Raw genomic sequence first — 72,089 nt, 5'->3', positions numbered from 1 at the left:
TTTTTTTTGTAATGGAAACCTATTTGAAATTTAATTTAAACAGCAGAACATCAGTGAATCCACTGGAGGGAAGAAGAAATGGGTAATTACATCAGGATGGCTTCAAGACACGTTTTGATTATGTGAGTGGTGCAAAGGTCTTAGAAACATATATTAAAATCCTACAGCTAGGACAAAAAGATTATATGCCAATTTAAAACTTACACATTAAAGTAAAAAAAAAATTCAGGAGCAGGAGATAAAAACCTGTAAAACACAATATATGGAAGTCAGATTAAAATGAAAAGACCTGCAAGAACAAGTCACAATTAAAGTTAACTGGCAACACCAGTAACATCGCTTGGTAAGAAGTATGTCCCAGAAAGTATTTCTGAACTCGATAAAATATGTATGATTCTGTTGTGGAAATCCATGTAGGCTGTTACAAAAACAGGGAAACAGCTCCTTCAGTCAACTTCTTTGAATTTTTGTTCTCTGGGTGTTCCTATTTCCTACCATGGCCCAAAACATGCATTATCCTCAACTGGTGGCTCTAAATTGACTTAATTTACATGAGTGTGAGGATGCATGGTGGTTCGTCTTGTTTGTCCCTGTGGTAGTTCAGTGTTTCCTGCTTGATGACCTATAAAGTTTGTATAAACCTTTTCCTCCATCAGACCCTTTTAAATATAGTTCTTCATCTTCAGTCCTACAGGATCACTGCCCTGGAGGTTTTAGTTGTTTCCCTGCTACACCAGATTCAAATAAAGTATGAGAACCAAAGAAAAATAGTGTCTTTCAATTCCATTTTTTTTTAATTTCCTGTCTATGTGGGCCTAAAAAAACACCTTACAATTTTTATTTTTTTAAAAAAATATATATTTTTAAAAAGTATTATCCACTGTAGAGAACAACAGGATGGTATTAATGTAAAAATGGAACTGCATTTAGAAAATGAGAAAAAAGTAGCAGATAATATTTTTAGAGGGATTTTCATCCAACAATGCATTCAATTCAAACAAAAAACAACTCTGTAGATTTTTCTGTAACTTGTTGCTTGCAAGGTCAAGGTAATAATACATTGCAATGTAATGTAAAACATGTATTAGGTCCTACATTGAACTATAAGTCACAGAACATAAGTAAGTTCCTTATGTTCTATAAGACATATAGCTTAAGGAAAGTTCTGCTTTCCTTCTTCCTCTGAATAAATTAGCTGTGATAATCCTGGAACCAAATATTTTCAATCTGGGATAGTCAAGGCAGGTCATGTGTACTGATATGCCAACGGGAATCTGGATTTCTTGGCTAGTAGTATTCAGTGACCCTCCTGTTGTTTGCAGCTGTCTTTGATTTGTAAAAGCTGCCGGATCTTGAAAGATTTTGCCATCAGTGTATTGTGAAAAGTCTTCAACTTGACTACAGTAGTCACAGATTTTAGTATCATCTTGATTTACAGGAAGCTCAGGTAGCACAGGTGTGCATCTGTTATGAAAGATGAAAAACACAAATGAATTCAAGTCAATAAAAGGAGTAAAAGTTAACTTTTTTTCACATCAGTTTGGGTTAATACAGTAATTTCAGTGTCATAGATGTGATATGACTCCCTATTGACCAGTTTTATAGGCATTTGTTTAGTTAACTTTCCTATACTCAACAACATTTACCCATAGTACAAATACTACAATAATTTAACATGGTAATAACATGTTATACATGTTAAACTCTGAATCTTGTCCCTTTCCATCATCTCCATCACGATCACAGGGTGATACTAATCCTCCCCATCCTCTTCCTCACTTCCTCATTTATGTGGTTTAGAATCCTCTCTGCTTCAAGTTTTTCTCCTACAACAATGTGCCGTCATCAAATACACAAACATAGTCCTGGTTTCCACTACCATTGACATTCATTAAATGGCTCTTATTTTAAAACAGAAATAATTAAATTGTTCTCATATGTAAAAAATCTGTTATTTACATGTTAATGAACGAGAATATATATCATTATTATGGTAAAATTAGCAATAGATAACAAATATTTGACTTACCTCTCCTCTTTCCTCAAAATGTGGTTGAGGGTATGGTGGCCATCTTGATAGAGAAAAGAAGTAAAGTTCCCAGGATGCAAAGCTTAATAGAGTCACTCCAAATACTTAATGAAGATACAGGTGGAGATGTCCATTATAAAGAACATAAATGAATGGGCTGGGTCTCAGGAGGATATACTCAATACCTTGTTCTCAGATTCTACACAAAGTTGAACAACTTTGCAGTAAAGAATAAAGAGTGAATAAAAAAAAAGACAAAGATAAAGATACACTTTTAAAATTTGATATTTTCTCTGCATTTACATAGTGCCGCACCATTTTAAACAACCTCCCAAGTTTTCTGTGAAACAATTATACTATTTTAAAAATGCTAAATATTTTTATTTTATTTATTTTATTTATTTAATTATCTATTTATTTATTTATTTACTTAGAAATTTTGTGACAACACCCAAATGGTGACACATTTCCCCAGTATTATTCATACATGTCCAACAGAGGTGGGCTTGGGCCTGGAGGACCTGGGTCTGGTGTGCCAAAAGAGCTGAACCACGGTTAAACCCCTTGGCAGGGCCAGTCCTCTCTGAGTACTGAAACATGTCAGCTCACTGCTCTCCAGTAAATTTTCAACAGATGGATAAAATGCAGAGGTTAATTTCCATTTATAAAGTTAAAAGTATTATTTAAAAAAATAAAATAAATAAATAATGCATCTGCTCAGTTGTGGGGTTGTGGTTCTTCTAAATATTTTATCATCTTTGTCCCACTAATATTATGAATGACTTAGTGGCTTCTAATTAAATATGCAAAAAATAATTTTTAAGAAGTATGAAGAAGTGAAGAGGTTGTTGAGATGGAGTCAATCTGAACTGGGTTGAAATAATGTCATCTATAATGCATATTGTTTGGAACATCTGGAGTTATTGGAGTAAATTAAAATTATTGTCAGAAAATACCATCACTGAAGAAAAACGTGTTTGTAGTAAATGCTATTTTTCACCGCTTCTGTAGTCTTCGCCATATTTTACACCACAGAAGAAAAATTCTGTTTCAATCAAAGGCCAGTAGACAGTACAAAGATGTAATTCTGTGTCTTACCACAAGATGGCAGTAGAACATGCATTTATTTAAGATAAAAAGCAGAAAATGACAGTGATTCAGCAATGCATTTCATAATAATAGATGTGTAAATTCTGGTTTTCACTTTTTGGTAGTTTAAAGTATATAAATATACTAAGTTTTATGAACACATAGTAGTACAAATAATAGTACATTTGTTTATAAAAACACATCTTATGATTGGGAGCAATGATATTAAGGCAGAGAAAGGGCAAAGATAAATCCAGAGAAATCTCGGTTGTTGTTACTGTTAAAGGTGGTTTTACAAGCTGCCACATCAGTGGTTTCATTAGTTTTTCACATATTGCTTTCTTTTGTATTTCCCTTTTCTTTTTGGATTAGCTGCCGCCTCATGGAGGGGACTGTGCATCCAGAAGAACTTTGTAGCTATATTGGAGGGGGCTTGCCGTTTGGGTGACCCTGGTAGGGTCACCCAAACAGGTCTTGAGGGGAGGGACTAAAACCAAGCCTGGCTCAAAGAACCCAGATGATGTGTAAAAACAATGGTTCCAGGTTTCTCTTGCCTCAACATAGGTCATGGGGCCCCATCTGGACCCAGGCCTGGAAGTGGTGCATGAAGGCGAGCGCCTGGTTCAAGTCACACATGTTTTTAGTGAGGATTGCACTCTGCCAAGGCTCTCCTTTATCAACAAATCTGTTAATTACTTTACAGACAGAATTTGTTGGCACAGCCGAGATGTTCAAGGGATCTGGTTTGGTGGCTTCATTGGGTCTTCTTTCTGCAGATAATGTGGGTCTGTTGGCTTTATCGGGTCATGATCTCCAGCTGTTGCTGGCATGATTTACAGCCAACTTTGACGTGACTGGGATGAAAATCAGCACCTCCAAATCTGAGACCATGGTTCTCAGCCAGGAAAGGGTGCAGCGTCCTCGTCCGGTGGGGAGTGAGGTTCTGCCTGAAATGGAGGAGTTTAAAGAGCTTAGAGTCTTGTTCACAAATGAGGGAAGGATGGAGCATGAGATCAACAGGCAGATTCAGTGCAGCATCTGCAGTAATGCCGTGAAAAAAGAATTGAGCCAGAAGGCAAAGACTGCATTCTTACCCTCACCTAAAGTCACAAGCTGTACATAGTGACCAAAAGAACAAGCTCTCAAATACAAACAGCTGACATGAGTTTCCTACGCAGGGTGTGCTGGACTCGCCCTTAAATATAGGACAAAATACTCGGTCATTCAGGAAGAGATCAGAGTAGAGTCACAGCACCTCCATATCGAAAAGATCCACAGGAGGTGGCTTGGGCATCTGGTTAGGATGCCCCCTGGATATCTCCCCAGTGAGGTGTTCTGGGCACGTCCCTCTGGGAGGAGACCCAGGACACACTGGCAAATGTTGCTGGGGAAGAGTTAAGTTTGGGCTTCCCTGCTACCCCACAACCCAACCACAGATAAGTAGCAGAAAATGGATGGATGGATCAGATTTTGTGCAATGGACAGTAAAACAATACAACATGTTATTTTCTTTTGAACTTGTATTTGCCTAACTGTAGGACCCAATAAGGATCAGATAATTACTTTTTAATTATGTTCTGGCATGAAACTTGATCACTATTAAAGGGTTTACTTTCTTGTCTTCACATGAGTGTAAGTATAGTTCATGTAAACAAAGTTCAGTAAACATTTCATCTTTGAGACTGTTTTAATCTATTTACCTTTGACTTTTAAAACCACGTCAGGGCAGCTTGTTCTGCTTGTTTCTGCTGTGTGTCTGCTATATTCAACAACTATGAAATGTTCATGCTGATCATTAGTTGATCTAAAAATGAATCATGACTCATCTGTTCTCTAGATGTCATTGGATCAGAATCATTGTCTGTATAGTAACAGGAGGACTGAAGTGTTGGCCAGTGTTGAAGATGCTCAGTGGACAGTGGATGGCTGTGGCCCAGATATATCATGGAAACACCAGCCCTTTTTAAATTCATTTTCTATATGGTTGTTTGGGTTTTGTTTTTAAGTCTCCACTCATAGTATACTAATGTGTGTTTGAGTGTTGTGAACATCTGTTTATGTGTATCTGCTTTTGTGTATTTCCTTTTGTTATTCTCTACAACACTCACATACATTTGGAATTAAATTTTGGCTCTTTAGCCTGTCTGCTAATTTCTTTTTGTTTAAAAAAAATTCTAATTTATCACGACAATACACGATGACAGTCGTGTTTGTAATTCGTGTGCCAGGCTGTGTTTTTGGTGATAAGCAGGGTGTCTCAGCATGTGGTCTTCTGCTTCTGCTTGCTACTTGGCAAAAGTTATGTCGCACAATATTCTAATCACTGTGAGGAGAGACTGATGTAGTTGTGTGCCTGGTTTTTATCATAGCATCTTGCTGGAAGCAGAGTAATTGAAGTCACTTCAGAGTCAGTCCTTGTTTAAAAGTCAAATTAATTTAAGCTTAAAAATATGCCTAAAAACATGTCTGTGCTTATTTTTCTGTTCTACTTTGTGCAAATAAGAGACACTGCAGTAACATATACAAAAGGTGATATAGTTACTGATATTTTTTTTCTTTACTTTTCTTTATATTCTCTGTGTAGTTTGTCATGTTTTATCATGCAGCTGATCATGTCATGAGTGAGTCATCAGTCTCCCACACACTATTCAGACCAATGAAATTTCAAACTATGACCTTCGATGAGACAGAGCTCCAAATATCAAGCAATGAATATAAGAAGACTGATGTGAACACGTTTTCTGAACAAATGAAAAATATTTTAAGGATACATTTAAAGATCAAAACCCATTCCCCTCCGATTGGTTTTCAGATATACGTTTGTGTTTAAGTCTGATTTTCCATCTTTAGCCTTCTTTAGAGGCTGCAAACATTCCTTCGATTGATCTTATGCCTATCAAAGAGTGTCACAAGTTATCAAATGTGGCGATGACAAAAGGTGAGAAGATACATAAATCTAATGAGAAGCAAGTTGATTCAATCATCAGTGAAGTAGAGAATATTTAGTTTAGTTTCATCCATCCCCATGAATCCCTGCATGACAGCAGCAGCTGTTATATCTCAACAAAAATATTTCATAAACCCATTCAAACCATTTAAAACAGTTTGAGAATAGTAAATTGTATTATGACAAGGAAACTGAAAGAATGATCATCGCATTGAAGAAAATAGACTCTGTGACATGGGGGTTTTTTCTTTATTATCAAGAACTCTTCATTGTCCCAAATTCTATTCTCACGTCATTCTATGAAATCTGACTCTCAGAAATAAAACTTTCAAACTGCTTGAAAGTATGTTCTCAATCATAATTTTTTTATACTCTAAAAGTGCCAATGCATGCTGTATGACTTAGAAGTATTAATTCTGGTAGGGCTCATCTCACAAATGCCCCTGCATTTAGCATTGGTGTACTCAATTTTGCGTCTATTATTGGTGTCCTGTTTTTATCATCACTTTCTGTATCACTTCATGTGAAATCTCAAATGGAATAAAAACAAATCTTTTACAAACAAATCTCACTTTTATGGTGTTTCTGCAATTTTTTTTTGTCCTAGCTGAGTTATTGGTTAGGAAGTGATCACAGTTTTCTGGGGTAAGTTATGATACTAAATAATTCTTTAATTTGTTGGCATTGTCATATATGCTTATGGGAAGGAGTGGAACTGAATGGCAGAAATAAAGAACATTAAAAAAAAAAAAAAAAACAGAATGTAAAAAGTTACATTGAAGCAGAATTTACAGCAGATGTGGAACTCAGCTGCACATAAATCTGAAACACTGTCTTGCTTTGTGCATAAAGTAAACATTCTAATTCAAGTGACTTATGTATGTAAAGCTGGACTGGACTTAGCTGTCGTACTGTCTACTCTTATATGTCTTATAGGCAGCTGTTCAGCCATGAACTGCTACAGTCTCAATCTCACCATTCATGAGTCTGAGTCTGCACAAAGACTTTTCAATGTTTGGCAATATAGTCCTATTAAATTGGTAAACTCTCTTCTGGTTAAATAGAAAATGCCAATATGGTAAAACATTTTTTCTTAGCTTTGCATGTTGGCATGACAATGGTGTCCACCTGGTGATCATCACTGGGTTTGCTCAGCACCAGCAAACACAATATGCAAAATGATGTCATTTTTATAAGGGGAATATTAATATTCCTTGCCAACATTCATGGAAATCAATCCACAGTTGTCAGGGTGTTCTACCATAGCCAAAAAGCTTAACACAGGGACATCAAGATCAGTCGAGCAAATAGAAAATCCATAATATTACAGTCAACTATAAATGCTGAAGAAAAAAATTCTCTACAATTTTGCGATACACAATAGTCACTATTTTGGGTGGTGATATCTGCTAGAAAGAGAAAAACAGAACGTTGGAGATATATATTCTCAGCTGTGGCAGACAAAACACAGCACAAGACTGAAATCCTATTTGAGATGATGAAACCCCATCTGTCTGTTTCACAGCTTACCCTGTTTGGTCCTTGATAAAATTGACAAATAGTTTTCGCAGCAGTGCTGCTCAAAGGCAGGAGGGAGATACTTTTAAATTCTAAACTGGTGCTGCTGTGTTTGAGCCACTACATATACCGTTCTTCTTTCCCCAAAAACCGTGGAAGTCTGGACTGAAAACATACGGTTTTATGCATTAACTGTGACAAAAGTTGGTCTGATAGCACTGCAGCAATGGATTCAGTCTGTAAGAATCTCTAATCTAAAATGACAGGGGAGTCAGTATTTCAGAGGCAAGAAGCCCTGTCAACATGCTACCTCCTACGCAATCAAGGCCCCGGCTTAAAAAACATACTAAGGTTTAAGATAGGACAACAGCTGCTGCTTTGTCACCTTTGACCCAAGAGAGAGAAGTGCTTCGGGCATGTCAGAAGTAGAGAAAATGATGGTAGTGTGACTAATCATCCCTGCAAGCAGTAAAGTTGGATCATAAACCTCGTGTCTGACATATTAAATACTGCTTAGCTGCCTTTATAAATGCTGCAATAATGTGTCTATAGAAAAACCCAAATGACATCATAAAATATTTGATACTTGAGTGTTTCTTTTTATTCTTCAAGGTTTTCTAGCTTTTGCAATCAGAACTTCAACACGACTTAAAGGTTTTTTTTTCTATGTTGTCATCTTCACAAGACAGTAACCAAGGTTGGAGAAATGGCAACAGTGAAGAATGTAGCAAGATAACAGATGTCGTTTGGCCACCTTAGCCCTGGCTCTTGGCTTCTAAAGTGATGTCCTTTGTTCGCATACATCATAGCCAAGGACACCTGCCTGAATGAAAATAAAAAGGCCCTCTTTTTTCACTCTGCTGCTGGAGGAATGGTGCATAGACGGGGTTATTATTCTGTGGAACTCTTTGATTTGAAATAAGTGAGCGAGGTTTTAACCTTGACTTTGGCAATTCATTGGGATTTCTTTTGACACCGAGAAAACAAAAAGTCCTTGAACTTAAATGGTAATCTGCCGTTTGTGCAGTAAAATTCCTTTTCCTCCTTTAAAGTACCACCCCAATCAGCACCATAAAGGAAATGCTTCATCAGGGTTTACACATACAAAGCACACATCAGTGGCGAGTCCATCGTTAAAGTCCACACACGGATGAAGAAGGGAGGGGGTTGAATAGAGCCATCAGCCCTTGAGGGAAATGAGATTAAGACCAAAATAAGTTCCATCAGCAATAAAACAACAACACTGAATATTGACATAGTTTGAGGTAAAATACATGACCAATCATCATGGATGCTTCTTGTTTACTTTGACTTGGTTTCTCAGAAAGCTGTCATGGTTAGTGCTAAAAATCCATTATTTGTACAACACCACTTTCACTGTCTTGGTTGGAATTTTTACCCTTTTCATGCTGTTGTTCTAATAACTGCTAGATGTCCCATGTTTTCTGATTCAACACTGTCTGGGCAACAAAAAAAAAAGAAAAAAAGAAAAGAAAAGTCACCACCTGGATTTAACTCAGCAAATAGGCATGAGCCTCCTATTGCCTAATATATGCCAATATTGCCATCTCTAACTTATTTCTCCTTTTTTCCAAAGGTCTTCCTGAATAAGTACAGTTGTACATGTTGTTCTGTCTTTCCTGTCCTCTCCACCCCAACCAGTCGAGGCAGATGGCTGCCCTCCCTGAGCCAGGTTCTGCCGGAGGTTTTCTTCCTGTTAAAGGGGAGTTTTTTCCTTCCCACTGTCGCCGCGTGCAGCTCAGGATGGGGGATTGGATCGAAGTCATGATTCGATGCAGTCAGTTGGTTTCTATTATAGGATATATATGAATTGGCTTGAAATGATGTGTATGTTGATGTGTATGTCTTTTTAATAATTCTTAATATCAAACATCCATTCAATAAAAAGCCAGTAAAGACAGAAGCCTGCCACTGCCTTGTATTAGTCTCCTGTAAGCAATGAGTGCAAGGATGATTTCTTCAGTGATTCCAGGGTTGTCTTTTCACAGAATATCGCATTCCACTGTTGCCTCACCCATTTCTCTTACAAAACTGGCACAAAATTCCTTTATTGTCAGTAAAAGCGAATCAGAAGCGAATGCAATCCCCGTCTGTTCAAAGACCATAAATCAGGTGGAACGCTCCTTTCACAGACTTTGGGTACGGATGAACAGCAGCAAATGCATGTGGCTGTAAGGTGAATTCATTTGTAGTGTGCTACGAAGAGAAGAGGATTTTTTTTCTGAAATAAAAGACTGCAGGCTAGTAAACAAACTAAAAATGTTGAAATTTTCTCATGCTCAAGATTTTAATTTGGTCATGCATGGTGGCCTTTGATTTTTTTTTTTGGCAAAGCCATCACTGTTTTTTTCTATGACTTACATTTTTCTTTGTTTGCTGCTTATATTATCTACTGACTTGGTTTAAATGACCCTCAGGTGTAAAAGGAACTCAGGTTGTCTCACAAAGGTAACTATAGCAGCTGTGTGCACACTAATAAATAACAGACAGAGAAGTTTTTGACTTTACACTAAACTTTCAGAAAAGAGATAAGTAGAAACATGTCTTTTTTCCACGTAAAATAACTTGGAACTGAATTGCACTCAAGTGAGTCATACCCTTTTTTTCTCATGTTGACATGTACGTGACATGCTTTCATAAAAATACCACAAAGTACCAAAGCCCTATTTTAAATATGTCATCATAGCACTGTTTAGATTTTAGTTTAAAGGGTGGTGTAAGCCATAAAACTTTGGTCAACCTCTTTATTCCAGGTTGTGCCATTTTCAGATGACCCTAACAACTCCAAGTTGCCCTACAAATATACATCTGTGCAAAAAATTAGGTTCAATGTCACATGAAAAATGTTATTCTTGTATGATACAGCGCATGATGCCTATTGTTAAAGCTCACACTAGCACACAGAAAAACAAGCTCAGACTACATACAAAATACTCTCCTGAAAGTTTTATTGTCAAATAACATTTTCCTCATTTGCTGACAGGCCACGGAAAACTGGCCCTGCTTTGAGAGCACTGTTGTGATTCGTGAACTGCAGTGAGTGAAGCTGTGAAAACACCAAAAAAAGTAACACTTAAGTCAGAAAATAGCCGCTGCAGGAGTAGGCATTCAAAATGATTAACTACTATGTTTTTCGACCTTTAACTAAGTCTTTTTAAGACTTTCTAATACTTAAAGCTGGGGTAGGTAATCTTGCTCATAAACAGTTTTCTTTTTTTACTCTAGGTGAAGTGGTTCCTTGTCCTGACAGTAGTCTATAGATTTTGTAATCATGAACAATAAGAAATATATTTTGACCCCTCAGTTTACTGTGAATAAAAATCCCGACCAATCAAAATGTTCGGGGCGAATTGAAGTTCTTTTCTTATATTTTGTAAGCTTCTTCGCAACTGAGATAATGCAGGAAGGATTTTTCCAACTCAGCTCTGTTTATTTGCCTCTTCCCGCTGAACAGTGGAGAAAGACAAAATCATTGGTGAAAAAAAGCAACGAACTAGAAAAGCACTCAGAGAGCGCAAACCTCTGCCACAGCTTTGAAAAAATTTCTGGATCCAAAAGGTGTTTTGGAAGAAATTAAATCTGTTCTTCCTTTTTACATTTCCAACAACTCTCAAAAATTTTTATAAAAACCGTCCATAACTTTTTCAGTTATCTTGAATACAAACAGATAAACGCCGGTAAAAACATCACCTCCTTGGTGGAGGTAAGAAAAAAAGCCTTGAATCACACAAGGAGCAAAACCAGAAGGGAAGGAGCCAAGACAGGGTGCTCCTTTCACATCTTGCCAGCTCCCCAACATTGCCTACCCCAGCTTTAATGATGTACAACAATATGGGAAAAGAAGTTAAAATAAAAAGTGAACACTAAAATAATCACAGGAGAAAAAAAGGAAGAGAAAAATATCACTGTTGAGATTTGTCTCAAACATAAGTCATGTACTGCTTTTCACTGATCTTTTTGATTTACATTCAAAGAGTGTGAAAAACACAGAATTCAACTGTCTTATAGGATATAGAATATCACTCCATCCCAGGTCATTCTTAGTTCATTTCCCTTTTGAGTAAATTAGAAACTGACACGAAATTTTCCATTAATAAGAATATAAAATCAGCATCATACACATACATTCACTTTTCTTTATTTTTCATATATGATTTTTATTGGACACATTTGTATTCCTAATCTCTTTGCCACAACTACGGCAATATATTTTTTGTTACACCATTTTTTAGAATCCTTGCTGATAAACAATAGTGGTGTATTTTAGTGTTTTGCAAAATGGATGCCAATTGAAGCTTTATGAACAGTCTGTGAACAGCCTGCCCATCTTCGACATATTCATTATGCCTTACCAGCAGACAATCTTCTCGAATGGCGAGATGCCTGTATCAGTCATGCAACCAAATATTACAGCCGCAACAACAATTTGCCTATCTCTTTCCTGTGCACAAGTTCATGTTCTACCAAATTTCCCACAAATATTTTCAAAAACCCCAGCAATTATTTCCTTCATAACACACAAACTGTGTGATGGAAATGAGCTTTCATTTATATTCAGAATTTGTCCTGTTTTTATTGTTGAGAGAAACGGAAAACGCATCTTTATACCAAGATCTCCATGTAGCAAAATGTCAGCAAAAAAGAGTGGATGCATGCAGCATCCCAATTACTACTGCACAGATTACTGTGCATCACTGCTGAATTGTTATGTTATTACATAGTGCTATAGCATAATGGTTTGTGGACAAACTAAACTACCGCATATACTTAGTGCCTGTGTAGCAATTGGTGAAAGCTAGAAGACAAGTACCTTTTGAAAGTCTTCAAGAAGATGTAAATGCAGTATTGCACTTACTAGAACCATCACAGAGATAAATCAAAGCAGTAGTGATCATCGAGATGCTTGAATACAAGAAAAAGAACAGAAGGTTTACTAAGTTAACATAAGACGGAACATAGCATGCAGAGACAGCGACACTGAAAGAGGTGGGCTTAATTAAACTCCATCAGTTCAGGTCACAGGCAAGGTAAATTTAGAGCATCCGACAACCTTATTGCATGTGGCGAGGGAAGGTAGCCGCTGCTAAGCTGCTTTAGAGTTTACAATTTGTAGGGACTTTCCAATAAAGATATTGAATATAAACAGCAAACTACATGTAATGTTAAGCAGTTGATCCTAATGCTGCCGTGAGCTGACAAAGTTCACTTGGTGAACTTTATTGGTTCTTGGTATGTCACCGCCTAACCCCGTTTAACCATTTGTATTGCCATAGCTATAAAATATTGGAGGGGAAACACAGCCTGCCTGTCTCGGTCTTGCCTTCTTGTATGACTCACTACCAGTCTTAGGTTAAGTTTGTTTTGCTCTCAGATGTCATTGCTGATACCTACAGTACTCTTTTTGATTTATGTCTGAATCTCTTGTTAACCTGCTCTGCAGTTCTTTGAACTACATTATATTCCCTGTTAGAAGTTTTGACATCATTATTAACTACCTAATAAAGTAGCTTAGAGACAAGAGACTGCAGTGAGTTAATTGAGTTCATGTTTAATTTGGCAGATTTTGTGAAATGTATCATTATCTACCCTTATCGAGGAAACAATGTGATCAGAAAATGGATCAAATAAATCAAAGCTTTCAGACAGTAACACTAACAAATCACATAGACGGTCTCCTGCAGCCTAAACTAGTTATTACAAAACTATGCCAAACATCTGACGATAAAAAAAAAGAACAGACTTTGCAATATTTTGAATCTATTTCTTTACTAACTTTTGATAGATTATAACAAGAGTAACATTTTAAATTCCAATGTGGATTGTCTGAAGTTTCAGTCAGATGAATCATAGTTTATATTAATATTAATGCTCTGATGTCTAATAATGATGTGCTGGTTGTGGTTTTCCAAACCACATTTTTCCACATTTATAAAATACTCTTGATGCGCAGCCCAGTTTAGTTGGCTGTAAATGGAAAGGAAACAAGTGGAATGGTGAAGGTCAGATAGTGCTGATCATTTAGAATAACCAGAAGGATATATTACAGGTCAACATAAAGAATATGATTAAAACAATAGAAAAAACAAAAGAGAGAACTCCTTTGTGGAGTGTTACTTATTAGCTATTTAAACTAATTTCGACTAGCTAAGCTTTGGAATGGATGTTAATGTAGCTTTTTGTGCTAAATCACTCCAGCAGCAGTGACAGATCAGAAGACTGAGCTTCTCTTTACACCATGATGCTGGTACAGTAAAATGCAAACGTTTGGTTGCATTGTAGCCTCTCGTTTACACGGTAACAGAATTTTGGGTGGCTACAGATGCAAAGATTTGATAACGGCCTCCAAAGAGAAATTTTCTTGCAACGCAAGGCAAGTCCTGTCAGTGTAAACTGGAACTGAAATCTTTCCGCAATGATGAAGTGTTTCATATCATGTTGCACTCACACTTGCACAGACCCTGCTTGACCTGCAGAAAGCAAAACAACAATGGCGGACCTATGTGTCATGTTTGTTTGCTGCACCTTCTTAATTTATATAGTCTATAGTTTCTATGGTTTCTAGTAGAGCATTTATACTTTCAGCAAAGACACTACACTACATGCATTAATTAATATTTTTTCTTTGTTTTTTCTGTTGTTGTGTTGTTTTTCGGTTCTATTAGGACATGGCACACTCCTGTGTGTGTTGTTACAAAGTGTCACTACCCACTATGGGCCTGACATGTGCATGACGTCTTTTGTGGTTCTGTTAGCATTTTCCACTGCACAGAGAAAATTTTCCTTTCAATGTTGTGTAAACGCAAAGAAAAATAAATCATTCATTCATTCATTCATTTTCTAAACCGCTTAATCCAATTCAGGGTCGCGGGGAAGCTGGAGCTTATCCCAGCTGGCTTTGGGCGACAGGCAGGGTACACCCTGGACAGCTCGCCAGTCCATCGCAGGGAAAAATAAATCAAATATGCAAAATTAGAAAACGTTCTGTGTTTTGCATGGTAGAGAGTTCCGTTTTTGTGCTCGATTCCATATTTTTTGATAACTTTGTGTTGTGACTAAAAGTGAAACTCACGTTCTACTTTGAGTCAGTGTCACATTTCTCAACATTTCATCATATTTTCTAGTAATATGACATATTTTTATGACATTCTATTAAGCTGTTTTCTTTTCACAATATACAATCTGGAAATGACCCTTTAGGATTCTGTAAATGCGTAAAAAATCTTTAAAGTTGCAAAGAGAATTATGCACAGAAAAATAAATTAAAAACCAAATTTTTCTTGTTAAACACTTGGAATCTTTAATACTTTAATAGTTTCTTTTCAGTCATTAAGGTAGGCTATATTACTGAATCAAAGCACAGAAATCAAAACAGAAATATGAATATACATTTTGTGAGTTCTATATGTACAGATGAAATGAACCTCACTGAACAAAATAAATGCATTATACATATAGTTTTCTCCTTAACTTAATGATACATTAAAATCTGACATGGGAATGGTCTCAAATATTTTTACATTGAAGACAAGGATTAAACTGACCACTAATAAACCTAGCAATAGATAGATGCACGAGCATAAGTGTAGCCTTTTTGTCATTTTGTGCACATTACACTAAGAAAGCTCAATAAAAGAAAAACTGTGAGTACAGTATAATACAGCATGTACAGCAGAGATGTGTCCACTAGAGCATGCATTTTCATGATGCAGTAAAACTTTCTCCTCATCTCCTCTGCTTTTGTCATCATAATTTATTGTATTCAACGTTAAACATTTCATCATAAACAAAAGACTACCAGCATGATAGTTTTCGTTCCAAACAGGTTTTCTCTTACAGTCTACACTAGTGTGTTTTTGGTTGCTCTCATTTGGCTTAATGTCAGACAAACACTGCAAGAGAAAAGCAGCCATGACGCAAGTCAAAGACAAGGTTTAGAATATTAATAAAACTGCTTTTTCACTGCAGAGAATCATTTATTTTCAAGTCTACAGATAGGATGCAACTATGTCTTTTTTTTATATAAGCAGCACAATAATGAGCAGTTGAAGACTGGAACATCTGAAGATGCAGCTGGAGAAAGCCGGATGAACCATTGTCCCCTGTTGATTTTAAACACATGGATACCTCTTGAATTCTTCCGTGCATGTGTGTGCATGTGTCTGTTTGAGTGCGTGTAGGTAGGTGGGTTGATGCTCCACTGTGTCTTTGTCCATGTGACAGTGTAGGCAGTGGATGTGACATTCTGGATTCAGTTATTAGTCATAATCCACCAGGAAGCTGAGGAAAGAGAGAGAAAGAAAAAAAAAGAAGTTAGGTCATATCCCCCCAGGGCAAATATGTACACAATTTTGTATTTTTTCAAATAATTTATGTAATTTGTCTTTTCATCAGGTAAATATAAATGTTCTAGCACTCTTAGGTAGAGAGGGAATGTATTAAAATACAGGATGTGGGATCAAAATGACACGTGCAAACTTCTGTTTTAAACTACATGCATTAAGTGCAACAAACACATGCAGAAGATCAGGTATAAGTTTGATTTTAGTCAACTCAAACACAGTTTGTGGTTAATTTGTAGTGCCAGGCAGACAGAGCTGAACAGAATAGCTATATTTTTCAAGCAAAACTACTTCAGAAAAAAGAACTATAAAGGCAGAATCTGGTGACTTTTAGCAGAAAAGAGACTATCTCAAAGCAGCTTCCAGGAGCAGCAGTGTGCCATTTTATTTATTCTTCTGTTCCTGTCTCCAGAGTCTACCCTGTCCTGCTACTCTGATGTGGATCTCATAAGCCACCTTTTTCTCCTAATCAGTGCATTGTGGCTGCACACTATTCCCTGGCAACCATAGAGTGCTGAAGCAACTCATTCTCAACTAACTTACCAAAAATACTGCAATAACAAATGATAAGAAATTAAGACAGCACAGTGTAAAATGTAAAGCATCCTAAATGGAAAGAATTTCATTATGCTGACTGAAAATAAGCCTTTTTTTTAACTTTAAAGTCAAGTTATGTTTAATGTATCAATTATTATCCACGCCCAAACACTTTCAACAGCTAGTTAAAAAAAAAAAAAAACTTCTATGAAAAAATCTTTTGTAGTTTTATTTTAGATTTTATTTGATCTTTTTTTTTTTTTTTTTTTTTTTTAATTTAATTTTTTTCTACTTTGAAATATTCAGAACTGCTATTTTTCTGCACTATTTTCTTTAATCAGCCATATTTGAGTCTTCCAAAGCACCAGAAGGGACACCAGATTTCATTATTAACACCAGAGCTGTTTAGTTTACGTCTAAAACAGTAAGCATACATACATTTGAGGCACAGATGTGGAAGTAAACCAAGTACTGTAGCCTAGCAACGAGCACAACCTATACAGCCCACACAGCTATTTTACCATCTGCACACAAACGCAAAGAGGTAGAAATGATAATTAACGCTTTGAATTCTGATGAACATGTCGAACAGTGTTGCCTGCAACAAATTAATCAAATGTCGAGATGAGAGAGTCATGATAGTGGTCTGGGCTCAAGTGGCAGTGAATCATGCCACTCTGACATGTGCTGAGGAGCCAGTGACGTGATAATGAGCAGAGTGCAGGTTGAGTGTGGGTCATTTTGTCAAATATAATAGCTCACTCTCACTTTTATCCACACTTATGAATATGTCTGTTTTGTGTTTGTCTTTACTCTTTTATGATGTTTACAGGCTATATGTTATTCAGCTCTGTATACAAACAGCTGTATGTGTAGAGACATTCTGGATCTGGCTATTTAGTTGTTTAAAAGTCTAATATTTCTGCAATAATATTCATGGATTACATACAGTGATGCTTTTGAAAAATAATAACAGTAATTAAAAGAACAAAACAAAAGAAAACAAACAAAATAAAAAACATTGTCTCTCTTAAGCTCCATTAGTACAATTATTACCAGGAACAACCGGTCGGGTCGGGAACACTTTGTAATTTAAGTGCATCTTGATGAGAAAAAAATCTAATGTAGCAATTCAGGTAAAATCTAAATACAAAAAAGCATCAAATGCAGAGAAGTTTTAATTCTGTTTGCTTAGAAACAATGTCCATGTATGTTTGCAAATACAAGCCCTTTGCACTGTCCTGTTGTTCTACAGCTGTTTCAGAGCAGATAGAAAAATGCTTTCCGTCAGTGTTCTGCAACATCTACCAATAGACCAGCGAGTTCTCCCAACTACAGCACCACATGTGCATATACACAATGAAATAACAGAAATTGCCTTTAAGGACCGATCAAGTCAATCCAAAATATTACCAAAATGTTACCGTGTCATAGTTAGGATCTTTTTATTCATCATTTTTGTTATATAGTCATGGTGTGATTTGTTATTATTTATGACAATGAATAGACAAACAAACCAAGAATTTAATTCAACTAATTACTTCATTTCTGCATGTGACTACAGTTTTTGGTCTTTGACATTGATCTTCCACTCAAAATACATCGAAATACACAAATATATGAATAAATGGTGCCATTATTTTTGACAAGATGACCAGTAATGAGCTGATTAACAAGCAGTGTGCTACAGATACTTGTTGCAAGGGCAGTTTCCACTGCTAATTTCTATACAAGAATTTCATGCCTGTAAAAAAGAAAAAAAAAAAAAAGAAAGCACAGTGGCAAACTTCTCTGCAAGCATCAGAAAACTGACTGATCTTTGAAGCCAAAAAGCAATTTAGCAGATAACGAAGCAGGAGCTGCTAGCTGCCACTCAGCATGCTGGGGTTGGGGTCTAATATGAAACCCCTCTGGGAAAACTTACGTGCCAAATTTAGACTTATGAGTCAGAAATGGTCACTGATAATGAGAAGAAAACATGAAAAGGATGTCTGTGGTACTGGAATATTCTGATCTAAGGGTTTGGCCTTATGTTATATGTGTTGACCTTAAAATAAGCAAAGTTTGAGGGTTCTGTGGGAGGTTGTCATTTTAGATATTTAATATGTGTGTTAATACACTTCTCGACACAAAGATACAAACCTGGGAGCAACATAGTAGAAACTATTTCTGCATCCTCTAACATGTCAATGATGCAGCGCTGGAAATCTTTGCTGCTGTTGGTCTGAAGATAGCTGTAGAGTCAAGCAATAACAAGAGAACTGATGAGAATTAGCGTGGCTTATCAGAATATTGCTGGATTTATGTTGGAACAAGATTTCCTCATTGCTTCCTGCTGTATGAACAGTGAGGTCAGTAAAAACTGCATTTACTATTATTCTATGTACAAGCTGATATGATTTAGTAAATATACCATATGAAAAATCAAATGTATTGTGCATATCAAGTTATTAAATGTGTAAAGATCCAAATATATTCATTTCACAAAGTATGTCTTCTGAAACTTCAAGATTTCTTAAACTAAAAAACAAAACTTTCATCAAATTTGATCAGTGCAATAAATATCAGTATAGTGACCCTGCTGATGCACTTTTATGTGTATATGTGTGTGTGTGTGTCAGTGTTTGTATGTGTGACACTCAGTATGTGTGTTTGAACTTGCATTTGTGTGTATGAACAGAGAGTCTCGCCATCTGCTCATCTTCACTGGTGGGGAACAGTTCCATCAACGAGTTAAGAGTCCCAAACAGTCTGCCAATATCTAATGCATTCAGACACACACACACACACACACACACACACACACACACACACACACACATACGCATGCACAGAGTACTGACCTCATCCAGGAGATGCGGTCTTGCCAAAACTCATACATTATGTAACACGACTTTCCCGGGAGCTTCTGAACAGACACACTTGACAGCGAGACCAAGAAGAGAAGTAGAGTGGGGAAAGGAGAAGAGAAAAACGACAAGAATGGAAGTGAGTTACATATAAAAATGTTTGAGTCTTCATAGAGATATCAGGTAGGGCTAGGTGTGGAGAAGTATTAGACTGCAGCTGAGAATTGAAAGAGAAACTAACTGGTTTTCAGAAAGTTAGGGTCACTTTTTTAAAGTAGTGAATTATAGTTATAACTAAAACTCAAAATAAGAACTGATGCAACATCCCTGCATACTTAATGGGACAAGACTAAAAATCAGGTATTTTTCCACTCTTTATGCCAGTTTTGGCACAGCTGACAGTGTAACTCCTGACTCAGCATTGCTTCAGACTATAAATCTGCCATTGCAGCAGAACCTGACAAAGCTCATGAGATGTATAGCTTTTTCTAGAAACAAGCAAGACACTCACTGCAGGTTGTCAGAGTGGGCTGAGGTGGCATCGATGTAGCTCTTCAGAACTTTGCGGAAATTGTCCAGATCGTCATCAATCACCGACATCTGTCTCTGGACCAGCAGGATGTTCTGTTGGCAGCAAGACAACAGACAGAAGGAGGTGAGATTAAAACAGAGTTTGAAGTGCACATGCGCTTCTGAGTCAAGATTTGTGAGGAAGGATTTGAGGTTTAGGCCAAAAATTTAACACCTTTGTGGAAAGTGAGGCTATTTTTGTGGTTCCTCATTTTCTCAAATGCATCTAATGACTTTCAAGGGTTTGACTTACAATGAAGTTGAAGTCAAGGATAACAATTTAAGTTCGATATTTGATGATGATGATGATGATGATAGAGATAAGGGGCAAAGGCATAAGTGCTTTTATAAGTGCCTTTATGAAGCTCAAAGTAAAAGCCTGTTTGTGTGCAACCACAGCACTATTATAATATCCCCCAGAAACCCTGACGTGTAGACAGATGTTGTTAACTTTAGTAAACTGATACGTGAATGTGACTATTATCAATAACAAGTAACATACACAAATGAAAACTACAAACTCTTCAGTGGTAAAACAAATCAAGATTTGAAATTCTGTTTAGAAATGATGGATGCTTCATCCTCTATACTAAATGGCTGAGAGACAACCCAGCACATCAATGCATCCAGCTTCTCTGATGGTAAACTGTTTCATTAGCATCTTGCACTGCTGGAAAGGTCCAAAAAGTTAAATACAGGTTTTAGAACAACACATGTTGTTGGAGAAGCCCTCACATATTTATGAAAGATAATACTAAATAAAATCCCACGTGTCACCTAAAACAACAACATGGCTTCATGTAGAATCCAGATGAAAGCAAAACCTGCTGCAGTTAAACCTTTAAAGAAAATGTGTAAAATCAGACGTCTTAATGCCAATAATGAGCTGCTGCTTTTAATGAAAAGGTGAAATGCTCCCCTTTCATCCTTTGTTTGATGTTTTCTATGTTTTATTGTGCATCAAATGTCTACACAAATTATTATTCATTTACATGGGATTTGTTGCCAAATAAATATGTCTCTTAATATTGCTTTTATCTTATCACTTTCGGTTTGTTTGTAAAAGACAAAGCATGAGTGAAAGTATCGGAGGAACAATGAAGATTTAGAAACTTAACTAATGATCAGCATCCCATGGATATATTCAGATTCTTACACTATACTATATACTTGTACTTTGAAAAATGTTGCCACAGAGGTGATCTGTTTTTTTTTTTGTTTAATTTCAACAGAGGAGTTTATCATTTGTTTCAGGGTATACACCCACCCAACAATCTCTCATGTGCAGGTTCTCAAGTATAAACCATCTCCGATGGTACTTTCTCTCTCCAAACTTTGACTGAAAGAAAATCTATGACAAACCCCGTCAGTTCAGTTCCTATGATCCATCAAAGGAACCTGGTGTGAAAAGCCACTATTTATCCAGAACCGTTTTTGCATTTCTTCACATCCTACTGTCATCGTCACAACACAAATCTACCAAATCCACATACACACCAATAATAAGAACACACAACCAAAATGGACTCAGCCTTGTCTCTTGAACATAACCGATCAGCTTTCACATCACTCTTAACAAATGAAGCTTGACATTGATCGCCTGTGAAATCTTTAAGTCGTAGACATAGTGGCAGTCATTCTGGAAATGAGCTCAGTAATAAAATACATCTATGAGAATGAAAGCTTACAGAGTACAGACTGGGAAAAAAATCCACTATGAATGATATCATATCTACTTTGTGGAAGATATTGTAGTCAGTGGAGCATCAGAAGGAGCAAAATGGTGAAGATGGAGTAAAATCTAAAGTTGTATGTAAAACCAGAGCTTTGCTATCACTGACATGGCTTTCCTGTGCATTCGATGAATCAATTCATTTTCATTTATAAAGCACTTTTCATACAATAAAATGCAGTGCAAAGTGCTTGCAGTAAAAGCAAAAGAAAGAGGAAAAACAATATTACCCATCAAATCCTTGTAAATGAAGAACCCATGAAACCCACATATATACACCGCAGCAAAGAGGTAAAATCATGGCTCACATGGCGCTGTCCCAACCCCATTAACTGTACCGTGAAACACTTGAAAAGAAAAATATATGCTAAGACTTAAAAAAAAAAAAAAACATTGTTGAAATCTAAAGTTTGTTTTCCTAAAGTTTGGACTCAAAAAGGTCCATTTAAAACTTCTGTTCAACAGCCAGTGCATCTCTTCATTTCTTCATTTTGCACTTCAGTCTGCAATCAAGATGCTTTATACTTTTTCAAAGGCAGTGTTACTCTTTGAAATAATTCAGCTGTTTTGACCCTCAGGCAGAGAAGATTTAGATTTCAGTACTACAGCTAGAAGGTTTCAGCATATTGTTCAACCTTGAGGGTTTGATGTCTATAACTTTTTTTTTTTTTTAATGATTAAAGACTGAAACAAAAAGGGGGAAAAAAAAGAAAAAATCAGCTCGATGCATGTGATCCAGTCTGAGAATTACAGAAAAAGCACAGAGGAAGAAAACATTCTGGTCTTCACTGTCTTTCAGCGATGATGATTTCTCCAAGGAGGCGACAGGAAAGAAGGTAAAAGCAGATAAAATGGGACCTGTGTATTATAGCTTCTGATTAAAGAGGTATTCTCATTATACAGTCTACACACGTCAGTCAGGTTGGACTCGACTGTATTTGATCAGCAACATGCAATATGGCTCGTATTAAAGTCACAAAAGGTTGGAGAATGCAGCTGCCCTTAAAAGGCTTCTGGTATGCATTTGTGACAAATCAATCATAATTCCAAATTTATATGTTGCACTTAGAAGTGGGACAACTCCAGGAATAGATAAAAGACAGAGTTGAGACATGACTTTGATCATGGAGACAAATTTCTGATGTCACGCTGGCTCATTTATAAGCTAGTCAAGTTTGCTTTTGGATCCTACTGTCATCTCATGTGCTCAGATAAAGGTGAGCACAGCCAGGGAAATGAAAAGAGGATTTGAACATCTCAAAGTGGAATCAGGTTTAGACAGGATGAGGAGTAGTTCTAAAAATAATGAGAAAATGTTGAAAATATCATTTTTTAACTGTTTAACTGAGTTCAGATTGATCAGGAGAAATCATCAATTATAATCTGATAAGATCAATACAGCTGATGCTATAATGTATTTATTAGCGGTATAAATTGCCAGTTTGATCATAATACAATATTATATCGACTTAACGAATGGTAATTTGATATTCACTGTTGATCATATAGAATCCACACAGACTGATTTAAGACGATATCACAGGTGATTAAACACGGTAATTCCATTTCATATCAAAATCACAAAGAGCAGCTAGAATATTATTGTTATTTAACATTTCTATGTTTGATTTTAAAATGGAAAGAATATGTTCTTATAAAAAGAATGACAGCAATAAATGGAAAACAACGTGGCATGGGAACTCAAAATACAGTCTTTTGCAACATAAATGTGTATTAGACAAATTTCTCTTGACTTGTATTTATTTTTGAAAGATGTTTGCATTTGGCTCAATGCTATTGGCTCATGGAGCATATAAAGTAAGCCAAGTATGGAAGCAGTTTATGACAGCAACCAGTAAACAAAGTGTTGAACATTAGAGTAAATACATGGATTGCCACACCAGTAACATTCACAGCTTAAGCTATTGACCACTTAATTGTCGCTCTTTTGTAAGTGCACAAAAATATTGTTTTCTATTCCTCAGACCCTTATTATATTCTACAAATTTAAGATATTTACATTAGGTTAGATTTACCATTTAATTAAAATTCACATTCAAATTACATTTACATAGCATACACTCATGCAATATCAATTAATTTATTTTACTCTTGTAGGTTTGTAATTTTCTAATGATGCTGTAAAACTTTAGAAAAGTCACAATTAAAGGTCACAATAAAAAAAGTTATATTTATTTACTAAAGTTTTTTTCTTAAAATGTGCTCATTTTATGATTTAACCCCTTCAGTCGCTGTTTGTTACCTTATTGTGCATTTAAAACCTTCAAGGCTCCACAACTAATTTCCGACTCAAAATAAATTGGTACTATAGACATTTATTTAATCTTTGCTTTTCTGTTGGTTTATATGTTTATGTTTTGTTTTAAGTTCAAGAAAGTCAAAGACCAAGTAAAATCAGTGCTGACTTACAGACTTGTACGTGCTGGCCAGTGTGTCCTCCTTGAGTGGCTCCAACTTGGGACCCTGAAATGAGAAAATGAGTAAATATGCTAAAAATCTCTTAAGCCATCGATGAACATTGATGCTAAAGAGCTTCTATTAATTCATTTAATCAGAATCCAACAACAAATAAAAAAGTTCAGACTAAATTATATTGTCTTGGATGTCATGGCAACATTACCTTTTCTCTCTTTGTTTTGTTGTTTGTGACCTGATGTTTTGCATGAGTGGTTTCTTTTAACTTAATATTTCAAGGCTGTTTCTCAAAAGAAAAAATAAAGGTTACATCCATTCATCCAAAGAGACCAGTTTCTCATACTGGATATGTGATGAAAAGGTAATAGCAAATCAAAGCAGTCACAGATGTTTTTATTATGAAAATAAGGTGAAATCATCCACTTTAGACATATTTCATGTTCTCATGAATAGTTTAATCTGCAAAAGTGTAATTTTATGTATGATCAAATGCAATAAATGCAACAAAAGGCAATGGTTAATTTTCTTTTCTTTCATGTTAGAAATTTAACCTTCAAGGCTTTAAACTCATTGTGTGAGCAGTAAACAAGACTGAGACAGGCAGAAGGTGTGTGTGATGGTGTCAGCACTAAGGTGCAGGAATGGATATTGCACTCAGAACATCCTGCAGGTTATGAATTGCTTTGATATTGCACTCTGAGTCCCTCTGGGTTGACCAAACAGAGGAGTGGAGAGAAAGAGAGAAAATAATGCTTTGAGTGGGACTGAAAGCAGGGGAAGAATAGGCATCAAAAGGTGGGAGTAGCAGGAGTTAATAAAGGAAAGAGCACACAGAAGGAAGAAGCAGGAGAGCGTGAAAGAGGCTTCTGGATGTGTGGTGAGAATAGGTCACAAGATGAGCACTAGAGAGGTGACCACACATTGAGTCTGACAGAAACACAGTGCTGGGTTCCCTTTTTTTTTTTAAAAAAAAAAAAGCAGCAAAATCTATCAAAATAAGTAGAATGAATCACAATTAATTAGGCTTAACTGATGGAGAATACACAACACTAATATACACGCTACATAATGAAAAAAAAACAAAAACACCGAATGTATGTAGGCACGTAATCTTTGCAAGTATGCATGGATTTAATGTTGATGCTATAGTTGTGTACAGTCTCTGCAGTGCTGTTTGAGCTTGTTACTCTTATCATTTTTTTTAACACTTTAATTCAACCTGCTCCAAAGGAAACTTATATTTTGAAAATGAATGCATGAGGTGTTTCTGTTTTGCATATTCTCTGCATAATGTAGAATAAATTCAATAATCTTCATGTTCATCAGAGAAATCTTTCAGATTTTCCACCTTTATAGTTTTAGATGATTTTCACTGCCTTCTCATGAGTTAATGGATTCATATTTCTGTATTCATAAAGCAGCTATGAATTCATTTTATCCATGGATGATGACCAAAACTTGTGTGTCATGAACTCAGAAACGAAAGTAATATTTGTTGTCTAATGCTTTTCATAACAAGTATTTATTCGTGCACAAGTGAGAGGACAGACAAGCACCAACTGCTGGAAAATTGTATTTGCAGAGACAGTTTAGATAATGGACAAAGAACAATAATCATCTTCAAACTTGACCAAAAATGACTCTTTCTGCAACAAGCATTCCTACTGCAGCATAACCGACTTTTTTCTCTGTTTTGTCAGATCTGTGTCCAGATACAAAATGTTGACTTAGTTCAATAAAATATATTTTTCATTGGTTATAAATAAGTTATTTTTAACCATCTCTTTATTTGTGTGAGAAAAAAAAAACATAAATCCATCCAGCTCTTCCCCAACAGAGAAATATCTTTTTGTTGTTTATGTATGTAATAAGATGCACCCTCAAACTATGTAAAAAAGTCAAGATTTATTATAACAATTCTTTGTACTGCGTGTGTAAATGTTAATGTGTGTATTGCAGTTATGCTATATGTCTCTGCAGACCAGGAATTATATGTGTGTTTAGTATACATCATCTGCCATTTGCTGCCGTGTTTGCACTTGATATGCTTTTCATTTTTCTCTCTGATGAGCTTCCTTGAAGCAGTTGTTGGACCTGTGTATTGTGGCCTCATTCTTTCCATCATAGTTTGGCATGTGGAACTGCACTTCAGTAAGTGTTTATCTTACTACATTTATTTTCTGCATAACGTAATGTATAACACAAAGATATGATGTATACTGATGCTACTGAAACATTTACAGGCCACCTATTGAAATAGAAAAGAATGCTATTATAATACTGGAGGATATTACAAGGCTTTAAGGGATACTTAAAGATCATAAAATAAAAAAAAAATAAAAAAAAAATCAATCTCAGTGAAGAAGCTAGAATGTTGCCACCATAGATGGTCATTTGCTCAATAAAAGGTCAAATATAATGCCCACTGGGACATTCAAAGCTCTACAGTTTTGACTTATACTGAAATCTACTTCAGATATTTTAATTTTAACGTATTTAAATTATAACTAATACAATTTAACAAAGCTACCATGATGATGGAACTTAAAAGGTGAAAGTAGTGCTTACTTCTTACTTGTCAAGTTGCTGAGTCATGCCTGTGTTGTGTGATTCCTGCATATCTCTCAGATTAGGTTCCTACTTTTTATACCATTGTGATTGTTTGGCTAGAGGCCTATTGGTGTATTGATAATAATGAAATTGTGAACGCATATTTTTTACTTTACTTACTAGTTTATTACAAAGCTGTCATTCAATCAGCATAAAGGTATAAGAAGAAGAAGAAGAAGAAGAAGAAGAGCAAAAATCAGTCAGGAAGAAACACTTCATACCTGGCACTCAAGTTTATCCAGGAGTTGCTGCAGCCTGTTGATTTGAGAGCACCAGTTCTCTCCATCTTCCACGACACCTGAAGACCATTTAATATGAATCAGAGTGACAGAAAATAAAATAATTAAAAATAGCAACATTCACTAACTTAACTGGCTACAATCCCACTGGAGTACATACTTACACTCTACACTTATTCATCATTTGGAATCATTTAAGTTAGGAATTACAGGCATCCTTAAGGTATGAGTCAGTGCAGTTATTTTCTGAGAGGCATGCAGAGAATGCTAGCAAATTGTTAAGCCTTAGAAACTGTAGGGAGATTTATTGCTGACTGAAATGGTAGCAATAAGTCCTTTAAGATGTTTTTATAGTTTAAGTTTTGTCCAATTTAATGCAAATAACTTGAAACAGATGTATTGTTTATACAACTGTTTTTGTGGCACAGGGAACCAATGGGCTCAGAAATGAGAAAGAAATTATATTTGTCTGAGGAGGTCATCTCATATTTACTCTTGGCTGCACAAACGCAAAACACTGAGGATGCAAAAATAATAAAAGTAAAATAAGATACTTTAGCAAGTTAAATATAAACTAGCATTCCTCTTACCTGTGGTCAAGGTGCCAGAGCAGGAATCTGATGAGGGCGCACACAGGTTGTTATGAACCCTGCGACCACACCGCCTGCCATTTCTCTGCACTGCTGTCAGCTCTGGTGCCTTTACTTCCCCTCTGCCGTGACAGCAGAGGAGACCCAGAGAGACAAACATCAGAGGGAAAGACAGCAACTGTCAGAGGAGTCTAGGAAGCAACGAACAAACTGAAGATATGGCAGCCAGAGTTAGTCACAAGAGAGAAAGAAGAAGAGGATACGGAACCAAGTTAAGGTGGAAAATGAGAAGTTTGGGAAATAAGATGAGAGATGGGAAGGGAAGTGAAGAAGGATGATCGGCTGATGTCTGATGCAAGAGGCGGAGATGAACAATAATGGAGATGAAAACATTTAGTGAAGGGCAGGACAGGCACTACTGCTATCACCCCACAGGCAGCGATTTAAAGAGGACAGACACTTGCAGTCACACACCCAAATGATCACACACACACACACACACAAGACACCCACTGCTCCATCGTAGTTTGGGGAAGTGTGTTGGGCTGCTGCACTAAGTGTAGTATCAACAGCTCTTTGTTTAGAGGGTGCCATACCCATACCCAGTAACATCTTCATTTCACTGGTACCTCTTTGTGCTTGACTGTTTATTCTTGTTAGCATGTGCCAATCTCTCTTTTGTCCTGTCTTTGTGTGTTCATATGCAATTATGTATTTCTGTGTGTGTATGTGTGTGTGCAACATCACGCTGACAGCGCAGAGGGAGTGTATTGCTGAGAGGCTGTCATGCTGAGAACAGCCTGGAATCCAAAGGCCACTGCAACAGTCATGAATTCATGGTGAAGCAAAGCAGAGATAGAAGTTGCTGCGTAGCTTCGTTTTGTCTGTAACTCTTCGACTCCCAAAGTAACAGTCAGCTGCAGCTAAAACATTCTCCTCATAAAGTCTTCATAACAAGCGGTCTTTACCATCCGGTTCGCTTACTTCCTGGATTCATCTCAGCTTTCTTTTCTCTATGAATCATATTCCCAATATGTCATCGCTATCCTCACTTCCCACTCTGCCTTCCGGAGTGTTTTCTCAATTATTTACCTTGGCTATAATCGCTCTCTTATTTCCAATAACACCAGGGTGGCACCCAGAGGGGGAGAGATGAGAGCTGAGGCCAGATGCATGCAGCATAATAGACGATCTCTACTGCAGAGAATGCTAGCAAATTGTTTAACCATAAAACTGTAGGAGATTTATTGCTGATTGAAATGGTAATGATAAGTGCTTTAAGAAGCTTTTAAAATGATAATCTTATGGTTAGTGGAGGGCCAGGAAAACTGAATGATGCAACTTATTAAATATGCCAACAGTTTAAATGAGATTTATTTGTGAAAATTAGTATGACCATCTTAATTATTCAACACATTCTGAATCCTCTTTACAAGGTTTTTTTTTTTTTTTTGTAATATCGCAAAGCAGTATTCAGGAATAGATCTCCAGGCTTATTGAAAGGCTTTCCAGAGCTCTTTGGATGCAGGCTGTCTTTTTGTTCTGTTCTCTGTCAAAATGATCCCACACTGCTTGAGTAAAGTTGTGGTCGGGGCTCTGGGGAGGTTTCATCACCCCATAAGACCTGCTGCAACTGATTTTCACTTCAGTTTTTGTCTCATCTGACATACCTAAGCCATCTCTCCTTGTTTTTCTTACATAAGAATGACTTAACAGCAAATTTCTATGGTCACCATTTCTCAGACTTAAATAAAAGGAGATCAGTCAACTGAAAGTCTGGATTATTTTCAGACTGCTGTGGCCAGTAGTTGTGCCTGCCACTTCTACCTTTGTCCCCTCCTCTTTCCTCACGTTTCTTTTTAGGGACACTGCACTCGTGCTCATCTTGCTAAAAGTTCAGTTAGAACTGTTTCTTTATGAATCACCTTGTTAGTGCAAGGAGCCTGTTTTCTGTCTGTCGAACTGTGTTACTGTTGACATATTTTGAAGAAGCAACTGAAAAATAGGAACAAATTATGTTTCCCAGGCTGCTGACAAAGTTTCTAAATGCGCTTTAAAATTGGTTTGTTGGTATGATGGCTATAATGTGTTTATACAATAAGTAAGACGCATTAAGACTTGAATGATTCATGTATGATTCATGAATGATTAAAAACAAATACTTAGGAAATGGTCAGGTACCAAATTTTACTGAAAAAGTGTGAAAAAATCAGCCAAAATCTGAGGACCATTTCAGAAAGCGTCCAATCCATTGTTTGTAATGATCGGCGTTGTAGAGGTGATTTGGCCCAATGTGAAAGACTCTAGCTCTCCATCAAACAGGAGGATGTTTGATGGACACAAAGGCTGTCATATAAAAAAGCAAGTGAAGGGATTAATGACAGACTGATGACATTCCTCTACTGAGTATCATACTGTTGTAGTGTCGGCTACTTTCCTGCATTGTGCTTCTAGAAAATGACAAATAGATAATTCTTTACTAAATATTTTTTTAATTCTTTGTTATTTTATTTTTGCTGTTGGCCTTTTACACCTTGCCCCGGGACAACAGTTAAAAAATGTGCTTGACAGTTAACTCTGACACATTTATAGAAATGTTCATCAATATGTACTGTCTTTGTTAAAAAAAACAAATCAATAAAGTGTTGTCCACATATGACATAGGTGGACCAACATTTATGAGCAGCACTTTTAGGATATTAGAAAATAATCTGCTGTAATGATATTCAAATAGTCAGTACTGCCCCATGTCTAGACTTATTTCTTTTTGACATATGACAAGGCTTTAAATTTGTAAATATTGTCAAATTTCCCTTCATTTTTTCATTATGAATCAAGTTTCTTAAAATTAAAAAATTCTGTGAAGGGGTTTTAATTCTTGTAATTTAATTTGAAGGAGAACACAATAGAAAAACAAAACACATCCTTTAAACTAATTTCATTGTTTATTTAAAATGGTATCAAAAATCTTTCATAGATTCTTTTGTTGAAAATGTTTATAAACACAATAACTTATCTGAATTTAAAAAAAAGTGGAAGTTTACAATACTGTGCAAAAGCATTGAGTCACTTGTGTTATAATATTTTGCATCTAAAGAGACAGACTTTCTCATAAGCGGTCTTGAAGCATGTCACAGGGTGGTGATGGTGAGGACCCAAATGCAGATGGAGGAACAAATGTTTAGTCCCAACGACAAACTGAAGGCGAGAAAACTGAACAGGCATGGACAAGGCTGAGGAAATGACGAAACAAGATGATAAACATGACAAGAAATGGCATGATCTGACTAGATCAGGGGTGTCCAAAGCAGCTTTGGAGAACCGGAGCTAGACACTCCAGTCTCCCTGAACAACACAACAGATTTAAAATGAAAGTTCTACACAATCATTCATCTGATTCAGATGTGCCCCAGCAGGAACAATTCAAGATCTGCAGGACAAGCGGCCCTCAAGGACTGACTTTGGACATTTCTGCTAATATAATGCAATCCACAAGTGTCGGCTTCGGTGCTGTCTAGTATGAAAACAGGTTAACAGACAGAACTTACGAAGCAGGGCTGCTTTGTTCTTCAACAGCCTCCATGGCGCATTGAAGGGACCTCTGTAAAGACAGCAGCTGACTGGAAGTCTCTCTTAGCATGAACCTGGTGACAAACTGGCCCAGCACACTGGCATCTTGATACTCCTGAGAGAGAAAGGAAAAGCCACTCAGAGAAAAGTGAAATCAGAAAAGATAATTTGATAACACTTTCAAAGCAACGCCTCTCATGCAAAGTGTGTAAATGGGGTGATTAATTCTCATTACACACATTATTCCGTGTGATGCATCCAAATTTCAAGGTGAAAGAAGTTGAGCACAATACATAATTGCTGTCTGAGTCCCAAGAATGTTATTCTTGAAGGAATCTTATTTATGCAATTTGCTACTGAAGTCACAATGCAGAACTCTGTCAGAATTTACAGTGACTTGCAGTCTCTACAGAATATGCACCATGGGATTGTCAGAGCACGAGCACAGCTGCTAACTACTGACTGTACAATCCTCTAAGGATTTTTCCACTTCAGGAGATTGTAGGAAGAGCCAGAACAGAGGAGAAAGGTGATCTAATTAAAACAGGATGCATCTGCTTTTCTCATTAAACAAGCAATGCCGTTTTCTGTTACATAACAATTCAAATCTCCAGTTCAAAGTTGATCCTTCTAACAAACCTTTGGGCAATTTTAAAATATATTTTCAGCATTGATTGAATAACATCATTATTTTGTTAAAAATGGTTGCAAATTAAGTACTGAGGCTATTGCCTAACATACTGAGACATTTGAAGTAATGACAATGATTTTACACAGTATTACACAGTCAAACTTCAAACCAGCATTCATATGGGAATACAGCACAGTTTGGGTCCCTTTTTTTCTTGGGATAAAGACATATTTGTTCTCTAACTTATTTATTTTAACATATATACCTGTATAATTTGGATCCTCTCTCCTATGACAAATAATGGTTTGAGCCGATGAGCTCTTGTGATGCATTCAGAAGAATCTACTTTGCAAAGGTTGATGTATTAGACCTCATGCTTTAGTTCAGTATTCAGAATGAAAAGCATTCGTAGTTGTTAAGAGGCTGCACTTCCTTCGCTCCACTAACTTGCAATTAATATGGAACAGATGCATCTTCCACACTTCAGTTGAAACAGGAGGTCAATTCGTAATTATACATTATGCATTTATCTATCCTCATCCCTTATCTGACTTGGAGTTCAGCTGATGCTTTTAAGTTATATGTTTTAAGGTGTCATAAGATGCGGCACATTGCACAGTCATATAAGTATGTAACACTGAAATATCTATCAGAAAATTTAAAAAAAGACATGTCTCTATTACGATGCCTAATAAAATCTAACATTTTTTATTACATCTACTTTTTTAATCAGTAAAATTAATGTTTGTACCAAAGGTCTGCAAGAGGAAAATATTCATGTTGTATATCTTTATCATTTTTACAAAACACATAGCGAAGTGATAAATTGTAAGAAGGATTATCATATTAATTGAAAATTACCATTTATCTGGATGAAGTGGATAGGTCTACTTTTTTTTTTTTATAAAAGGAAAAAATGGTTAAAGGTACAGTGTGTAATTAATTTGGCTTTTTATTTGCAAAAATTGAATTTTGATTTCATAAATATGTATTTTACAGAAGTTTAATCACAGTCTCATCCATATAAAAGCGTTGTCGTTGCTTACAACAAGTTATTTATGAATATATAGATGGTAGTGCACCCAACAGAAGACTGACATGCTGCATCACCATAGTGTAGCTGAAGAGAGACAGGCAGGTTAATTTAATCTAACAGTGAACTTTATTTTGGCGGTAAATTAGAAACAGGGCAGAGTACAGCAACTACTTTATCCTCCTGTTTGAGTTGGATAATTTACTGTTACTTGCTTTATAGAATGAAAGATATGCTAATTTGCTAGTTAGCATACAGCTGAAAAGCTCAGTTTCAACAGTTTTCAGCCAGTTACTCTTCACAGAAGTCAAACCAGTAGGCGACTGTACGCTTCTTTCAGTTTTTCTTCCTGCTTCATAATTTATTTCAGCGGATTTGTCAAGGGGCGTGGCGGCTGATGTCCTCCTTCTAGTCACACGATTTCATCAGATGACATTAGCTGTTAGCCGTAGCTTGGTACTAAATACATGGAGGCCATGCTTAAAATGCTCTGCATCAATAACTAAACAGAATTATGTGTCATTTTGTACCTCATAACCTGACGGGACATTCCAACTTGTCCAAGATGTTTACGTTTTCACATTTGTGACTCTCATGGCTTCGGTAGCAGTAATAACATGCTTAAAGGGTGAGACGCCACAGAGCACTTCTCAGTTGTTTGCATTTAATTAGCGAACCACTACATGAGAGTAATTCTTACACAAAGGGGCTTTAAATCTTTGATAAAGGTTTTTTAAAAAGGTTGTGCCAAATAAAATCCTCTGGCTGTTCACTGCTCATGTGTGCCTCACAGAGAGTTGTACAAATAATTTAATTCTCAGTGTAAAAGTAAAGAAATACTTGTTAGCCATGGAAAATATCTATGGATGAAAGGTGGGGCCCATGCACAACCAAAAGCCCCTAAACTGATGTTGATAGGTTGCTAGTGGTGCCAGGCAATCTGGCACCACTAGCTGCAATACTAATCAGTATCTTTGTCCATCTGAAGCAGCAGGAGCAGCAGTTTTCAGCATCAGGGAGGACCAGAGGAGCTGAATTACAAGGAGGAAACAGAGATCTGAGAACATTCCCCCCAGTGAGCAGAAGGCGAGACGGGAAAGTTGAGTAATTCACTTTGGTTATATATTAATGTTGGCACTTTATCAGAAATGTGACTTTAATTTGCAATGCTGAAATAATCAAATCTGTGATCTAACACCTCACATGAGACAAAGAATGAAAAAATTTTATTCATGATTATTAGAAAGAAAATATGTTGGTTTTGTATTGATGGTGGTAAATTACCAAACAAAACAAAGGTGACATCTGTCTTTACAGTTCAAAACAAAAATAAACAAACATAAAACCTGATTGCACCAAATATACACAATGGGTTTAATGGTGCAAACACATCCATTATAGTAATAAATTACAATGCTGCACCATGTGTCTTTGTGCTCCTCCAAAGCTGCTTTTGCATTCCAGCTAGTGCTTGATTTTCCACATCTGTTACCTCATCATTTTAGACAGACTTGGTGCAGCTTTGGCTCCATCTGTGCATGTTGATGCTTCTTGCCATAGCCAGGAATCAACATTAAAAAATAAAGTTGAGCCATTAGCAGCTCAGTCACCTGACTTTCTCTGGGTATGTGCAACGGAACATGCGTTTCAATACAGTAAACAGAATTTGGACAAACACCCAAAAAAATCAAATAGGTTGAGACAGTTTGTGTTTTTCATAGAAAGAAACATTATGCTTGGGTTTATACCTTACCTCTTTAGTTTTATCCATTGCCTTTAAGATTGCAACATTCAGGCTTTCCAGAGCTGAAAGGACATTGAGATACTCGCCAAGGTGCTGAGAAAAATAATCTAGTTGGAAATAAGAAAAGAAAATGTTACTACAGTGTGAAAACAATTTAAAAAATCTTTCACCTTGGTAAAATGGAGGAAAAGTCTTACATGTTGCCAACAAATTAGAATTCAAAGCCAATGACAAGCTAGAAAATAAATTACTACTATGAAGAATCAAATATTTATTAATATTTATTATTTACTTGACAAGATCTACTGTCGGATGACACTGATGCGGACTTATGTCCTCCATCTAGAAACTCTAAACCATCCAAATGGTGCTATGAGAACCATTGTGTTTTCATGGCCTCTTGTCTTTGTCTTTCATCTGCTAAAAGACAAATGGGTGGGACTTGCTGGAGAAGTGCAGCCTGGCCAAAGGAAGACTCCATTTAATGATGATGAAGATGCTGATTCCTTTCTTTTAAACCACACTGGACTGGACACTAACTTTGGAGAGGGCCTCCACAATGCTTGTGCCTTCTAATTTTAATCATTTTAATTACTTAGAGTTATAACAGTCGGCCACTCCCTCCTGTGTAACGTTTAAGACAGCAGCCGTGAGGAATAATTTATAGACTGCAGATTCCTGCAGAGTTTTTTTTTTGTCACAAATTAGTTTTGTGGAACTGACAAACAAGCCTTTTTTTTTCTTGTCATGATTCACGTAAAAAATTACAACTACACCAGTAAAGCAGATTACACTTAATTAGTTCTTAATTCTTAATTAAAACCTTTTTTAAACTAAGTAAAAGAGTGCGAAAGGTCAATAGTGAGGTTAATGGACCCTCTTTAACTCTTCAGTTGTCTTACTAAATATAACACCATCACTCTGAAACATTTTCAAACTAACAGTGAATGATAAATGTTCAGTGAACTCGAACTGAGTTAAAAGGAGCCTTCTGTTGTGGAAAACAGTCAACGTCTCTTGACGTAGGACGGAAAAGATGCCATTCCCATTTAATCAATTATGCATTAGTTTTATTCTGGGCATAACTGGTATTTACCAGCTTCTGCCCCATTTTTTCCACTTTATTCAGGCCATCTGACACTCATGCTTTTTTAAGATTATTTTAAAAATAAAATTGAGGTCAATAAATCAGAGCTGGATTTCATCAACAGATTGAAGTCAGTGTTGCTGGTAACTGGGGCTATTGGTGGCTGACGAACATGGTAACATAATAAATGAAAAGGAATATAAAACAACAACAAAAAAACAAAAAAAACAAAGAAAAATCAAATAGAATTGAAAATAAGAAGGAAAAACAAGCATATTTGCTTTTTGGGGGAAGAAAAGAAGCTTGATTCGCCTCTCGTATCTGTAAACATCAAGAGAGCACCAGCATCTGCCTCACTCAGCACAGGATAAATCTGTAAATATTGAAACAGCTGCTTGACTCCTGCAAAATCTGCCTGCTGCCATCTCTCTGACACAAGTTTTATAGAAATTTATGTCTTATGACACATTAAATCAAAGAAAGCACTTTCCCACCAACCTGACAGCTTGTCAGTGTCCAGATTACTGCCGGGCAGAGCACAAGAGGAGATAAATGAGGAAAGTTACTTAGGCAAATACAAAGACATGTCACTTCATTTGTGCCTCAAACTTTTTATATCTCTTAACTTTTGGGATATTACAGCCAAAGGAAGTAATTCACAAAACTTTGATTAAAACCATAATTACCAGATATCCATTTTGTTAGAACACCATAATTTGTTGTAAACTAAATAAATAGTTAGTGCAATTACTTTGCAAATAACAGATGTTAATCAGAAATGCATGTTAATGTAACTGTGATGGTTGCATTTATTTTTACCCTTTTTAATCCTTGAAAATCTACAAATCTTTGTTTACCAGTCATGGCAGAAATGACAGCACTGGGGGATAAAAAGCTGCTCTTATACTGTCACAATTTTGCAAAGACTGCAGCATTACCACATAAAAGCATTCTCCTGTTGCTTTAATGGCATTTTACATTCTATTTTCACTCTCCTGGCCAAATCAAAAGTAGAGCAGGTTGTGTAACATAAATCTGATATTGTGTCTATAAGAAAACACAACCAGTGCATTTTGTCTGTCAGTTATACCTTGTCATCCCTGTTGCCAGGTACCATTATCATGCCCAAAACAAAGTTTTTTTCCTTTTTAATCTCTTTAGAAACCTCTTTTTTGCACTAACTTCATAAATAGCATGTCATGTAATTCATACTGTCAAATATAACAAAGGCAATCTTTAGTTTGACTTTAGAGCCCATGTCATGCAAACTGCCTTAAAATTTGGAGGGTGACAATTAGAGTGTAAGTCACACAGGGGACATCTGATAGAAGAAAAAAAAAAAAGATGATTACATTCTGTTTAATACGCAATGATACAGGAATTATTAATGACTTACAGCCCCAGAAAGTATAGTAACCTAAAATCACCACTGCATCCCAGGATCTCTTTCTTTGTCTGTTTGTTTCATTTATTTCATTTGTTTGATTGTTTGTTTTATTTGTTTGTTTGCTTCTTTCTTTCTTTCAAATTTCCTCTGGGGTCCTGACGCTTGACAAGCACCTTGTGCATCCCAGTGATTCCCAGTGCAGTGAAGATGTGTGAAGGGGGCAAAGCTGCAACAATGTCTCATGAATACAAATCTTTAATATACCAAGGAAAATGGAAACAAAGGCTTCAAATAAAGGCAAAAACCTAAACCCTTACATACTGCACCCTTACACTATTTGTACAAAGAAAATTCTTTTCTTCCATGGTTGCGCTCAGTTAGATGTTCACTGCATTATACTGATTTCTGCACCTACTCAGACTGATTTCCTTGATTGCGGTTTCAGAAGAATGGCTTTTTGAAGCAGCTTGAGTTTCCACAGTATTTTCTGCCTGGTAGTATTACAGACATTAATGCACTGTTTGGTTGTTAGGCTCGTTTTAAGTTGAGTCTTTTTCAGTGTTTTTTGCTAGCTTTTTTGGTAACTGGTAAAAACAAAAAAAAAAAATACACTGAACATTTTTGTGGATAAAGCATTATCGTCCTAGAAAAAAAAAAGAAAAAGGAAAAAAAAAAAATCTCACTTATTCTGCCGTCCATCTATGGAGTAGAAAAGCTCCTGTAGTTCCTCGGTAGTCAGGATCCCATCAGCAAAGTAGGCATTAAACTCGTCAAATGACAACTTGCCATCATCTGCAACACGGAGAAAATGTAAATCATTACAGCTGCACAGATACAAATTCTGTGCATTGTTTCTGTTTCAGCTTGGGTCCTGTCCTTGTTTCCTCCTTTTCTCATTATTTCTCAGCTTTGCAAAGCTAAAAATCTGTTGTCATCATTCAGGGTCCATTACTCATGGTAATCAGTTTGGGTTTGAGGACAATAACATTTTAAGGATTTTTTTTTTTCAAGTGAGAAGTTAACCCAGATTGATACCTCCAAAACCATTGGATTTATGATTTCCTAACAAACAGACAGTGGTTTATCAAAGGTTGTGTGTCTTAGACAGTGGTCAGCAGCACAGGAGTACTTGTCTTAGTACTTGTAGTGTCATACATGACATACAGTGTCATGCAGCCATCTTCAGATAACTGCAGTTGTGGGGTGTATCAGTGATGAGCAAGAAGCTCAATACAGAGAATGTCAAGCAGTTTGTGAGATTGTACAGTAAAAATGACCTTATCAAACTAAACAGATGATTATGGATTTCAGTAGGAACAGGAGCCACTGTTTACATCCCAGGAGTAGAAGTGGAGGTAGTGGAGGAAAATAAATACCTTGCCGTTCAACTGGACATCAGACTAGACTGGGAATGCAACATACTAGCATCTAGAAGAAAAGACAAAGCAGACTCTACTTCTGAAGGCAGCTACGACCATCCGGTGTCTGCAACAAAATGGTGCAAATCTTCAATCAGTCTGCAATCAGCTTTGCAGCCATTTGTTGAGCCAAAAGTATCAGAGCCAAAGACTTAAAGAGACTGAACAAACTGATCAGGAAGGCAAGTTCTGATGATAACTCTGGAGCTGAATATACAGAGAAGAGTGCTGCACAAGCTGCTGAACAGAATGGACAATTCTTCAAATTCTTCACATTCTCTACACAACACAGTAAGTACAGCAGCTACACAGAAGTACACCGCAAGGTAGAAAAGTACAGAAGATCATTACTGCCAGCAGTCGTCAGGCTGACATTGATTCTCAATCAATGAATAATTATATCTAACTAAAAATAAGGATGGAAACTACTGTAACCCTACTATTTCCCTCTGGGGAAAGTATTTTCATTTGAATTTAATGTCTGATTTAACACAATATGTCTTTGTGAATCATTAAAAATGGAAAAATCAGATGATTTATATGGAGGAGGCAAAACTACAGACTTTCTGCACATTGTGCTCAGAATCATTTAGTGTGTGACAATGTACAGAAAAATCAATAGCTGAAGACAAATCGCTTGATTGTCATAGTTGAAGAAGGGCTACTTCGTGAGCACGCAATCAATTTGTCTGCTTGTGCAGATGATGCAGGCGGGTCAGTGCTTATCCTGCCAGAGAGAAACTGTGAGACAGTTTCATTGTTATGACAGAGTACAGATAAAAAAATAGACTGCATTTACAATGAACATGTCTGAGCTATGACAGACACTCAGGCACTCGGTAGAATACTGAGAAGATAAAAGTACTCAGTCAGTGTGAGAGAAGAACAAACCAAATGATTATTGATCAAACAGAACACAGATCTGAAGGCACACAAAAGACTATGAGTCTGAAGTTACTTTATCAGACCAGCAGATCAGCTTTGGTAAAGAGAGTCTGGCTGAAACAAACAAAAATACTCATTACTGCACCCACACATAATTATTCTGCCCCCAGAGAGAGGGTGTGTTAATCAACAGTACTGTTAATGTAACGGTGTTGTCCAAATGACCAATTATTCCAAACTAAAGCCGATAAAACAGGTAAAAGCTTTAAAAAAAAAAAAAACAGGCCAGCTGCATTGCATACAGTGAAATTTTGGTATGAAATACAACAACACATTTATGCACATAAGTATGCTACTGAAAAGTAAACCGGTGAAAGAACATATCATTCAGGTGAGTGATGTAAAGTAAGACGAGAATCAATCCAAGACATAAAAACAGCGAATGAAAGTTAACAAAGCCAGCTGCCTTTAGCCTTGTCTTTTGTTATTAAATGCAAAGTTGGAGCCAATTACTACCTTATATAGACCAAGTGCATGACCACCTGTCGAGGTTCAAGTCAAATCGCCAAAAGAGCTCCGACAGGGCGAGATATTAACTAAAACCATCTGAGCAAGCTTCTGTAACCAGCACATTATCTTTGACCTGCGGGTTAAAGGATGTGATCTTTGTGTATTGACGTGCTTTCCACAGATACCAAGAGACCCCATCAGACTGAAATCTGGACCCTTTGTTGTGTCCCTTAAGCTTTTCCAAAGCAATTTGTGCAGAGTTCACTGTGTCCTGTTGGGTAAGGATGCTACTGTAAGGGGAGCGTAATTGCCATTTCGGAGTGTGACTGATCTGCAATTATTTAGTTAGATGGCAAGTGTCAAGCATCCATTCCAAAGCCAGAATGCAGGTTTTCCCAGACATGCAACAAGATGAACAATGAGTCTCACTTTATCTTTTATTGGTTTTGATGGTGTGTGTGATCGGTGTATCTTTACTGCATGTGAGGGAATCACTGCATTAAAAAACATTTTTTATCCAAAACAAATAGGAAAATAAAATAAGAATCAAGAAATACAAGGGGATTATTACATCTATAAAAGTTCCCCTTGGCAAAATAAATTTGCTCAGCAGAACACAGCATCCAGAACATCAGTCTGCTTGGTTAAATACTGGACAAGACAAAAAAAAAAAAAAAAACATTTTAGCAGTTTAACTTGTCAGGTATCTTTAAATAAAATTTTAATTCATATAAGTTGGATTTTGCTCTTGCAACACCTCCCTAATGTGATGTAATGGAAATGTATTTACAGATTGATATCGCCAGATTGCAGGGACACAGCTGGCCTCATTTATAAAAAAGACTGTGTAAACGTGGTTTAATATAATAACGAGCAAAATGAGTTAGCAAAGCTGAACGGCACGTATGAGGACGTTTTGTGCGATTAGAGACACTTCTTGTCATTACCTTTAACCAGAATGTGTAATCTGACCATGAAAACACATTCCCTTCACCATGTTGGAGCATTATCTTCTCTTCTTTCCATTTCTTTCCATATTCACTTAAAGGGTACATATTGTGGAAAAATGACTTTTTTCTCTGCTTGAAAACATTCATTTGGGGGTCTGAAGACCATCAATTCAACCCAGGCAAAACACACTCTCAGCATTTGATGTGTAATTCAGTGAACCTTTCAGTTTTGCAAAATGTCAAAATTATCCAGCCTCTTTGCCTGACCCTAACTTCACGTAATGGTTTGTTTGTTGCACATCAGAAATGGAAGCACTTTTGCTCTTGCTTTTACTTTGTAATAAACCTCAAATTAGTTATATGCTTCACTTATCATAAGAAATAAATGAGCCTACAGTGTTCTACCAGTACTTTGTTTAATGTTTTATATCCCAGCAAGGAAATCTTACCACTAATAGACTTTCCGCTTTCTACCAGTTGGGTGTTTGAATTTCCAGTTTTCAATTTGTTACTGAAAGCATCACCAGTATAGCGTCAGTAACAGTTACTTCATAACAAACCAGGGAAAACTGACCATACAAGCAATGGCTTTTTATGTTTATTGCTAAAAACATGATCAAAACACAGAGGAATGGTATGACTGAGGAATCACAGCATGAGTTGTACATGGTTTTGTCAATCACATAGCAACTGTCAGATTGGGAATATTAACAATTTTAGCACATGACACACAGTATCTAAAACTGCATTTGCAGCTTAAAAGCTATCCATGGTCTAACTGCAGATGTAGCTGATAAAACAAGAGACTGTGTGTGTTGTGTGTGTGTGTGTGTGTGTGTGTGTGTGTGTGTGTGTGTGTGTGTGTGTATCTCCTTTACAGAGTGAAAACCCATTAAAGCAAAACTTTGAATGCAGGTCATGATTGAGACAAAAAAGGTTCTTTTCTTCAAGAAGTACAAAATTGAAACAGCACCGCAGCCAAAATCTATCAAAACACCTTGCAAAGGAAAAATTGGCAAAGCTCTGTCTTCTGTATGCAGAAAATGAACATCATTTAACTGTAAAAAGTTTGTACAAAATGTTAGGAATTTTTTAATGGGTTCACAGAGTTAACAAACACTTCACTCTGCTTTATTCTCTGTCTAAACAGAAAAAAATTGCTTATAGACATGACATGTTTTTTTTTTCCCCAGAAGAAGAAGAACCCTTTATGCTATACTCCTAGTAAAGTCCAAACAGGTTTATCATGAAGTATTCATCAGTGCACTCCTTTCTAAATTTATTGTTTAACTTGGCATTACCTTTTATGCCCTATTTTCTTTTGATGTCATGCCATTAGTGCAATAGCTTATGGATTTAAAAGACTAAAAAATCCTCTGTGTCACTCCTGAAAGGCCTGGGAAAGAGTCCCAAACTAGACAGCATGATTGTCCAACATGACACGCTTCCATCTAACGGGCTAATAATGACCACAGGCACTGACAGTTCTAGGTTGTGTGTTTTTACCACAAATATGGATAATCTCACACATACATAAGCTTTGGTGTCTATATTTTAAAATCCCTGACTTGAATCACATTTGATATTTGGGATTTTTGGCATGTCTTCATGTCAGAATCTCAGCTGATCTTGTTGATTTGCACATTTGCATTAATACTATATTAACTACTTAATTAATCTAAAAAAAAATAAATTCACCATAAGTCTCCACTTTAGCTTATCAGGTAAGCAGTCAGGTTTTGTAAGGATGTTATGTCTGTCTTCATTTATACTATTACCAGTTTGTATATCATGATATCTGTCATTTTATTCTCTTTAGACAGTTCTGGGGAAAGCAGAAATGGGAATGAGGATGAAGAAATAATGCAACACTTTCTCCACGGAGGCATTCTTGTTAAGTTAAATGTTATTCTAAACCATGTTCATCATTTATGATGTGATTTGAAGCGGCACTGGAGAAGGCAGCCTCCATCCATCTTCTTAACCGCTTATTCCAGTTAAGGGTCGTGGGAAGCTGGGGCTTATCCCAGCAATCACTGGGCAAGAGGCAGGGAACACCTTGGACAGGTCACCAGTAACTTAGTCATTTATATCTGACCATCATTATGTGGCTCTTATAGTCCAACACCACCCACCCAGTAAAAATGGAAATCTGCAGACACACAATAGTATGACAGAGTATATTTAAATCGTCCAGATTCCTGTCTGATACGTTATGTGGACTTTTTCCTCATACTTCAACACTTGAATTAGAAAATGTTATATTTAGATGTCAATCATTTTAATTAGTTTGTTTCCTGTACAGTATTTACTTCACCTGTTCTCAAGAATTGTGAAGAAGGACACTTAAATTAACAGGTGCACTATGTAGTGGTTGGGTTTTGTTTTAATTTAGTATGTTTTACACTTAAGTGAGAAGTTTGAGAAAATTGTAGTTGCAAAAGCAAACAGAGCTTTAAAATAATACTTTTATTTCAGTGTTAATGTAGCAACATTTTTCATTGTATTGTATGTGCTGTGATGTTATTTTTATGGTGTTTTGACTGATTTATAAATAAAAGAATAAATAGAGTTAAGCATCAGGTATTATCTTTAGTATTGGTATCGAGTTTGAAAGTTTAATATTGTGACCTAACAATCTAAGATCAAGCTAAGAATCTAAGATCTAAGAATAAGCTGTTTATATACCCGCCAGGGTCCTCATACAAAAGCAACAGTCATATTTGTGTCACCATTTTTAAATGGAAAATAACTCTGTTTGACTGCAGTACCATCTTCGTTTAATAGTCGCCGTCCAGTCACAGCTGTGCTTGATTTTTTAAGTAATTTCTCTGCCAAACTTTGTCACTAGATGTCAGTAACTTTTCAATGAAGATACATCTGTTCCGATGTGAAAAGCTTATGAGTTGAACTTCCTGCCCGCCACTTTTTGGAGACGAACAACTAAGGAAGCCGTTATGGAGCGTATTTAACCGCAAAATTAAAATGTGCACATTTGACCTTTATATTGTGGGAATCTGGCTACATGTACATCCTTAGGTTTCTTAGTGAATAACGATGGTAAAAATCATGTCTAAAATAAAAACTAGCTTACAGCAATAAGTGCACAGAAGCGAAAAATCAATTTGATGCAAAACAGCAGTAATAATTTAAATCTTTACAAGCTGCTGGAGGGAGTTCAGGTGTAGATGTGTTGCTACCTGTCTAGACTCAGTACAGCTTACCATGTTTGGTTTAAGTTCACCATGTCTGCATGCTCAATGTGATGCACAAGCAGTCATTTTACAAACGTAATTTATAAACTGTGACACCGTCAAGTCTGACCCAAGGTTATGGGTATAAAACACAAACCCATTTGGTCACATGATTTGGTTAGATTGTGAATTTAATGGATTACTTCAATAAAATAGATTTTGAATCATATAAACTCAAATCCTAATACAAGGATCTGAATTTTGTATTAAACACAAGCACAGGTAATATGTTGTTTGTTTTGTCCATATTTGAGTAATATGTGCACTGAAATATAACTGATACTCATCCTCTAGTCTTGTGAGAGCAACGATTGCATCATTCCACTGGAAAGACTCACATCTAAAATGAAAGCTAATGCTTTTAAATGAATAAATTATTTATGCCTGGCCCAATGACACAAGAGCTCGCTTAGTAGATCTCGTATCTGAAACAAAAACAAAAAAAAAGGAAAAAAAAATTATACCACACCTGTTAGCCAATTTTTTGACAGCCAGTCTCATAAATCGCAGTGTGTTGAGCACAGATATGGCAGAAGCTGGCCACATCACATTAATGAGTTATCCACCTTTAAAATGAACCAAAATCAAAGAACCCCCATTGGTTCTGAAGAAATTCCATCGCAACAGAAGAAGAGAAGTGCTTTAAATCATTGGAGTATGCATTAACACTTAAGCAGAATGTCATCATGAATGAACTTTCGAAGGAAGTTTGAAGCTGATGAAGAACGCTGGTTCTCAAACACTGCTCACATGTTGATTCCTCTATTTAACTGGTAAAAAAAAAAAGAGATCTCTTTAAACAAAGTTCTACCAAGATTTGAAATAAACAGCAACCACATGAGAAAGTGAGGATGTCCTGCAAAGTAGAGCATAAAGTAGGCCGCACTCATATCTCTCCAAAGGTTAGTCCCAATGCAGACTCTCCTGAGTGGTTTATAAATTCCCCACAAATGCATTGCAGCTTCAGTAGAAACCAGTATTATGAAGAAAGCTGGGTCTACTTTCTTCATGGTTACATCCCAGTGTGGTGTGCCCATGCTATTACTGATTCTGGTATTCTTAGAATCTATGCTCTGTCTAGAATGTGCGCTGCAAGTCCATCTGTGCAGTCATCTGAAGCTGCTTTTTATTTTCCATGTCCTCATACCTATCTGCTGCTTTTAGTGCAACTATCCCATGTCTTCCAGATTCTCCATTTCACTTAGTTTAATAGCCAACTACTTTCCTCTTCTCATTGGAGCATGTCAGTACAGAGAAAGCTTCATTAAAAGCAAAGGAAAAGGCAGGAAATCCCCTCTTTCACTATCACACTGAAGTCTGTTGAATAAAGCAGATGTAAATATCTGCACAGAAAATGTAACATTTTCCAGTAACGTCACACTGCTTATTTGCTGTTAAACTGGAGAGCATATTTGAGCTGGACATATTTACTGGTTTCAAAATGTTCAGCTAAGCTGTGATACATTCAATTTATTGATCCTTGGATTTCATACACATGGTTGCTGTTCCACTTAAATAAATAAGCAGATTTTTTTTTAAAAAAGAAAAGTAACAATTTGGCCTCAAAATGTTTTGCAGTATGTGCACTATGCAGCACATAGCGTGTGGCAATATAATACATCTACATTACAGAAGAAGATATCCAAAAATACAGGGAAGCAAAATCTTGATTGTTTCATCACGGTTTAGTTTAGTGGTCAAGAAAATATAACATCTTACAGATGAAGAGCTGAATAAGAATTCATTTGGTCCCACGAATGAAAACAGGCAGTAAGTCCTGTTTTATGTTGCATTTATGGCAAATTGGAATTTTGACTTGCTGATTTCTGACAACAATGACAAAAAAAAGGAGAACGACACAAAAATTTGGAATTACATGTTAGTAAGAATTGCATCCAATCTATTTTCTGTCAGTCCTCGAGAAAATAAAAGCACCTTTTTTGATTTTATTTTCATATTTTTCATTAGTTAGATGGACAAATGTAACCTATTATAATCAACAGAATGTTCGAGAAGTTTCACCATGGCTGTAACATGGCGAATGCTGTAAAAACGCAATCTGTGTTCAAAGACACCGATGACATGATATCAACCCTTAAGATCTCCATACAACAAATGAATTAAGGTTTTTCACAGCCTTTTTACTTCTCTACTATTACTCAAACATGGTGATGGCACACTGAATAAAACCTGAAAAATAACATCTGGTTGATAATAAAATCAGTGACTCAAGAGTTATGGTGGAAAGTAAAAGTCCTTCTATGAAGTGATTTGGTTTGTTTTTGTTAACCCTACATAATCTTTTTCATCCTGCGAGTCAACAGAAGGAAAAGGAAATGTACACAATGAACAGAATTAATGTCAAACAGAGATATTGTTTTAATAAAATCCTTGACATAATATTCAGCACAATATGAAAATGTCATTTTCATTTTCTTTTATAATATAAAATCAGCCTAATCCCAGCAGGATTCATTACTGAGAAATAAAGAGCAGTGAATGTAGGACAGAACATTTTCTTTCTGCTTTCCTTTTAATAACCCCCCCCCAACATCACCACCACCTTCATCTCTACTACTGTTTAGGTGATGGTAGTCATCCAAGCTGAGCTCATTATAATAAAATCTAAAAGTGAGTTTCTGCCAAGAAAAAAACAGAACATTTCATCATAACAAAACTCATCTCATAGACTCTTAAAGATCTGTTGAGAAGTAATTGTTGTTTAGACATTATTTCAGAAACTGTGAAGTATGAACGAAACAATGTCCTGTGATTAAGGCTGCACTTCATCTTGATTTGTTTTGGCACCTTATTTTGTTACTCATTAGAAGTGAATAAAAAAAGCCATTTTAATGCACAGCAACAGCAGAGGATGGAGGAAGGTTATTTCAAAGACGGCTGTGTTGCACTTGTAGACTTGTCAGTAAAGGTTAAAATGCAGGCGCATCATTTGCTGAAATTATCCTCCCTGTAGGATCTGAAGGGCCTATTACCATTACAGTAGAGGATGACAGGCCTCAGCCTGCTAAAGGAATGCTTCTGTAAGTCCGTTTATGTCAAATTTATGGTCGTCTTTACTTATCTGTGATGGAAAGCTTTTACATCATTTGCAACAGAGGAAACAGACACTTTTGCTGTTTACCAGAACAAACAAGCATATTTTTTTCTCATTTTGACACAAAGTATACAAAATATACAAAGTTTCAGATTAAAAAACTTTTTAAGAAAACTGTTCATTCAACTATGTGCATATAATATCAGCTCAAAATAAATACTTTAAAAAAAGTTCATTACTTATCCAACTAAAATGAGCTGTTCTGTATAACTTACTGCTTTAGATCAAACCATTGCTCTGGTGAACATTGCTCATGTGTTAGACTGTTTGAAGAACTGATGACAGCGAAAGTAATTTTATTTTCAAATCAATTCCCAGTATGACTTTACTGTCAGCAGTAAAAAAAAAAAAAAGCTTCCATGGGTTACTGAGAGAAATTGAAATTACAATGACTGCAGGATACAACGTCTATTTAAAAAAAAATAGAGAAAAGAAAGACTTTTTGCTTGTGTGTAAGTACTTGCCATGTGGCCATGTTAAGAGAAAATCTGAAAACCCGAGGGTCCTTCCCAATTATCTGCTTGGAGATTCTTTTTATTTTTTTATTGATTCAGAAAAGATGGACTTTTTGCATTAACCTGACTTGGACTCATCTGTTAGCAGCACCGAGTCTATACTGACACCTCGCACCACTGGAGAGTCACTTTATGTTTCATAAAGTTCTTCTGAGCCATAATCCAAAAGCTTAGCATCCTCATACTTGATTAATTGGTGAAAACAAACATTTAAACATTAGAATGAAAAGAAAGTCTCCACAAATCATTCATGCAAATGACTTTTCCTTCATGTGAGAATTCAACCCACAGACATATTATGTTCTGTTTACTCACCGTTTTTGTCTGCTCTGCGGAAAATCTGCAAAAGGGAGGGGATACAGTTATTATTTGTACCTGCAATGGGGTGCAAATTAATAACAATAAAGGCTGTAAAAAACAAACAAACAAAAAAGAAAAACAACAACAGGACGTTTGATGTCTGCGTCACATTTGTCTGTTTGCGATGAGAAATAACAGCAAGGACATTTACATGAGCCGTTGCAATGTGTGAGTCATGTTTGGTTGAATGCTCAGCGATAATGAGAGTCATTCTGAAAATAGGTTCAACAATTATCACTTCTGGTGTAAATAGCAATTTCAGAGGCAGCGCAAGGCCACTGTGCAGCAAGAGGTTAGACTGTCATTATGCTGCAGGTAGCTGTCATGAAAACAGCTCCCATTCTTCTCAACCAGAGAAGCTGTTTTTTTTTGTTTGTTTTTTTAAATACAACTACTACATTAATTATGTTCTGGTTAAGGCTAAATGTTTAATAGGATTTTATTTTATGATTGTTGCTATTATGAAATTCAACAGACAATTTCCGTGTAGGCTAAATGACACCTCTGGTGTGAGGTTATACAAGGCTTCTCGTCAAGTGTTACACATATAATAAATGAAGCCATTCGGGTTACAATTCACACAAATGCTTTCCTACAATAACAAGCCACATTGTCTGCAGCCAGATGCCATTGTAAAAGCCTCTTTTTTTTCCCCGTTTTTCAGGTTTCTAACCCTATCATCACCATGGGTTACAGAGTGCAGTGCGGTTCATTAGATGCAGTCACAGATGATGCGCAGAGTGGGATTATAATTGGATGGTAGAGGGATTGCATAGTTCCTATCATGTGTTGCAAAAAGTGGTATTTCCATTATTTAATACTTTGCATCATCCAGTTTTGGTTGTACACCACTTCACTTAATGTCACAAAGTTCTTTAATAAATGGAAACTTTATCCAACGATGAAGACGACATTACTTGAAGCAAATCAAGTGTTCTCCTTCCCCCAGGTGAGTGAGTATGGTACAGACATTTGCAACTGCTGTATGTTTTTGAGCACTGATGCTGAACATCTTTTTTTAGTGGATAAATTCACTGTGGCTGACTGAAACACACTGATGTGGACTGGAAAGCATGGGTTCCTGGTTTGCAATGATAGACTGAGTAGCAACATTGCCTGGATTTAATTTCACAGATATGCACTTCTCTGCACTGTGTTTCCATGACAATAGTAAAGTTAGCCAACATACTACTGGTGCCAACCATGCTAAAAGGGCTTTTACATGTTTCCACAGAAATCTACAGCTACATTGTGCAGTTGACTATCATGAGAAAGTCCTAAGAAGCTTAAAACCACAATCCAACGATGCTGAACTGGTTTTGGACCAGATCTGATCAGACCTCAGTTAGAGACCATTTTGAAAAAAAAGAGGTAGCTTGTTTCCTCATCTCCAGGACAGCTCTTCTACATCTGACTGAACTGCATCACATGTACATTGAAGGGAAAGAAACTGTCAATCATGTCAAAATACTGACATGCGCGGTGCGTTCATGCCTAAATCCAGCTGGTCTCTATAGCGACTGTTGCAGTGCAGCTAGAAAACCTGGATGATTTTTTGATTCAATCATCATGAAAACTTTTCATTCTAACAGTGTTGCACCAAATACAGACAAGACTATTCTTGTCATTTATTCTGATCCCAATGGCAGATGCAGAGGTGCATCAGATAGCTTATAATTAACAGGAGATAATACAAGACGTTAGTATATTTTATGATTGGAAGGATTTTCAAAGAGGAAAATTTAATTTTACTTAAATCTGCCATGTAATAAAAAACCTCAGTTTTCCTCTTAAAGGTCTTGTTGAGTGGCTCTGTGTTGTTATTGACCCAAAAGAATGTTCATTTATCTTTAGGAAACCCGGGTTACATCTGGATGCATTTTAAACATGCTATCAAGTGAGAAATGAGAAAATATTTGGATTTGCTTTTGTTAGGCAAACTAGTCAGATTTTTCATGGATTATTGTTCTCTTTGTTTTCCAGTCTTAAAAACACTTCAAGTGTTCCTCTTTTCAGAGGATTAAATATTCAGTAACCAATAGCAGCAGCTCAATAAGAGGCTTTTTTCAAGGCTGAAGAAAATAAAGTTGTTTGACACACATCAGTAGAAATCAACGTAACAGCCACAGTTTGGATGAATCACCAGGACTGGGGAAGACATTTATTGGCTGACTTTAACTAAACATACAGTATGGTTCATGGTTGACCATATAAAGGGTATTAGTCAGCTGCTGGGTAGTCAGCTTTGAGAGAAAGCACTTCTGGCTGTGTCGTATTCTTAAGTTTAGTCGTACACTCAGCACTATGTCTCTTTATTTCTCAGGTTTTCCTTTTTGTCGTTGGTTTTGTTATTATATTATTACACATCTTTTCTCACCATAATTTTCAATTTGCAATTTCAACCTCAGTTTCCCAATCCTACGTCTACTGCTTAGTTATTCCAGCAGTATTTAAATCTCAATCTGACTTCTATTAAATCCTAGGTAGCGGTCACAGCTGACATGTTTGCCAGCGTTGACCTGCAGGTTATTAATATCTGCAGAATCTGCCCTCACATTCATTCTCTATAGGTCAACAAGCTCAAGGTCTGTGTCTGTGCCTTCAGTCTGTCAATGTCTGCTTCTCTGCTGCTTCCTTCCTGACCTATAACAAGAGTCTGGTCATTTTAACCACTTCACAACACACCCAGTCCTCTACTTTTGATTCACCTGTCAGAACGTGAAGGTGACTGTAGAGCTGCAGTTGTTGTCTGGTATTTGGTGAAAGTTACATGCTGTTTTCACTAGCATGACAGACAAGAACAGGGATCCATCTTTATTTAAAACATGAATATCACATTCATGTACCTGCTTCAAGCTTTTACAGTAAATCTTCTCTTTTCCATATAGCAGCTCAATCTTCTTTTTTTTTTTTTTTTTTTTTGCCTCGGGCATCATGCAGCAAACAAACACTCCTCACTCCTTCCTGATTCAATGGAGAGCAGGTAGCATTAAACTTGTTTGCTGTTCGGCTGTGTCTTTGGGCTCTCCTGTGTCAGGAGACGATAATGCATCATTTACAGCAAGACCGAAAAAGGTCAGACCTGCTTCCCAGAGCGCTGCTGGTCTGATGTCATGGTGGCAGGTATTAAGATAGTTGTTTCTCTCAGGCTCTGTTGACACGCTGCTTTGTGCACAGCTTGGACAATGATGAAGTCAGAGCAACAGATGAATGCTGATTCGTTCCATGCTCTTCAATTTAAGATTTACCAAACGCTGAAGATCAGAAAGACAGCGAAGGATATACGAGAGACAAACTGGGAAAATATGAGGGAACGTGCTGGGAAATTTATCAAACCTTACAAAATGGATTCATGAAACAGAGGCATCAGTTCAATGGACCAGCAATGTAAATTAAAAGACAGCAGGGAAGGATTCCCAGTATGACAAATTGTCCACAGTAAGTGGGACATGTTTAGCTTTGAGCTGCTGTAGCCTCAAGACTTGCTGGATGCAGTTATCTAAGGAGCATCCTTTTCCTAAATTATATTTAAGCAAATTTACATCACAAGTCAAAGGTTTGTGAAATTCATCATGTAGTTTTGTGCACCGATCAATAATTTTAATACTTTTTTTGTCTGTTTATCTCTGGTTTTCATCAGTAAAGTAAAGCTAGTTAAGCATTATGATAATATTTTAGTCATTGCTGTCCTTTATTCTAGGTCCACAAAATTCCTCTCTCTCTCGCTCCCTCCCTCTCTCTCTCTCTCTGTCTCTTTGCCACAACAGAATAATATGGTCCAATCTGCTTTGAAAAAAAACCCTGAAATTCTCAAGTGAAAAATCTGTCATCTATTCCTGCAAAGCAACTGGACAAGAAGCAGAAACACTTCTAGTCTCCACACAGTTATCCTTCATCAAGCTAGCTCTGGAATGTGGAAATAAGAATGAACGAGTAAGGAAATAAAGACAGAAAGATAATGAACAGAGAAAGATGTCAAATCTAAGCCAAGACAACCTGCCCGTGGCTCGCTTACAGGCAGCATAGATACTAATCACCCCACAGGCCGTTTATTTGGACAATTTAAGTGTAATGTTGTGAGCAGGGACACATCAAGCAGTTTGGGTCCGTTAGTATTTTCATGCTCTATGAACAGAAAAACCCAAAAGACTGCAGACTGAGGAAGACCTTAATAAATAAAAACCCAATTCAGGGATTTACATGTGTGCAAAAGCAACTTCCTGTTTTTGGGGAGGAAAACAGCTGTCTGGGACACTGCATTTAGTGACAGATCAGACATAGAGCTGTCACATAGTGAGGTTTCAGATCTGGAAACATCATTGGCCAACAAACTTCAAACAAGATGGGTTTCTATGGCAGCGTTAAAGGTTTATCTGGCAGCAAGTGTTTATTTGTTTAAGCATTTCAGGTAATTGTGTAGTTTTTTTTTTTTTTTTTTTGGGGGGGGGGGGGGGGGGGGGGGGCATTAAAACAGATGACACAAACCTTTTTGTGATTATGTTTAATCTGTTACTATGATCATCTTTAGAAAACAGAAGCCTGTTTTTGCGCACTTATATCTGCATGTGTGTGTGTGTGTGTGTGTGTGTGTGTGTGTGTGTGTGTGTGTGTGTGTGTGTGTGAAAGACAGTTTGCACAAAGCCCAGAAGTGTTTCTGTGTGTGTCAAAAGAGAACCCCCAGCAGTCCCTAAACCTGTCCGACTGAGAGCTTAATTTATCATGCAGAGGCAGCAGCTGCAGCTCTTCTACTTTTCTCTTGCATGCACGCACACACGCATACGCACAAATCTGAGCAAAGCACGGGATAAAACCCTGCTGTCTGTAGGCTACTCACAAAATGTTTGCTAAAAGTGGGCTAAAAGAAAGAGTAAATGTGTTAAATTCGCAGACTGAGCAAAGATACCTCCATAACTGCATCCTGCATCAAACATATCTGCAAGATTTAATCCAGAAAGATGCTGAGTTGCTTCTGGGATTAACAGACGCAGCTGACGCCATAATAAACGGTGCAAGAAATATCACATTTCATATTGATGAAAGAGGAAGGGAACCGATCGACTCACATCGTGAAAGATAGGAAGCCCCTGTCCGGTGATGTTTAGGGGTTGTTGCTGCTGCTGAGCCCGAAGATGCTTCTGTTTGGCCGACTGCAGGCACATAGTGATCATCTCTGTACAAGCCAGCATTTTAAAACGCTTCAAAACACACTTTGGTCAGGCGGAAAGCTCCAAACTGTGCAAGTCTCAGAGGTGTGGAGTGAAGTGAAGGTGATGCTGCTGAGGGAAGGCAGGCTGCTGCAGGTGTGTGAGATGTCAAGTGGAGGCAGGCAGGCAGGCAGGCGGGGACTCAGAGATGCTCCGCAACTTTGTGCGGCGCTGCTTCACAGAGCCGCCAGCTCCTCCTGCTGGAGCCGCGGGGATTGGCTCGTTTACCTGCACCCTGCATTTGGACCAACATGTTGGCTTTATGAACTGATAAAAAAAAATTAAAAAAAAAAAAAAAAGAAAACCTTTAACAGTTTACCCCAGTTTGTGCATAAACCACAATAAGTTTAACTTATAAGTTCCATTCTGACAGAATTATAAACTCTGAGATGGTAAGTAATGTGGGAAAATGATGCAGAATGAACAGCTATACAGGCAGAAACTGAAGATCCCACCTATCAGGACAGTAGCTACATAAGAAAATGCGTTTTGAGTGTGGTGTGTGTTTGTGGAATAATTTTATTTATATGACAGTTGCTGGGCCAAATAGTCTATGCTTTCTGTGAAAGTATAATTTGTATATACTTTCTGTGTGAAGCACATAGGTGATTTACTGCTCATACTAATCATTTAGTCTTTTTTTTTTTTAAATGTGATAATTTAGTCTCGTGGTGATTGTGTGTCTCTGTCATCATTTTGGGACTCATACTGGCGTTTTTGTGTATTTTTGTCATGATTTTGTTTGCATGACTATTCATTGTGTGTCTACATGACAGTTCTGTATGTTTTGGGATTCCTAAAATGTAAACTAAAAAGTTTTGGATATGAGCGGAAGTTGAGCAAGTTAGCGCCACTCGACCATTTTCTAAAAAGCACTGCCATCTGCTGGATGTTTGTAGTTACTGCAGCAACTTTTTTTTTCTTTTTTTAAAAATATGTATTTTATTACTATTATTATTATTATATTATAGTAATAGTTATAATTATGATTATTATTCTTGTTGTTATTATTATTATATTAAGATTAATTTAAAATCATATCATACGCCATACCTTTTTACAGTTGGGTTATTATGAAGTCAAACAGAGGTGGGAAAGAACAAGCTTGACAGTTTGGTAAGGGGGCGGAGCAGATGAATTCCTCTGCGATCCACATAATCTCTTCCTGATATTGATCCAGTTTCACTTTCCGTTCATACCTGTCAGACAAGAAAAAAAAAGTGAATGATCGTCAAACACAACCAAAGAAGAAAAGCAGCCGTCAGCTGGTCGACATTTAACTTCTTCGAAGACTTCAGAACCACAAACACATAAGTAAAACGGAGGAATCGTCTTTTGAATGCGGGCTGAACTCTAGCAAGAGTTAGAAGAGGTTGGATAAATAAACATTTGACTGATAGCTCCTTTTGATAACAGCTGCTATGTTTGCGTCACACATCTTCCTGTTGTTTCAGGTGCGATCATGGCCTCAGATGTTACCTCGAGACCCGATTTGAAACAGGGTGAGTTTAACTCAGTTTCGATTTTGTTAAAAACGACCTTTCCTGAATTGAAATCCTTTTGTTGTCCTGCTCATACACGTTCGTGTCAATGTAAGGTGCCGATTTATTTTAGAGTATTGTAAAAGAGGGATCGATCAGTCATAAACAACTTGTCTTTCCCAGTCTTGTCAGGTTGAACACAATCGGCTCTAACTTTCTTATTTCTCCCCGTTTGGTTTGCGCATACAAGATGAGATGAGAGAGAAAGGAACTGATCAATACTGAGAGATTTAAAGGGCGTCTGATCAAACATGCCGGGATTTAAACTCTTCTTCCTTTGCAGCAGAGGAGCTTGCCAAGTCTTTGAGCGAAGCTCTCAGCAGCGGAAATAGTGAAGAAGCCATTCAGCTGTGCAAGAAGTTGTCAGAGCTCTCAGTTCCAGTGTCTGTCAGCATCAACAGCCATGTCTACCCCCAGGACTCCATCAGGTGGGACACATTTGACTACGGGCTACATGTGTTACTTCCTTATTTATAGGGCTTGTTTCCAAAAACACTGGCAGAAGCTCATTTTTATTGAATGCTGTGTATATTTGACGTTTTATGGACGAGGATGGAAACAATAAACATGGTAATATAAAAGAAAGAGAAGAGTGTGGGCATTTATGTGAAAATTGTTCAGTGAAATAAGTAAAAATTATACTTTTTTTTTTTTTTTACAGATTGATTGTTGGAGTGGAAGATGCTCAGTCAGATGCCTACATACCTATCACTGTTGTGGTTTCACCTGACCTGACCATTGCACAGCTTAAAGAAAAGGTTCCAGCAAAATAATACAATCATTTTCTTTTACCATGAGTGTGTGTGTGTGTGTGTGTGACATTATCTTTGGGTTTTTTTTTGTTTTTTTGTTTATGCTTCTGTGTTTCTGATACCTTTGGTTTTCTGTTCACAGATCAACCATGACTTTGGGTTCCACCCAACGCTGCAGCGCTGGGTGATTGGCAAGCGTCTAGCTAAAGACCAGGAGACGTTATACAGCCACGGCATCCGTAAAAGTGGGGATCAGGCTTTCCTGTTTATCCTCTCTGCCCATGCAACTAATTTCACTCGGCATCAACAGAAGCTGGACCTTGACCAGCAACGTCTGGAGGGTCAGTAACACAAACCCACTCAAACTGAGGTCATAGGAAGAGCTAACCATGTTGCAATTCAGCGATCAGTTGCAGTGCTTGTCCGTCCATTGATTTTTGTCAAAAAAGTATTTTTTAGTATTGGAAAAAGCTGAAAACAAACAAGTCTTTTGGCAATTGTGTTTGTACATTCTCATATTTACCAAGCACTCAGTTTGACCAATATATAAAACATAATAGGTTAATCCTAAATTGACTTGATTAATTCAGTGGCTTTGGGCTGTGATGGGAATAGAAAAATGACTTTTGGACAACTCTTAAACAAACAAAAAACAAACAATCCGATAAGAATGCATACATTTTCTTTATTTGTAAAAGTTTGCTGTTGGATACAGACTCGTATTGGTTTGTAAAAACATGCATGTTAAAGGTTTAATAGTGAATCCTGTACTCCATTTAACCCGCTTTGATTGCCAGTGGAATCAACAGGTCACCCTTTCGTACTGCCGTTTCATTGACTGGAACCTATTTGTAGGCATCATGGAGTTGATCCAGCCCGTTCAGCTTTGTCCCAGAGGGCTGGCTGGAGATGGTGTGGAGAAAATGGCTCTCCTTCCAGGGATTGGAGACACTCCTCCTCCTCTTCCTCCTAAACCTCGGACTGCTACCAAACCTCCCCCTGTTGCTAAACCTCAGGTCAGAAAAGCATCCATATATGATCCTGTTATTTCCTCCCATTAACATCTGCCATCTGAGACATGGTAACAAATGGACCTCTCTGGGTATTTTTGGTATTTAAAGTCATTACTTCCCTTTTCAAAGAGCCAGTTTTGGAGAATAGCATAAAGAATGGTTCCTGATCCACTGATCAACTCATTTATATTGTAAAAGATAGTTTATGGTAGACCTGCCTCAGAGATTACTTTGCTAGAAATGTACAGTTTGTATTTGTAAAATTAGAGGACCTGAACTGAATCTTTATCTGTAACTGTCTAAATGTCAAATCCAGTTTAACTACTCAGTGGTCAAAATACAAACTGTGGATAAATATCAAAGCTATACAGTCTGTCGGTTAAAAGGTTTTGTTGCTTTTAACTGGTTGAAATCACAGCAGTTTAGTAAATTTCTGTGAGGCTCAGGACAAGTCAGTTTATTCAGCTAAAATTATATGATAATATGGACAAACTTGGCTCAGGCAACCCCAAATACAGAACCAATAAGCTGATTTCAAAGCATGTTTTGTTGCTTTTAGGACTGTAAATTCTGTATTGCTTTCCACTCAATATGTCATTCGGCATGCTGCATATGAGCACTGACATAACATTTATGCTTGTGTTGATGTACGTAGCTGGGTTGGGCCTGTACGATGTGTACGTATTTGAATAAGCCAACGCGGCCCGGATGTGAGATATGTGGAGGGGAGAGGCCGGAGGGTTACAAGGTGCCGGACATCTACCAGCCAGACCAGGAGGAAATTATACGACTGCAGAACGAGCAGCTGGCCCTGTTGCAGTATGAACAGGTAACGGTGATGTTCATCAGACATTTGGGCAGATCCAAAATCAGCTGTAAATGCAACCTGATCCTGAACACTCACACTACCTGAAATATGTAGTTAATGTGTAGAAGTTTTAAAGAAGTAGACTTGCAACACAGATCACTTCACTAAAATGAACAGTTTTCAACCTGTCAGTTAAAAGGACACATCTGTTGTACTTCTTGTTGTTTGAAAAATAATCACTTAATTACTATGTAATTACAAGTATAATTTATCTGCTTTTACTAATTAGAATGTCTGTGTCATGCATGCACCTCTCTTGTACTCGATGATGAAGGCTCAGCGTGAGGAACGTGAGACGAACTATCTGTACTTGTTAGCAACAGAAGACCAGAACCTTATCGCGAACACCACAGAGACAGATTGCCCTATTTGCTTCTCTAATCTGCCGCCAGGAGAAGGCATCGTGCTCAGAGAGTGTCTGCACACTTTCTGCAGGTTTGAGAGAAAACGCTTCTGTAGCTTGGTACTTGGGTTTCTAAATAATTGCTTGTAAATGCACTTTTTTCACACCAGCAGTTAAAAATCATATTGCTGCCTCTTTAATTTAAATCTCAGGATTTGGATTCTCTGTTGCTTGTTGGGGATTTCTCTGATAATCAAATGATTAATGGGACTCAGTTGATCATCTTAGCCAGACTCAGACATCTACAATATTACCTCTGATGCACACAGATCATCTGTAAAGAAACCCTGGTGTAAGACGTCACAGTAGTGATGCTTCAGGTCATCAGCACCTAGTCAGCAATTCTTGCTTTGTATGGTATTGAAGCGATAAATGTGTAATGTGTAGGGTTTGTTTTTTGTTTTTTTTGGGTTACTTCATCAGATGTAATCAAGTGTTTGCCTACTTTTGTTAAAAAAAAAAAAAAAAAAAAAGAAATATATATATATATATATATATATATATATATATATATATATATATATATATATGTGTGTGTGTGTGTGTGTGTGTGTGTGTGTGTGTGTGTGTGTGTACAATGTGTGTGTCTGTTTAATTTTTTTTTTTTTTTTTTTTTTTTAAAATTTTGTTCATCTTTGTTCACATTGCCATGAAATTCTGTTCCATATTTTTCTGCTTTATTTTTATATTCTGTTCTTTTTCTTTCCGTGTATTTAAATGTTTTTATCTGTGCATTTTCAGGGAATGTCTAAAAGGGACAATAGTGAACAGTCAAGATGCAGAGGTGTCCTGTCCAGATGACTGTGACAGCAAGTTGCTGGACCGTGAGATCAAAGAGGTGAGTGGAGACCAGCAGAGCAAGAGCTGTAAGCACGAGACCACATGGTCAAAATACAATGTAGCGTTTATAGTAAAACAAGAAAATTATGTTAAATACAGTAAATCACATTAGTTTAGTTTTATATCTGTAAACAGTTATATTTAAAATTATGGCACATGCTTTTATTAAAATAAGCTTAATGTGATATATTCTGCAAATTATGTTTAGACTTAAAGACAGATACAGTAACCTCTTTCCTCAGTAAATCACACTGTAAAATGTAAAAAAAAAAAAAAAAAGTTGAGGAAATTATTTGGCACGAAAAGCCAATTAAAATTGTGACATAATAGACTACCTATCCCTTTATAATAATCGTACCTTACCTTGAATAGATATTCTTAAATGATTTAATCTCACAACAAGTTGTCAGCATCATGTACTACTTTAAAAAACGTTGAATGTCATGGCGCTACATCTGGTTTACGGATGCTGTTCTTTGCTTCGTGAATGATGGCATTCATCAAAAGTGACGTCACAATGATGAGCTTCAGGTTGAGCGATCTGGAGTATGCCCAATGCGTTGCTTGTTTGAAAAGCAAGAAGCGTTGCTGGGAAAAGTGTTTGCGATGAAATGTATTCACTTGCATGTGTGTGACCCATCAAAGTATTTCAAAAATTATAAAAATATTCACACCTAAAAACAGTTAAAAGAGAGAAGTTATATGGCTACATTTGTTCATACATAATGTACTTTCTGTATAGCTGAACGACTCCCACCATCATCTGGCATGATATTTCGGAAGAAAACAACTATAAATCCAGTGTGCTTGAAGCATCAATATTAGAAGTAATGGCACTATGTTCAGTCAAATTTCAATCAGGCATAACTGCATATATAATTTGCAAACGGAAATAGCAGAGCAGTGATTTGGCAGGATGCAAAGCGCCAACAGTATTTAAACACATGATGTTGCTGACGTGTACTTGCATGTTAGTTCTCAGTGATGATATGATCAATAATCAGAAACCATCTAAAAACATCTAAAACTACAAGGTTATGCATCCATTAACAACTGTGACATCATTGCTTCTCTGTTTCTGCTGCAGCTGCTTACAGAGGAGGAGCACCAGCGGTTCCTGGAGTTGAGTCTGAGCATCGCTGAGAGCCGCTCTGAGCACAGCTTCCACTGTCAGACCCCCAACTGCAGAGGCTGGTGCATCTACGAGGATGAAGTCAACGAGTTCCTCTGTGACCTCTGCAAGGAAACCAACTGCATTCTGTGTCGGGTAGCTTCATCATATGTTAAGTAGAATGTTTTATTTCTTTTGGAACAATAGTTGAAGCATCGAACACGAGGGTGTTGTTCGTGTTTTCAGGCCATCCATAAGGACATGAATTGTAAGGACTACCAAGATGACCTGCGCATCCGGGCTGAGAATGACCAAGCAGCTCAGCAAACGAAGCAGATGCTTGAGGTAGGTCGCCTACAGTCTTAAATTTATCTGAGACGACGGTAATCAACTCTCAGCGTTGGTAAAGGACACATATCACTAATAAAATAACTTTTAGAATTTCTGTTCTTCATAAGTATTATTATAGTTTTACACTTAAGCAGTCAAACAGACAAATAAGAGTTTTTTTTGTTTTTTTTTCTTTTTTAAATAAGCTACAACCCCAATTGGGACATTTTAAGTTGCACTTATAGATGTCGTAACACACATTGTTAGCTCACAGTGATGTGGGTTTTTAATGCAGTGCAACATGAGGGATAGAAAGTCAGTCAGTGTTTTTCTTTTAGCCTTGCCCCCTACATGCAGATTCTCCAGATTCTCTGAATCTTTTGAGTGAATATTTGCAAAAAATAAAGCATCAGATTGAACATTACATATCTTGTTTATGTAGTATATTAAAATACATAGAGGTTAAAAAGGATTGATAAATCATTCTATTCTGTTTGTAGTTTTGTTTTGCACAACATCCAAACTTCATTGGAATCAGATTGTAATTTAGACCTTTTAGTGCTGATAAAGTGCAGTTTGTGTCTCTGGTTCATTTGTGCATTTTTTTATGTAGCGTTTCTCTGTTTTACCGTGCTTCGCTATAGAGCATGTTGCAGAATGGAGAGGCCATGAAATGCCCACGCTGCGATATCATCGTCCAGAAGAAGGATGGCTGTGACTGGATCTGCTGTTTGATGTGCCGGATAGAAATCTGTTGGGTTACCAAACAAGCTCGATGGGGACCAAACGTAAATACAAGTGCAGATCGATACGAGCTAGATAAACACATTTAGTCTGTGTTGTGGGGAAATGTTGATGAAAATAAAGCACGATGTGATGAAGCTATCCATCTGACTTTTTTTTTTTTTTTTTTGCAGGGACCTGGTGACACATCTGGTGGCTGTAGATGCCGAGTCAATAATCAGCTCTGTCACCCCAACTGCCACAACTGCCACTGAGCCAAGCACACTAATACATTTATAATGGATGCAGCTGCATCAACATCCAATCTTGTGAAGTTCAGATCAAATCAGATGCTTTAACCTTTGCCTTAACATGGTCGCATTATGTCTTCTGCAACACTGACAGCGTACCAACTGTGTTTACAGGTGAAGATATCACTTTCACCGTGGAAAAAAAAAAAGGCTTTGCTGTAACATTGATACATATTTCTGATAAAGAAGCAGGTAATCTCACTGACCTTTTTGCTACTGCTTTCATCATGATTTCATGTGACGGCGTGCTGATGCAGTTTGCTCAGGGCAAGCAAACAAAAAGGAAATACTTTAAACGTTTATAACAGAAATGCAATATCAGGCTAAAACTAATTAACAGTAAATTTCATGTCTTAAATGATCACATTATTGAATAAATGAGTTTTAGAGCATCAGAATAAATGAAGTGTTACATTTATTAGAGCCAAAGTGATGATTTTCTAAACTTAACTGAGAAGTTTTTTTTTCCCCTCTTTTCCAAGTTGTAACCAGGTGTAGTTTGTTATTGAACAGCGACATCTGTAGATTAGTTATGGAAGTGTAAGTTGTTTATAAGTCTAATGAAATGGACTGCGGTGAAGGATTCTTTAAAGAGTTTACATTAAAGAGATGTTTCCATAGTGAGACCAGATTCCTCTGATGCACTAAATGACGTTGGAGTACACAGCACAATGGAACAATGTATTTTACAATGCAATGTATTTTAAGTTTTTTGTCCTCTGGGGTGGGGGGTGTAGGATATGTTACTATTAAAAAATAGTGTGTCCTGTTTTCTTCTTTTCTTTTTTTTTTTTTTAATCTTGTCTTCACTTTGGAAGCAAATAATTATATCAAATCAAAGATACTTTATTCATCCCCGAGGGAAAGTTCAAATATGATCCAAAACTTTAACTGGTGCTTGAAAGCTGCATTTTAAGATGCCTAGTAATTGTGCTGTGCAAAACCTCTACTTTAGATTCAAACTAATAAAAAAAAAAGCAGTTATATTGTAGACAGTTCTTCACCTCATATGAAGACGTAGGGATTTATGTAGCTCAACTCCAGTTTGGCATTTGAGCATGCTTGGAATGTACTGCATCCAGAATCTTAACAGACTGGTCCAGGAGAGTAAACTAAAATTATTAACCTGTAGCAGATTATGTTTGAGTACCTGAATCAAACTGCAGTAGCTTTTGAGAAGAATTTTTATCAATGTTTTAGTTGTTTTATTAAACTGCATTCGGTTAAAGAGATAGTATTCAGGGAATGATGTTTTTCGGGGAATGTGTGTGTGTGTGTGTGTGTGTGTGGAAAGAGCTTGTGTCTTTTATTATTTTTAAATGCCTTGTTATCCACTGTTTGTTTTAATCCTTATGACTTGATTTTATCTTGTAAAGCACTTTGTGTTGCCCGTGGCATGAAAAGTGCTCAAGAAATAAAGTTTGATTTGAGCTGAACTTCTGCTGAATTTCACACTTTCTAGGAAAATGTCAACTGAATATCAAGTTCAAACACAGTCACCAATTTCACTCATTTATTAGCGTTCTATTGTACAACTTAACATTAGTATAACAGTTTCATTATAAAATAAACTTAAAAAGGCAAATCATTTAGTGCAATGAGATTAACGAATACCACTCTGAGTGCAAATGCATTATAATACTGGTGAACAGTTGTGATTTCTGAAACCTAAGGGTGTCCTTGGTACCAGGTCACCTTCAGTTGTGACCTCTTGGGGGGCAAATCTTTCAACTGCGCTACAAGAACAGGATGTCAAGTGTTCAAATGACAGTGAAAACAGCAACTCGGCATCACAATGAAGACAAACTGAAATGAAAAGTTTTTGTTGTTAACTTGGGACATCAAATGTATGAGACCAACATTTCCAGGATCATAATTGTTAAGATTTATGTTAAGCAGGCGAGGTCCAACAGATCTGACACACCAAATTCACCATTTTCTCATGAAATATTTGCTCTGTATTTACTGTTAAGCCAAATTCCTTGTTTCCTCCGTTCTTCTTTACCTCAGTAGGAATGCTCGTTTTACACTCAACACAGTTACATATACTGACCTGTTCAATCAAGCTTAGGTTATATATAAATCTGAAATATACAGCAGTCACCAGAAGGTTCCGGTGCTTTTCTCAGACAGATGCACCCTTCCAACAGGAGTGAGCGAACAAAGCACTCGGTTAAGTCATTTTAAGGTGATTTTGAAAAACTAAAGCAGTGCAAACTGGGTCCCTCACATAATTATTTTTTTTATCTTACCAGGCATTGGGTGAATGAATATGTTTCTCAACAATATCACTCTTGTACTCCAGGAAAAAAAAAAAAATGACAAAAAATAAACTAGTCATCGGTGGAGTTTGACACACAGACATTTTCAAGGTTGCGCAACCAAACTATTTTAGAAATATACAGTTAAACCATTTTGATTGGCTTTTTACTTGTTAGACTTGAAAAAAAAAAGTATGTTCTAACAGTGGGAACTCATAGAGTATCTCAAAGGATTTAACCTTCAAGATAAACATATAGTAGCCGAGCTTGGGCTACTATATGTTTAGTTTGGTAACACCAATTGTATAGCATCATTTTCTAATCGCTGATAAGCTCCATGAGGCATAAATTAATACATAATCAAAGGCAATGGCATGTTAGACTTTGAGTCCATAGGAGAATGATCCTTTTCCTTCCTTTAATGGCTGATTTAAACAACTAAAAGGGAACAAAAACAACTTTAAAAAAAAAACAAAAAAATATAAAACAAACATCTTAAAAGTGCCTGTGTGTCACGTTGCTGTGCAGTTTTCTCAAAAGTAAGAAACTGTAAATTTTATAAAGAGAGGGTTCAAATAATCCTCGATTTGGTCTCAATCAGATACAAAAGAGAACAAAAGGGCTGCACACGCATGCACACACACACACACACACACACACACACACACACACACACACGCACACACACACACACGCACATACATACATTCTTCCAGCTCTCTAAATTGGCAGCGATTTCAAGTGTAGTGGCTCCACCAGGCTTTCAGCATAAATCTCTGTGAGCATAACATCATATATCTTAATATGAAATATAAATAAACTTTAATAATGACACTATGCACAGTAGTCCTTATGAATTGTCTCTTCACTGGAACAAGAAGGATCCTTCATTTCAGAGCACCAGCCGCTGGTACACCGGCTGCTTCTCTTCAGGAATCATAAAAAGGCCGAGGCCAGACCAGAACATTTGTAGACATCTTTTCTGACAACAAAGGAGCATTAAAGATGTTCAGTTCTGTGAGTACTTTCCAGACAGTGTTACCAACTCCACTAACAGTGTTTTTACTGGCTTAAGGGTTCTTGGAAAACTGACCCGCCAGCTTTTTTTTTTTTTAAGTCAAAGATAAGTTGGAGTGTTCATTTGAAAGGCAGTTCAGGGAAACAAGTCCAGCTTGGGGGCCCACTCCAGTGCAGTATTGACCACAGCAAGAGCTGCGGCCCCTAAAGCCACCGTCAGACCCATCACTGCCAGTCGGACAAACCGCCGCGCTGTTGAAGGTCGAGCAACTGCTGTGACTGGGCTCACTGCTGAGCTCTCCAGTGCAGCCTGTTTTTGTCTCCGTCTGCGACGAAGAACTGAGTCTGGTAGTTGTTGAGTCGATGCAAGTTCAAAGTCCTTAAAGGTAGAAGTTGCCATGCTTAGGAGGTGAAGGACAGAAACAAAGAGAGACCAAGAGAAAGAAAGTGCAAGGGTTAATGAAAGACCAGCAAGTGACGAATTGGTGAGAAGCAGAAGCAGCTTAAAAAGGAATACTACTATATTCAGTGCTCTGTAAAAGTCTTGAGCCACCCATGATGTCTTTAAATGTAGCTTCTATGGAGGCAGACTTTTCTGTAGTCTTTCAAATGGTTTTAAACTATGGGCATGCCTTGTGAAGGTCTATGTTTCCTTTGTACATTGGCTGCTTTTTCATTCCCTTTTACCAGACCAATTTTAAAGCCACTGAACGCTGATCTATGATTCATGTCTACCTATGAATATTCAAGCATTAAAATAGATTAGACTTGAATAAGGTTTTTAACGACACATCCACGGCCTGCAGAAACAGCACAATATTTGTTTAGTTTTTTGTCGCATCTATGCAAAATACCAAAAGCAACCCAGTTTGACAGGCATAAAAAATGTATTTAAGACATGACAGGAAAGGCCTGATACATGGACCTGAGAGATGCATCTGTTCTTTTGTTGTTCACTAAAACCCAAATACACTATGAGAAAGAAAACAGAGCTAAAAGGATGAGGCATTACAAATGATTCAAGAACTAGACTGAAAGTGACATCAGGTCTTAATGGCGTGATGGCCAGTCAACATCCAAAGAAAGGCTTTGGAAAGTGCTTCCAAGAGGCCTGAAGAACTGTGCCTAAGGAGTGCTACTAATATTTCTACCCTGTGCTACACACTGATGATCATTTATACAGAAACACAAGCAATCACATCTATATAACAATTTGTAACTGGATTTTGTTTCCATCTTTATACCTATAGACTGTGTGTCTATGTATGTTTATTTTACAGATCACTGTGTCTGAAACAAGACCCTCTTGGGTAAGAGGTATAATATATACTGTACTTTCAATGTGGGAGTGAGTATCATTTTTGAGAGAAATTTTTAAGTGTTATCAAACTACTTCGATAAAAAAAAAGTGCTGATACCAAATATTGGCTTTCAAGATCATGGAAATAGAACAAATTCTACCTTTCCCTTATATTACTGCTTATACTACGGTTTCCATTTATGTTTGGCTGGCTCAAGACTTTTTTTTTTTTTTTTTTTTTTTTTTTTTTTTTTAAAAAGGTACAGTCCACAAGGGTAATGTGCTTACATGTGTTAACCCTAAGGACTTAAGTACCTGTCATGTGCCGAAGCCTCTCTAGCCAGTTCGGAGGGAGGAAACTGGACAAAGAGGTCTCCTGCTCGGCTGATGAGAGTCTCATACGGCAGATCCTGAGGAATCTGAGACAACAGGTGGTGAACCATGGCCATATCGCATTCACACTCCAACACCTCTTCCTCTCTGTACAGCACTATCTGCAAGAAAATTACAAAGATATACATTAAAGGGGTGCTATTATGGTATTTCAGGTTTTCTGAGCTTTCTACAGTGTTACAGTGTTGAATCCTCATCAGAAATGTGAACGGCACCGTTTTTATCACCTAAACGCATGTTTGAGTTTGAGTTTCAGCACGCTCTCCGTTTGGTTTCCATGGCGACGAAAAACGCGTTGTTTTAGAGTTTTTGTGATGTCCCGGGGGATAAGGTTCGGTGATTGGTTACCTTCTACTGGTTAACAAGGGCATGTACAAATACATCAGGCGGGTGGAAAATGTCGGATAAAGTTATTTCCAACGATGGCTGGTGAGTTTACCAAAGAGAGACATCCTGCTGCATTCGTTGCTGTGGGTTGTGTTTTCCACTTTGTTTTCAGGGTCTGATTCAGGTTCCAACATGTAGGGCTGTATGCTATGTGTTGACATTGTATTTTGTTTTTGTTTTATTGAGTTCATATTAGCCTAATCCTTCTGTTTATGAGCTGTTACAATGACGGCGAAAGCAGGTGCGGTGCGCGCTCCCAATGTAGTGCAGTGGTGGGAGGCGGGGCTTAATGCGGAAGAGTCTCAATCCACTCGTTTTGCCCGCAGGCTGATCTGACAGCCTACAGAGAGGGTCGGACTGAAGTAAATAAAGCGATTTGTGACAATAACTCGATCAATCCCAGCCCTTCTGGTCTCAGAAATAAAAATAAATTAGCCTGAAATGCACATAATAGTTCCACTTTAACAGTTCCCAAAGGTAATTCTAAATGACACAATAAGGAAAGACCTCATCAATCAGTGGTTTATCAAATGATCCTCCTGCTCAAAAATAACACAGACACATTACCACTCAATAGAAATCCCATTAAACACAGAGATTTTCACATCATTACATCTGAGCAAACCACATTCTGTAATTGGAGAAAATATTGTATAGGACATCTATAAGGGTCATGTAAACCTCTGAACTGGGGAGTTTGTCAAAGTTAAGCACAGCCTCAAATTACATGGCACATGCCTCAAAGATAAAATAAGCCTTTCACATCAATAGATAAAGGACTTATTCATCATTGTTGGGAGAATTTCAGAAAAAAAAAAATCATTAGTTCAGAAGATTTGAGTTTGTGCACTGCTAAGAAAAGTCTTTTTCTAAGTTTGTGTCTTTTGAAACCAGACATAGCGATTACAGGAAACTCACCACAGCAGCAAAGTAGATGGGCATCAATGGATGGCAGGCCAAAAAGAAGTCATACAACCGTACAACGTGGCGAAAGTCTGACAACACGTGGCCAAACCAGGTGATTAGCCAGCTGAGAGCAAAGACTGTGCCCACTTCAGCTCTGGAAAAAAATAAAGAAAGAATGACTTACAATGAGAACATATGCACAAGACCGGTGTGTTTTCTAACAGGTAATCCTCAGATATCACATATCTACATACGACAATCAGAATCTATCAGAAAATTCAGTTGCACTACGAGATTGGGGACAGCAGATCAGACATGAAGACTGGCCGTCACGTCAGTCCTCCAAGTCAAGGACTTAATGACGTCTTGTTTACACCTGGAACTTAAGCTGTCATTATGGGATCAGTGTCCTGTTAAAGAATAGAGTACCTTCACTTAAAACGGTCACCTTTAAAATTGCTGATGTTCAACATCATGTTTGTGTTTACGGACCATAAACAATCTTTGGGTGAATCAGAACTGAGACAAAATTCTCAGAAAAATGATCAGTGCACAGGATTTTTTTTTTTTTTACTTTCCTAAAAATGCACAACTGTGTCCGTTTTTTATTATTATTTTTAAGCACCAAGATCCTACATTAAATGCAAAGTTAGTTCTATTTTTCTATTAGGCTGAAAATGACAGCAAATGTAAATGGTGTACATTTAGTAACTGCAAAGAAAGCTGCAATGGACAAGAAGCCTTTATTCGCAACTTCAACATATGTTTACCTTAAACACAATCACTTGGATTTATAGCAAAAGCCATTTAGGAGGATTTCTAATTAGACTAAACTTCAAACTACATCATCACATATCAGAACAAAGCAATTGATACACATATAAATGAATTAAGCTACTCTTTAAAAAAAAAAAACAACACACACAAAAACAAAAAACAAGAGTCTTACTGCTGCATGAAGTCGTGCACCTCTGGATTGACCCTATCAATGATGGGCATCAGATAATTTAGAATGTGTTTTGTGTTGTCCATTGTAGGATCCATAAAGTCCCTATGAAAAAGAGAACAAATCATTTGACTAGTCAATAGTACTTAAAACTGTTTTTCTTTGAGGCACAAAAACCACAAGGACACATTGCAAGCAAAGAAAAGCTGTTTGTTGCACAAAGAAAATGAATTTGCATTCGTGGTAAGCACCTGAGGTGATGTGTGGAGAGTTTCTCAACAAGAGCAGTTGCCAGGCGCTCCCCCAAGACCAATAAGAAGGTGACAACAATGTCATGGTATCCTTGATAGTAATGCAGCTGAGGATTACGTTTCAGAACTCTGAGGATGATGTCAATTAGCTCCTCCTGAAGACCCTCTCTCTGCTCATCTGGCATACCTGTACAAATCATTAACAATGAAATGATGATGTTAAGTTTTAGTCTTTTAGAATGCCAATCACCTGTATCCATATGTTAGTAATGACTTGATACTCTTCAGTTGATCTAAAAATACCAACATTTCCCCCAATAAAGCTGGTAGTAGCATCAACAGGAAGGTGTTGAATTGTATCAAAATAATAATAAGAGAAAGATCAATGCAAGAATTTCTTGGATATACATTACATGTTAAACTTTAAAGAAATAAAAAAAAAGAAAAAGATGCTATTAATGCAAGTTTGCCTCAAATTAAGTCTAATTTCCCTCTGCAGCTGGGATAAATAAATGCCCCAGTGAAAATCACAGGAAATCCAGTCATTTCACTAATTAAGGAGCATGACCCACTAAATTCATTGAATTCAAGCCAAACACCCCCCCCCCCCCCCCCCCAAAAAAAAACAGGACTAAAGAAAAATGCATTATGATAACTCACAAACATGAATAGTATACCAATGCAATGTTCCTTAATAACAAATTCTAAACTTATACTTTAAAGGTTGAAACCTCCACTTGACCACTGATAAATATCAAAAGTTGGAAAAGATCTAAGACAACAGGATCAGAATTTGCACAACAGTTTACCTCCTGCCAGAAAATAAAGTGTTACTTAAAATCGTTTGAGCAGAGTGTGACATCAACAAATCTTAATTTGAGCTTGAATACTTTTTAAACAAATTGGCACAGATTCCAGAAGCGCAGAGTACATGGATGTGGCTTAAGTCTGTAAGACTTGTGCAATTCTGTCTTAGAGTCAAGCTGATCACTAGCAAACATCTCCAAACTGTCAGCAATGCCATTTTCCCCCTTCGTCTTCATTTTTTTTTTTTTTTTTTTTAAATGTAGGTGGACAACATTAAGTTGTGATGCGTAGAAGTAGTATCTTTGAAAACTAAAGAACATTCAGAATATTTGGTAGCCAATGAGCAGTGCAAAACATTCAGAAAACTTTGATACTATGCTGTATCTCACTATTAAAATATTCAATAATAAATCAACAATTTTGTAGACAAAATGTTAAAATAAGAAATTATGTAAAAATAAATGTATGCCAGAATTTTTTTTAACATAGATTCCACTGACTGCACTGCTGTCCCACCGAAGCACATAATGTATACTCAGTGCATGAACATTCATTAGTGATGAACATGAGTTCTAGTGACAGACAGGTTTAACTCACCAGGAGGAAACCTTCGCAGGGAGCGTTGAACATCCAGCAGAACTTGATTGTAGTCCTTATTGTTTTCCCGTTCTACTGTTTCTACAAAGACACATGACCAAGAGCAAACAATGCATGTGTGAGAACCTGTAGCTGCTTAGACTGTGTGTCAATACAAGTCATGCATATTGACTATTATTTCCTGCCCAGAGTCCGTTTCATTGTTCTGTTCAAGAGTGCATGTAAAAGGAAGCATCAGAGAAAATATACCGGGCTCTTGGTCCAAAATGTGAGGAGGGACGTTGAGGAGCCTGGGCCAGACCTGACAACGTATCTCATCAGTTAGCAGACCACCTTCACTAATAGCCATCCTCCTCAGAGTCCCCACATCCACCGGATTCGCACTGAGGGCCTGCGAGATGTCCGCAATTTTCCTCTTCCTCCTGGTATCCCAATCTAACAAAGGAAGATTGTGTTTGTGTACATTAAATTTTAGCCAAAAACTTATTTTATACAATGAGAAAAAAGGAAATCTGCAAAGAAAGACATGTTTAGACATGGTTGACTGCGTAGGGATCCACTATACGACAGCTCAGACTGGTACTGTTGACGTCTCATGACATTTGATCAACATTACCTTGCCTTCCATCCACCGGTGACGATGCCCCATCATGTCGAGGTGTCTCCATTTTTCTCTACTTCTTGATGCGTCCTTTTTATATATTAATACCAGCCATCCTTCTTTACCTTGGTAACCCCGATTTAGCCTTTGGCTGCTTCCAACTGGAAGCTAGCTAGCTGTGTAATTAGCAAGGGAAGCTTCATACAAACAGCCAAATAGTTAGTTAGCTTCTGTGTTAGCTAGGGACCGAGCTAATACAACGCCGCTCTGTTTCTAAAAAACATATTCCCTGTAGGACGGCCATCGCTATTCGGACACCGGAAAACTTGCCAAAGAAAAACTAAAACCGTTAGAATGACAAAGCGGCTACATGTTTACATTGGCGGAAATGACCGAGGGTAAATATGCGTTAGCTTCCCTGCTAAGGACTGAATGATGACGTAGGTTAATGAGAGGGGAGGAGTGGTAGCTCCTAACCCAACCACAGACCGTACAGAGTCTATGGGAGCAACCTCCCTCAAAATAACTAAATATTAAGGGCTTTTTTTTTTTCTAAATTCTTGCTTATTTCTCTATCCTTTGAACTTAAAATATACAACGAGACGTACATAAAGCTCTAAACAAACAAGTTGTGCATACATACATACATATACATATATATATATATATATATATATATATATATATATATATATATATATATATATATATATATATATATATATATATATATATATATATATACATATATACATATATATATATACATATATACATATATATATATATATATATATATATATATATATATACATATATATATATATATATATACATATATATATATACATATATATATATATATATACATATATATATATATATATATATATATATATATATATATATATATATATATATATATATATATATATACATATAGTGTATATATGTATATATGTATATATATATATATATATATATATATATATATATATATATATATATATATATATACACACTTAGGCTTGAATATTAAGACTGTTAATTTAACTAATTTTAACTAACTTATTGTCCCGTGTTTCAGCTCCAGTGGTTGTGATTACTTTTATCCTGTTCAGAAAATATTATTTTGATTGGCCATCGGATACCAGTTCCACCAGTTTACACACACTGGCCAATAAATAAATTGTCTGGGCCAACATGTTTTTCTGTCTAGATAAAAAGCCGGTAAAGCAGGTGTGGAAAAAAAATAGGGATGATGGTTGAAAAAAGAATCCCTTTAGACTTGCAAGTAATGATTCAGAGAAGATTGGTTCATTGGTTTCTTCAAGGATTGTAGGATAACTGGAGAAAAAAAATAAGGCAGATGTGCAAATATAAACCAACTCGATTGTCCTGAAAGTCCCACAAGTTTTCCTGGTTCTCTGCTGCTGCAGATCCAGATGTTGGTTCTTCCAGTGACCGAATGTAGAAACAATATAAATACTTTATAACGTATGGTTGTGGCAAAATATAAAGAAATATAGTGTAGCCTAACTGTGAGGTTAATGCTTCCAGCA

At 36.9% G+C, this 72,089-nt stretch overlaps 3 protein-coding genes across 3 annotated transcripts; 1 reads left to right on the top strand and 2 right to left on the bottom strand.

Moving 5' to 3' along the window:
• Window positions 1-15,852: 15,852 nt before the first annotated feature.
• Window positions 15,853-53,151, bottom strand: necab3 (N-terminal EF-hand calcium binding protein 3; the record flags this gene model as incomplete). The annotated part of the gene is made up of 13 exons (XM_079242270.1): window positions 15,853-15,881; window positions 18,623-18,714; window positions 19,324-19,401; window positions 19,841-19,953; window positions 24,062-24,115; window positions 26,899-26,975; window positions 27,507-27,628; window positions 31,055-31,191; window positions 34,494-34,591; window positions 36,070-36,095; window positions 37,642-37,750; window positions 47,921-47,945; window positions 53,029-53,151. 13 exons carry the CDS (start codon window positions 53,149-53,151, stop codon window positions 15,853-15,855), a joined length of 1,083 nt encoding a protein of 360 aa, XP_079098396.1.
• Window positions 53,152-54,452: 1,301 nt separating this feature from the next.
• On the top strand, window positions 54,453-61,256 carry rbck1 (RanBP-type and C3HC4-type zinc finger containing 1). The gene is made up of 13 exons (XM_079242950.1): window positions 54,453-54,541; window positions 54,624-54,671; window positions 54,994-55,138; window positions 55,372-55,468; window positions 55,605-55,803; window positions 56,318-56,478; window positions 57,131-57,304; window positions 57,618-57,778; window positions 58,488-58,584; window positions 59,674-59,853; window positions 59,944-60,042; window positions 60,672-60,815; window positions 60,945-61,256. Exons 2-13 carry the CDS (start codon window positions 54,632-54,634, stop codon window positions 61,023-61,025), a joined length of 1,578 nt encoding a protein of 525 aa, XP_079099076.1. The 5' UTR covers window positions 54,453-54,541; window positions 54,624-54,631; the 3' UTR covers window positions 61,026-61,256.
• A 2,279-nt stretch (window positions 61,257-63,535) lies between these two features.
• tbc1d20 (TBC1 domain family, member 20) lies at window positions 63,536-70,666 on the bottom strand. Its single transcript, XM_079241693.1, has 8 exons — window positions 70,543-70,666; window positions 70,176-70,361; window positions 69,927-70,007; window positions 68,523-68,709; window positions 68,275-68,376; window positions 67,338-67,479; window positions 65,955-66,133; window positions 63,536-64,740 (listed from the first exon to the last, which is right to left on the bottom strand). The coding sequence occupies exons 1-8, from the start codon at window positions 70,592-70,594 to the stop codon at window positions 64,476-64,478; spliced, it is 1,194 nt and encodes a 397-aa protein (XP_079097819.1). The 5' UTR covers window positions 70,595-70,666; the 3' UTR covers window positions 63,536-64,475.
• Window positions 70,667-72,089: the final 1,423 nt, after the last annotated feature.

The sequence above is a fragment of the Telmatherina bonti genome (genome assembly GCF_933228915.1).
Source record: "Telmatherina bonti genome assembly, chromosome: 6".
NCBI lineage: Eukaryota > Metazoa > Chordata > Actinopteri > Atheriniformes > Telmatherinidae > Telmatherina > Telmatherina bonti.
Note: the sequence above shows the minus strand (reverse complement) of the source record. Positions and strands in the feature narration are given on the sequence as shown.

Bases quoted from the DNA above. Each gene is read 5' to 3' on its own strand.
- rbck1 (XM_079242950.1), top strand. From the start codon at position 54,632: ATGGCCTCAGATGTTACCTCGAGACCCGATTTGAAACAGG. The intron at 56,479-57,130 runs GTCAGAAAAGCA...TGATGTACGTAG, and splicing joins CCCCTGTTGCTAAACCTCAG to CTGGGTTGGGCCTGTACGAT. The intron at 57,779-58,487 runs GTTTGAGAGAAA...GTGCATTTTCAG, and splicing joins TGTCTGCACACTTTCTGCAG to GGAATGTCTAAAAGGGACAA.
- tbc1d20 (XM_079241693.1), bottom strand. From the start codon at position 70,594: ATGGAGACACCTCGACATGATGGGGCATCGTCACCGGTGGATGGAAGG. The intron at 70,008-70,175 runs GTATATTTTCTC...GTGTCTTTGTAG, and splicing joins CATTTTGGACCAAGAGCCCG to AAACAGTAGAACGGGAAAAC. The intron at 68,710-69,926 runs GTGAGTTAAACC...TGATTTGTACAG, and splicing joins CCTGCGAAGGTTTCCTCCTG to GTATGCCAGATGAGCAGAGA.